A 72,089-nucleotide genomic window follows, 5' to 3' on the forward strand; every position below is an offset into this window, starting at 1 on the left:
AATGTGGAAAAGGAGACACACTGTGAAAAAGAAAAAGGAAAACTAATAGATAATATTGAAAACATGAGTTGTAGAGTTCTTGAAAATTAGTCCATAGGTTGTGGAATTGTTTCAGTGTTGAGGTGAGTGAAGTTATCCACACTGGTTCTGAAGCTTGATGGTTGAATGGTAATAACGGTTCCTGAACCTGATGGTGTGGAACCCAGCGATCCTATACCTCCTGCCCGATCGCAGCACGTGGGTCAATATAAAGTAATTTAAATGAATGAAAATGCTCAGTAAAGCAGCCAGCATAATCAAAGGCCCCATGCACCCCAGATGTGTTCTCTTCTCCCCTCTCCCTTTGGACAGGAGATCGAAAAACACGTACCACCAGGTTCAATGACAGCTTCTATCCCACTGTTGCACATCTATTAAATAGTTCCCTAGGGCAATTAGATAGACTATTGACCTCACAGTCTATATCATTATGACTTTACACTTTATTCTCTACTTGCATTGGCCGGCTGGTGGCGTAGTGGCATCAGCGCCGGACTTCAGAGCGAAGGCTCCCGAGTTCGAATCCAGCCGGCTCCCTTGCACGCTTTCCATCCGTGCTGGCTCGAGCTTCGAGCTAGCAACTCAGCCCTGTAAAAATAAGAAAGCCTGCCAAAAAAATGCCATCATGACGGCATCCCAATGACTCCACTCGGAGTTAAGGGCTTTCTTCTTCTTCTCTACTTGCATTGCACTTTCTCTGTACTGTAATACTTCATTCTGCATTCTGTTATTGTTTTCTCTTGTATGATCTCAATGCACTGTTTTAATAAATTGATCTTTATTAACAGCATGAAGGACAAGCGTTTCACTGTACCTCAGTACATCTGACAACAATAAACAATAATAATAATATCCTCGCAAACAACAGGAATTCTGCAGATGCTGGAAATTCAAGCAACACACATCAAAATTGCTGGTGAATGCAGCAGGCCAAACAGCATCTGTAGGAAGAGGTGCAGTCGACGTTTCAGGCCGAGACCCTTCGTCAGGACTAACTGAAGGAAGAGTGAGTAAGGGATTTGAAAGTTGGAGGGGGAGGGGGAGATCCAGAATGATAGGAGAAGACAGGAGGGGGACGGATAGAGCCGAGAGCTGGACAGGTGATAGGCAAAAGGGGATACGAGAGGATCATGGGACAGGAGGTCCGGGAAGAAAGACAAGGGGGGGGACCCAGAGGATGGGCAAGAGGTATATTCAGAGGGACAGAGGGAGAAAAAGGAGAGTGAGAGAAAGAATGTGTGCATAAAAATAAGTAACAGATGGGGTACGAGGGGGAGGTGGGGCCTAGCGGAAGTCGATGTTCATGCCATCAGGTTGGAGGCTACCCAGACGGAATATAAGGTGTTGTTCCTCCAACCTGAGTGTGGCTTCATCTTTACAGTAGAGGAGGCCGTGGATGGACATGTCAGAATGGGAATGGGATGTGGAATTAAAATGTGTGGCCGCTGGAAGATCCTGCTTTCTCTGGCGGACAGAGCGTAGATGTTCAGCAAAGCGGTCTCCCAGTCTGCGTCGGGTCTCGCCAATATATAAAAGGCCACATCGGGAGCACCGGACGCAGTATATCACCCCAGTCGACTCACAGGTGAAGTGCTGCCTCACCTGGAAGGACTGTTTGGGGCCCTGAATGGTGGTAAGGGAGGAAGTGTAAGGGCATGTGTAGCACTTGTTCCGCTTACACGGATAAGTGCCAGGAGGGAGATCAGTGGGGAGGGATAGGGGGGACGAATGGACAAGGGAGTTGTGTAGGGAGCGATCCCTGTGGAATGCAGAGAGAGGGGGGCAGGGAAAGACGTGCTTAGTGGTGGGATCCCGTTGGAGGTGGCGGAAGTTACGGAGAATAATATATTGGACCCGGAGGCTGGTGGGGTGGTAGGTGAGGGCCAGGGGAACCCTATTCCTAGTGGGATGGCGGGAGGATGGAGTGAGAGCAGATGTACGTGAAATGGGGGAGGTGCGTTTAAAAGCAGAGTTGATAGTGGAGGAAGGGAAGCCCCTTTCTTTAAAAAAGGAAGACTTCTCCCTCGTCCTAGAATGAAAAGCCTCATCCTGAGAGCAGATGCGGCGGAGACGGAGGAATTGCGAGAAGTGGATGGCGTTTTTGCAAGAGACAGGGTGAGAAGAGGAATAATCCAGATAGCTGTGAGAGTCAGTAGGCTTATAGTAGACATCAGTGGATAAGCTGTCTCCAGAGACAGAGACAGAAAGATCTAGAAAGGGGAGGGAGGTGTCGGAAATGGACCAGGTAAACTTGAGGGCAGGGTGAAAGTTGGAGGCTAAGTTAATAAAGTCAACGAGTTCTGCATGCGTGCAGGAAGCAGCCCCAATGCAGTCGTCGATGTAGCGAAGGAAAAGTGGGGGACAGATACCAGAATAGACACGGAACATAGATTGTTCCACAAACCCAACAAAAAGGCAGGCATAGCTAGGTCACATACGGGTGCCCATAGCTACACCTTTAGTTTGGAGGAAGTGGGAGGAGCCAAAGGAGAAATTATTAAGAGTAAGGACTAATTCCGCTAGACGGAGCAGAGTGGTGGTAGAGGGGAACTGATTAGGTCTGGAATCCAAAAAGAAGCGTAGAGCTTTGAGACCTTCCTGATGGGGGATGGAAGTATATAAGGACTGGACATCCATGGCGAAAATAAAGCGGTGGGGGCCAGGGAACTTAAAATCATCAAAAAGTTAAAGTGAAATAATAATTTCCTGATTGTTATTAATCTAGTCACTGTCAGTATATTATAGAGTCCACCCATACACAAACAGAGCCCTCAGCCCACTACGTCCTGATGAAGGGTCTTGGCCTGAAATGTCGACTCTTTATTCCTTTCCACAAATGCTGCCTGAACTTGGGTTCCTCCAGCATTGTGTGTGTGTGTGTGTGTGTGTGTGTGTGTGTGTGTGTGTGTGTGTGTGTGTATGTGTGTGTGTGTGTGTGTGTGTGTGTGTGTGTATGTGTGCTATTCTGGATTTCCAGCATCTGCAGAATCTCTGATGTTAGTAATCTTTTAAATTTTTCTTTGCTTTGAAACATCTTTAAAAAAATTAATTCATTTATTAAAAAAGAATCATTGATCTTCAGTTGTTCATTCTTTTATTCAATGTTTCCAAACATGAGGGATTTGTGAAGTAGGTCAGGGATAAATACAAGCGGCTAGTCGCAGTTAGCATGCTTTAAGAGTCATCCCACACACAAAAGGCCCTTCAGCCCTCTGTGGAAATACTGACCATCAAGCACCCATTGTCACCGATGCTATTTTTGTTCTTCTGTCATTTCCATCAGCTTCTGCGTTCAACCACTCACGTACCCAGGCAGGGCAACTCAAAGTGAGCTGGAGGGGGGTGCAACATGTTGTAGCTGTGTAGCAGCCACTGTACTAACAGGACACACACAAATTGCTGGAGGAACTCAGCAGGTCAGGCAGCATCTGTGGAAGGGAATAAATAGTCAACGCTTCGGGCTGAGCTCCTTCATCAGAGTCAAATACATACTATTTATTATAAATCACTATGAACTTCACATTGTACACTTAGATGGAAACGGAACGTAAAGATTCTTACTCCTCATGTATATGAAAGATATAAATAATAAAATGCTTTCAATTCAATTCAATTCAAATATGAATTTTTTTTATTATTGGAAACTGATCAAATCAAAGGCGAATTAAATTTATTATCAAAGTATATGTCACCAAGTACTATCTTGGGATTCATTTTTTTCAGGAAAATAAAGAAATACAAAAGAGTTTATGAATAATCATGCATAAACAAAAACTGACAAACAACCAATGTGCAAAACAAGACAAATTATGCAAATATAAAAATAACTATTGTTGAGTGTATGAGTTATGGAGTCCTTGAAAATGAGTCTGTATGTTGTGGAATCAGTTTACCCGTTGAGGTGAGTGAAGTTATCTACGCTAGTTCAGGAGCCTGATAGTTATAGGGTAATAACTGTTCCTGAACATGATGGCGTGGAATCCAAGGCTTCTATACCTCCTATCCAATAGTACCAGTGAGAAAAGAGCAAGGCCTGGATATTAGGGGTCCTTGATAATGGATGCTGATTTCTTGTGAGAGAACTCCTTGTAAAACGTTCCATTATAGAGCAGATAAATTTTCACACATTTCAAAGAGCACAAATGCAAGGAAAATCTTAAAAATCTGGTTAATTCAGTTTAAAAGCGATGCTCCAATTCATAAAGCAGTTATCATAAACTTTTAAATGATTTGAAGTTAAGGGTTAGAACATAAATAAAGAATTACCTGAAGAAATAACACGAAGTTTCTTCAGAAGTGCAGCAGTTTCCGAGGGGGGCATTCTGCAAGGTCAGAGTTCAGTTCTGACTCTGTACGTAAGGAGCTTGTACGTTCTTTCCCGTGAGTGTGTGCGTTTCCTCTGGGTGGTTTGGTTTCCTCCTGCAGTCCAGACATACCAGTTAGTAGGTTAATAGGTCACTGTAAATTGTCCTGTGATTAGGCTGGGGTCAAGATAGGTGGATTGCTGGGTAGTGCAGCTGATTGTGCCAGAAGGTCCTGCTCCCCACTGTATCACCAAATAAGTAAATATATAATTGTAGTAGTTTCCATGCAAAATAAAAAGCACTGTCTATATTTTCATATTCAAACTTGCACTGATTTTGACATCAAAGATATCTTCCATTACCTCCCAAGAATGTTGCCTGTTTAAATGTTATGGTGACACTGAGAATGAGTTCTGCATTTTTGAAATTCTTGTCCTAACAGATGAAGTGTTTTACTGTTATCCTTCAATGACATCCAACAATCTGGCCGACCAGTTCCAATCCACATTGGTGCCCATCTTGAGTAATTGCTGTTTTACTTAGACTCAAAATATGTGGCATAACTAAGAACTGAAATTGCTGGACTGACTGTGCATATTGACTTGGTAAATGCTTTCAGGCCACCTCGAGGAAAGAAAAAATCATGCACATTTCAATCTCCACAGCCGTAAACTAATCTTCCTCAAGCAACATTTTAAATTGTTTTTAACATTCTTTTTTAAAGTTATTAGGATACTAAATGCCTCTCTAGCTACTTGTTGATCAGCAAAACTCATTCAGCTCATACATGATGGTAACACAGTATCTATACATTTTCTCCTTCCTACCCCGTCTTGAAAAAGGGTCTCAACCTGAAATGTTGACTGCTTATTCCTGTTCCTATATACAACCTGACGTGCTGAGTTCCTCCAGCATTTTGGCCTTAGTATTATAAAGGATCCCACCATCTATCCAGCATCCCCTTTGGGTTTCTACCATCCGGCAGGAGACTCCGATGAATAAAGGCAAGAATGGTCAGGATGGGAAATAACTTCTTTCCTCAGTCCATTAGGCTTCTCAACGCCCTGCAACATTGCATTTGAAGGGTCACCAGATAACTTGTACTGTACCCTACTTTGTTTATCTATGCATAATTCATTTGTAGATTTAATACTTACTTTTCTCAGTTATTGTGTGTTATATGTGGATTATACGTACCATTGTGCTTTAAACTTTGTCTCATTTGGTGGTGTACCTGAATATAATCAAACGACAATCAACTTGACTGGATTTCACTTGATTTTAAGTGTGTTGCTTTGGATTTCCAGCACCTGCAGAATTTCTCCTGTTTATTATCTGTGCATATTTCCTTCCCAGGAAGGGGAAAAAAAAACAGTTACAAACTCAAGTACTTGTGTCTGATAATCACATTGGTTTGACTTGACCTTCTGGATCAGTGTGCCTTGCGACACTTCGTCACAAACACTCACTTCCAGCAACTCTACAACTCATTTTCTCAGTATTATTTATTTATTTGTTTATTTATTTTTGGGTGGGTTGTACTTGCACAGTACATCTTCCTTTGTACATTGGTTGTTCGTTTTCTGTGCAGTTTTTCATTGACTATTGTGTTTCTCTGTATCTATTGTGAATGCCCACCAGAAAATGAATCTCAGTTTAGTACTTGGTGACATATACAGTAGCTACTTTGATAATAAGTTTACTTTGAACTTTGAGTTCTTGAAAGCAACATACTGACCATGAAACAATGCATGAAAGAACTGGTTTTAAAGATGGACATACAGTATATTGTATATCAGCCGGATGGCTGGCAAAGCAGGTACAGTAATGTAAAACCTATGAATAATTTCATTTGACATGGAGAGAAAATATATAAATTGTATGATATCTGGCAAAAATAAGTCTTATAATTACAATCATATCGAACAGTTTCAGGAAAATATGAAAGATCCTATGTATCATTAAGCCAGACAGCACATTTTTAAAATCTATTCAATATACATAATTGATTTACTTGTTTATTTATTATTACTTTTTAATTTTATTTTGTTTTTCACTGCTAGATTATGTACTACATTGAACTGCTGCTGCTAAGATAACAAATTTCATGTCACATGCCGGTGATAATAACCTCATTCCCATATGAAACACTTTCAGTATTTGCTTGCAACTTAGTTGAGCAAAGAATAGTTTTGTGATGAAACATAGACAAAAATGTTTTAAAATCTTTTTCAAGTCATTCCTGACTGTTTCCATAAATCTCTAGGATGTGGCCATCACTAGGGAAATGGTGTAAAAAGCAGCTTATGAACAGGAACACACACAAAATGCTGGTGGTACGCTTGAAACGTTGACTGTGCTTCTTCCGATGGATGCAGCCTGGCCTGCTGCATTCCACCAGCATTTTGTGTGTGTTGCTTGAATTTCCAGCGTCTGCAGATTTCCCCGTGTTTGTATTATGAACAGGAAGTGATGTTTGTATAAAACAAACCGCATACAAAACAAACAGTGCCTCTAGAGGCAGGACAATGCCCTTCAAACTGAGGCACCCCATCAACTCCAGGCAATGTCCTCATTAACACTGAGCATCTCCACCATCCAGCCCCCGACTTCCAACCCCTTTCACTCCCATCCCACGCACACTTCCGTGCATAAACAATTCCAAATAAACAGCCCCCCCCAAGCATCCTGCCCATTTCACCCCACCTTGCACAGACAAACATACAACAATGCCTGACACCCCTCTCCCACCCTTAATAAGATAGGCCATTATTAAAAGTACAGTACTGTGCAAAAGTCTTGGGCACATATACACAGCGAGGGTGCCTAAGACTTTTGCACAGTACTGTAGTAATTTTATGTGTTGCACTGTACCACAAAAAAAAGATTTCATAACGTAAGTGAGTGATGATAAACCTGATTCTGATACGGGTCTCTATTGTGGACTGAAAGTGGAAAGGGGACAGGGAGAGAGGAATCATGGATGGGAGAGGGGAGGGAGCAGGAAGCACCAGAGAGACATTCTGTAATGATTAATAAACCAGTTGTTTGGAATCAAATGACCTTGCCTGATGTCTCAGAGCTGAGTGCGTCTGCAGCTACATCAATCCCTCCCCTCCCTTGGCATTCCTTCTCTGCCACCTGTCCCATGGTACTCCACCCTCACATTCCCAACATCCTTCGCTCCGGCCAGACTTACAAGCTCACTCTCTACTCCACGTTGACAGATACGGTACTGTGCAAAAGTCATAGGCACCCTCGATATATATATGTGCTTCAGACTTTTGCACAGAACCGCAGATCCAAAGAAGGGGAAATGGTCTTAGACAAGGTTAATGAAGGAGTGAGCCTGATCACACCATAAGCATGTCATAACTAGGGAGGTGGGGAGGGGGTGATAGTGAGAATGAGCTTCCACTACCTAGTAAACGCTCACAATGGTGTGCGTCTCAAATAGCCTCTGATAACCAAGCCCAGCTTCTGACCTTCAGGTGCAGCAGTTACTGAATCCAAAGGAACAGCAGAGAACAATACATTTTAACACCATTGGTGTCACAGGAGTTGCCAGTTAGAGTTCAACTCAACTTTGGACAGCCTTAGGGACTCCAGCTCCAGAGACTTCCTCAGGGCTTACTCCAGAAGCCTCCCCCATGAGTGGGTACAGTCATAAGACAGCGGAGGTTTGAGATTGGAGTTCAATTTCTCCTAGACAGGCTGGCAACCATGGCTGTTGAGGGTTTTCTGTACAAAAAGACTGGTTTTAAGACACCAGTAGCCTGCTTTTGCTCCTTCTCCTGTCAGCGAAAACACTTCTGCCAGGCTTAGAAAACTAAACCGCACCTGAAGGTCAAGAGCTGGATATAAAATACATAAATATCAGCAAAGTAAACAGCATTATTAAAAGTGGTTTAAAGTGTTTACAGAAAGCTCAACAATACTTAAGTAAGCAAGCATTGGCAGTATGCCCAGCTTGACTTGACCTTCTGAATCAGTGTACCATGAGCCACATTGTCAAATATTCAAAGTTTCAAAGGCTCATGTATTATCAAAGCAAGTACCCATATACAACTCTGAAATTTGTCTTCTCCAGATAGGCACAAAACAAAGAAAGAACATGAAAGTTATTCAGAGAGAAACATCAAACCCACACCCCCACACAAAAACGAATGGCATGCTGATTATCAATTCCCAAACACCAACCCCTTCACTGCACAAAAAATCCTAACAGAGCACAACAGAGCAACACCTACAAACACCCTCCCCTCGCACAACAAAATGAAAAAGGAACTGGAGATAAAAAACACAGAATATGAAAACCATCAGTCTGAAAAAGTCCACAGTCCATAAACACAATAGTCCAGTCCATGATATCATCCTCCAATATCATCAACCTACATCGAAAGAGAGGGACACTCCACAAGGCAGTGGAAAATGTGGCGACCCTTGGGGGCTGCTCAGCATGACCCTTGTTGATTTGAAAGGCAAACGGCACATATCATTGTATGCTTCAATGAACATGTGACAAATAAAGTTAATCTTTTATCTTTCATTATTTTAGTGTGACGACCAGAGGTAAAAGGATACCCAATGCACCTTCTGTAGTTCCGCAGGGAAATACCCGTGAAATGAATGTGGGTGGAGGTGGTTAAGTAACTACAGAGGAATGTTGAAAATCTCATATACAGTCACACACAAAACTGTTGTGGTAATGTTTGGCAGGTGTTTTAACATTAACTGTAGTGAGATATTGAAGCAGAAGATGGACCAAAATGCAGAAATTCCCTTCTACATAGATGATGGGGTTTATTTAATATGCTAATGATTAGAGCCGTAGAGTCATAAAGGACTACAGCACAAAAACAAGCCCTTCAGCCCATCTAGTCCATGCTGAAACCATTTAGAAACATAGAAACATAGAAAATAGGTGCAGGAGTAGGCCATTCGGCCCTTCGAGCCTGCACCGCCATTTATTATGATTATGGCTGATCATCCAACTCAGAACCCCGCCCCAGCCTTCCCTCCATACCCCCTGACCCCTGTAGCCACAAGGGCCATATCTAACTCCCTCTTAAACATAGCCAATGAACTGGCCTCAACAGTTTCCTGTGGCAGAGAATTCCACAGATTCACCACTCTCTGTGTGAAGAAGTTTTTCCTAATCTCGGTCCTAAAAGGCTTCCCCTCTATCCTCAAACTGTGACCCCTCGTTCTGGACTTCCCCAACATCGGGAATAATCTTCCTGCATCTAGCCTGTCCAATCCCTTTAGGATCTTATACGTTTCAATCAGATCCCCCCTCAATCTTCTAAATTCCAATGAGTACAAGCCCAGTTCATCCAGTCTTTCTTCATATGAAAGTCCTGCCATCCCAGGAATCAATCTGGTGAACCTTCTTTGTACTCCCTCTATGGCAAAGATGTCTTTCCTCAGATTAGGGGACCAAAACTGCACACAATACTCCAGGTGTGGTCTCACCAAGGCCTTGTACAACTGCAGTAGTACCTCCCTGCTCCTGTACTCGAATCCTCTCGCTATAAATGCCAGCATACCATTCGCCTTTTTCACAGCCTGCTGTACCTGCATGCCCACTTTCAATGACTGGTGTATAATGACACCCAGGTCTCGTTGCACCTCCCCTTTTCCTAATCGGCCACCATTCAGATAATAATCTGTTTTCCTATTTTTGCCACCAAAGTGGATAACTTCATATTTATCCACATTAAATTGCATCTGCCATGAGTTTGCCCACTCACCCAACCTATCCAAGTCACCCTGCATCCTCTTAGCATCCTCCTCACTGCTCACTGCTTTAAACTTCCTACTCCCATCAACTTGCACCGGGCCCGTAGGCCTCCATATCCCTACTATCCATGTAGTTATCCAAATTTCTCTTAAATGTTGAAATTGCATGCACCACTGGTGCTGGGAGCTCATTGGCACTCTCACAACCCTCTGAGTGAAGACATTTCCCCCCCATGTTCCCCTTAAACCTTTCACCCTTGAACCCTAGAACCATGACCCCTGGTTGTAGTCCCAACCAACCTCAGTGGAAAAAGCTTCCTTACATTTACCGTATCTATACCTCTCATAATTTTGTATACTTCTATCAAGTCTCCTCTCAATCTTCTACATTCTCAGGAACACATTCAATCTTTCCTTTCAACTCAGGTTCTCCAGACCAGGCAATATCCATGTAAATTTTCTCTGTACTTTTTCGACCTTGTTTACATCATTCTCGTAGGTAGGTGACCAAAACTGCACACAATATGTACTCCAGATTAGGCCTCACCAACGTTAGCTACAACTAAGAACTATTCCATGACAAACTATTATTCCGTCTAGTCCCATCAGCCCACACGTGGACCATAGCCCTCCATACACCTCTCAATCATACTCATCAAAACTTCTCTTAAACATTGAAATTGAACCCACATCCACTATTTCTGCTGGCAGCTCATTCCACGCTCACACCACCCTGAGTGACGAAATTCACTCTCAGGTACCCCTTAAATTTTCAACCTTAACCTCTAGGTTTAGTCCCACACAACTTCAGTGGAAAAAGCATGCTTGCACTTACCCTATCTTTTGTATACCTCTCATTAACTCTCCCTTCATTTTTCTATGCTGTTGGGAATAGTCTTAACCTGTTCAACCTTTTCCTACAACTACAGTCCAAAAGTCTTGGCTACAACCTTGTAAATTTTCTCTGCACTCTTTCAATCTTATTGCCATCTTTCCTGCAGATAAGTGACCAGAACTGCATTCAATACTCCAAATTAGCCCTCATTAATGTCTTATACAACCTCAACATAACATCTTAACTCCTGAAAAATCTTCCGGTAAATGTGAAAATGTTTGTCTTAAATGATTTTCTTGTGATTGCAAAACCCTGTTGGACATTGGTAATATAAAATGTTTAGAGAAGCATGGTAGCATAGTGGTTAGCACAATGTTTTCAGTACCAGTGACCCTGGTTCAATTCCCACCACTGTCTGTGACCATGTAGGTTTCCTCTGGGTGTTCTGGTTTCCTTTCACAGTCCAAAGATGTACTGGTTGGGAGGTTAATTGGTCATTATAAATTGTCCTGTGATTAGGCTAGGGTTAAATAGAGGATTGCTGGGTGGTGTGGCTTGAAGGGCCAGAAGGGATATCTCCATAAATAATTTTAAAAAGTACTGCAAGACCAGTGACAGGGGAGTTGCATAACTTTGGTTGCTGCATGGACAAGACTTCATACCAAGGCGTCACTTACAGCCACCCAGGAGAGAAGGTGACAGAGGCAGTGTTGGAAAGAACAGTGGCTGGAATCTGAGTGGGATTAGGGGCTAGAATCTCAGTGGGATTAGGGGCTGGCACCTGTAGGGCAGCTCTCCCATCAGTGCTGCCCGCCAGCATTCCCTCCCTGGAAGACAAGCTGGATTGCCTTCATCCACAACTAACCCAGTGTGAGGTGAGGAACTGCTGCGTGCTTGTTCTTGCAGAAACATGGCTTCAGGCCAATATCCCAGGCACCATTAATCTTCAGGCCATGGCACTCAGGGACTTATTTTGTGACCGTATGCACTATCATAACTGAATGTGCCATGTGTTGTGTTTTGCACAGCTGTTGAATGACAGTTAAACTTAGACTTGTCCTTAATATTCTGACTTATGCTTTGGCCAATGTGCCAGAAGTTCTCTTTTACCTTACTTAGCAACCCTATTTACCTTTGACATTACTTTCATGGCTCTGTATTTCCAGATCTCTCTGTTCTACTGCACTCCTCGGTGTCCTACTGTTCACTGTGTATGTCCTACACAGATTTGTGCTCCCGAAGTGGAACACCTCACACGTAGTCTTATATTTAAAGAGTGTTGTCTCAAAATTGACTGTTGCTTTTTTTTCTGTGCTCTGCTCTGGATTGCTTCAGTCTTCCAAAGTCTGTGAAATAAGCAAGGTTTCATTCAACACCTGCCACCTTCACCCGGTGCTTGCTATTCATGGAATTGGACCCTGCGGCTCTGTGCTAAGATAATAAATAGCACATTAGATTTGCCTAGATGCTGAAATCGTAAGAATGATTTGGAAGCTCAAATATTCTGTGGTCCTGCATGGGGTCAGAAAGGTGAGGTTAACCAGAGATTGTAACCCTTGCATCCACTTTCCAAAGCTCTTCAAATTAAAGACTTGGGTTTGTAGTGGTTAAATCTCGTAGCCTTGGCAGTCAGCTGACATGACTCTTTCACACTCCTGTGACTCAAGACTTTTGCGCATCATTATGTATCAATTTACTTTCAAAAATATTAGTAAAAGAAAAGTAACAAAGTGATACCATGTGTATAACCCGCAGCACTTTAAGCAACCCAGGCGCATGAGCTGAGCATTATTTTCTGTTCAGCTGATTTTAAACAGCCAGCACAAAACAATTCTACACAAGTGAAATGAGAAACTGGTTTATTATTGTCACATGTACTGCAGTGCAGTGAAAAGCTTGACTTGCAGATTGTTCATACTGATATAAAAGGTGCAGAGCGAGTGAACAGCCAGAGACTTCTTCCCAGAGCGGCAATGGCTAATACGAGGGGGCATTGGTTTGAAGGTGATCGGAGCAAAGTATTGGGGGAGGGTGTCCGAGGTAAGATTTTTTACACAGAGAGTAGTAGTTGTGTGGAACACCCTGCCAGGGGTGGTGGTAGAGGCAGGTACATTAGGGGTATTTAAGAGACTCTTTTAGATAGACACATGGATGACAGAAGAATAGAGGGCTATGTGGGAGGGAAGGGTTAGAGCAGGTTAAGAGGTCAGCATTAGATCATGGGCTGAAGGCCTTGTGCTATCCTGTTCTACGTTCTATGATCTGTGTAGATCAATTCATTACACAGGGCACTGAGGCAGTAGAAGGTAAGTCAATAGCAAATGCATATGAAGTACAGTGCAAGTACATAATAAGGTGAAAGGTCGTAACGAGGTAGATTGTGAGGTCAAGAGTCCATCTTGTCTAGGGAATCATTCAAGTCTTATAATAGCAGGTTAGAAATTGTCCTTGAGCCTGGTGGTACGTGCTTTCAGACTTTTGTACCTTCTGCCTGATGGGAGGGATAGGGGGTAGAAGAGAGAAAGTCTGCAGCTGGTGGGGTCTTTGATTGAGCTGGCTGTTTTACTGAGTCAGCAAGAAGCATAGACAGAGTCCATGGTGGGGGGTTGGTTCCTGTGATGTGCTGAGCTGTGCCTACAGCCCTCTGCCATTTCTTGCAGTCACAGGCAAGAGGACGTAAAACTTTTCCCAGTTCAAGCATTTCCTGTGTTATTAAGGTAGGTTTTAGATTAATAGATTAGAACAGGGGTTCCCAAATTAGGGTCAATGGACCTCTTGCTTAATGGCATCGGTGCATGGCATAAAAATATTGTGAACCCCTAGAGTAAAAGAATATTAGTTCAAACCTGATCATAATGGTATGAGAATTGGATCTCATTTAAAAACATGTAAAGATTGAACAAAATCAGAATTTTCCACATTATTAACAATCACAATGACCTTTAAGTCATTGAATTACAAAACCTCAAATGGGTTATTAACATTATCACATAGTCCACCCTCCTCTCCTATCAGATTACTTCTTCTTCAACCCATTATCACTTCCACCTATCATCTTCAAGCTTCTCTCTTCATCTCCCCCTCCCAACCCACCTACCTCCCCCTTCTCCTGGCTTCACCTATCATCTTCAAGCCTGTAGACCTTCCCCTCCCCCCACCTTCTTATTCCGACTTCTACCCCCTTCATTTCCAGTCCTGATGAAGGGTCTTGGCCCAAAACGTTGACTATTTACTCCCTTCCATAGATGCTGCCTGATCTGCCGAGTTCCTCCAGCATTTTGCGTGTGTTTCTCTGGATTTCCAGAATCTGTAGAGTCTTTTGTGTCAAAAGTTTATTAAAATTCTTGAGGCAAGAAAGCCCTATATTGCCCACCCCCCACCGACTGCTCTACCCCAAGTCGTAGCATGCATGAATTTTAGGGGCTCAACTGGCCAAGGAAGTCACTCAGTTATAACAAACTTCAGGGCAACTAGGGATGGGGCAATAGATGTCAGCTTTGTCTCTAACACCTACATTTCAAGCACAAATAATGAAAGTGCTGTCAGGCACGACAATGATTAACGCAAATTCAGAACAAAAGTAAATGAAATTTCGCACTAATGCTAATGCTGGAGAAACGGAAACATTCTTCATGATTAGAGCGACTCCCATGTCTTCTGACAGCAACATTGTACTGATTGAAGCCTGCAGTCTGTAAAAATGTAATTACGACCTGTTGCCAGGGAAAATTAAACTCCTTCATCGCTCGGGGATCAACTCCTCTCTCCAAGGTCACGAAGGAGTTGGGAGGTGTAATGCAATACACCACCCAGACCACAGGGAAATCTAATCCTTAACCCTGTTAGTTACACCCCTCAATCCCCACACCCCAGTTACTGAGGGATTACGCATCCCAGGATGAACGCTTACAAAGACCAGGAGACATGCACATGAACTACTGCATAGAAATCTGCAGTAATGTAGAAATTCCTCTCTGTGCCAATATAGACAACTACATTAGGTGGCCACTTTATTAGGTATCTTCTTTACCTAGTTAAATAGCCACTGACTGTATGTCCGTGGTCTTCTGCTGCTGCAGCCTATCCTTTTCATGGTTCAATGTGTTGTGCATTCAGAGATTCTCTTCTTCACACCTCTGTTGTAACGTGTCGTTATTTGAGTTACTGTCACCTTCCTGTCGGCTTGAACCAGTCTGGCCATTCTCCTCTGACTGGTCTCATTAACAATGCACTATCACCCACAGAACTGCCACTCACTGCATGTTTTTTTGTTTTCGTACCATCGTCTGTAAACTCTAAAGACTGTTGTGAGTGAACATCCCAAGAAATCAACAATTTCTGAGATACTCCAACCATCCTATCTGGCACCAACAGTCATTCCAGAGTCAAGGTAACTTAGATCATATTCCTTCCCCATTCTGATGTTTGGTCCGAACAACAACTGAACCTCTTGACCATGTCTGCAGGCTTTTATGCATTGAGTTGCTGCCATATGATTGGCTGATGAGATATTTGCATTAACAAGCAGGTGCACAAATGTACTCTAAAGCAGCCACTGAGCACAAAAGCATAGGAAGGTTTTCAATCTTTAGAGACATAATAGAACATAGAACAATACTACATAGTACAAGCACTTCAGATCACAATGTCTTCTGGGTCAGTTGTTAGCTCTGTGGTTTTACTATGCAAAGTGTTGGATGCAGCCCAGTCCATCACGGGCAAAGCCCTCCCCACCACTGGGCATATTTACAGGAAGTGCTGTCACAAGAAAGCAGCATCCATCAACAAGGGTCCCAATCATACATGCTCTCATCTCACTTTAGGTCCCACACCACCAGGTTCAGGAAGCTACAAACATCAGTCTCCTGAACTGGTGTGGATAACTTCACTCATCGGAACTGTGAACTGATTTCATAACCTACAGACTCACTTTCAATGACTCTACAACTCATGTTCTCAATATTATTTTTTAAAATTTGCACAATTTGTCTTCTTAAGCACATTGGATGTTTGTCAGTATTTGTTTATGCATATACTTCATGAACTTTATTGTATTTCTTTCCTTTCCTGCGAATGCCTGCAAGGAAATGAACCTTAGTGTGCGGAGGAAATGCGTGGGTTGAAAATCTACTCTGTTAACTCAGTCTATGATAGGTGAACAGATTATAGGTGCCATACAATGGAAGTTTGTTAAGTATTTAATTTCAGCAATACAGATGAATGAAGACCTGCATGGCCTATGGTCGCTACCCTGACCATGATAGAGTACGCCTGTAACAATGGGCATGGGCATGGGATCCCCTTTGTATTCAATATACAGAGACAAACTCTAAATTAGTAATGATTATTAACCAGTTCATCTGTCTCTTGCATATCTGGACTATTCCTCTTCTCACCCTGTCTCTTGCAAAAACGCCATCCCCTTCTTGCAATTCCTCCGTCTCCGCCGCATCTGCTCTCAGGATGAGGCTTTTCATTCTAGGAAGAGGGAGATGTCTTCCTTTTTTAAAGAAAGGGGCTTCCCTTCCTCCACTATCAACTCTGCTCTTAAACGCATCTCCCCCATTTCACGTACATCTGCTCTCACTCCATCCTCCCACCACCCCACTAGGAATAGGGTTCCCCTGGTCCTCACCTACCACCCCACCAGCCTCCGGGTCCAACATATTATTCTCCGTAACTTCCGCCACCTCCAACGGGATCCCACCATTCCGCAGGGATCGCTCCCTACACAACTCCCTTGTCCATTCGTCCCCCCCATCCCTCCCCACTGATCTCCCTCCTGGCACTTATCTGTGTAAGCGGAACAAGTGCTACACATGCCCTTACACTTCCTCCCTTACCACCATTCAGGGCCCCAAACAGTCCTTCCAGGTGAGGCATCACTTCACCTGTGAGTCGACTGGGGTGATATACTGCGTCCGGTGCTCCCGATGTGGCCTTTTATATATTGGTGAGACCCGACGCAGACTGGGAGACCGCTTTGCTGAACATCTACGCTCTGTCAGCCAGAGAAAGCAGGATCTCCCAGTGGCCACACATTTTAATTCCACATCCCATTCCCATTCTGACATGTCTATCCACGGCCTCCTCTACTGTAAAGATGAAGCCACACTCAGGTTGGAGGAACAACACCTTATATTCCGTCTGGGTAGCCTCCAACCTGATGGCATGAACATCGACTTCTCTAACTTCCGCTAAGGCCCCACCTCCCCCTCGTACCCCATCTGTTACTCATTTTTATGCACACATTCTTTCTCTCACTCTCCTTTTTCTCCCTCTGTCCCTCTGAATATACCTCTTGCCCATCCTCTGGGTCACACCCCCCCCTCCTTGTCTTTCTTCCCGGACCTCCTGTCCCATGATCCTCTCGTATCCCCTTTTGCCTATCACCTGTCCAGCTCTTGGCTCTATCCCTCCCCCTCCTGTCTTCTCCTATCATTTTGGATCTCCCCCTCCCCCTCCAGCTTTCAAATCCCTTACTAGCTCTTCCTTCAGTTAGTCCTGACGAAGGGTTTCGGCCTGAAACGTCGACTGTACCTCTTCCTATAGATGCTGCTTGGCCTGTTGCGTTCACCAGCAACTTTGATGTGTGTTGCTTGAATTTCCAGCATCTGCAGAATTCCTGTTGTTTTTATTAACCAGTTCATAACCACTTTCAAACGGAATTAAAGAAGAACATTTTGGGCCAAAGGGCCTGTACTATATTCTAAAATATAACAAAAAAAATTTAAGTGAAGGCAGTTATACATCAAGAAGGAGAAGAAATTTGCATTTATATAGGGACTTTTGCAACTTCAGAAAGCAATATATTGCTTTGCAACTTGTGAAAAACTTTTGAGATTGAATAACTGTTACAGTGAAAGAAAACAATGAGGTCAAAATCCATCCAAAATGGCAATACATTAAATATTGGGTCTGTGTTAGCTTTGCTTGAGAAATAAATATTGTTTAAATCATTGAAGAGTTTTCTTTTTTCTCCTTTAAGCTTTCGAGATGGTTCTCTAATCTTCATCAGTGAAGATAGGCTCTGTTTTAATGGGTATCAATGGTTATCTCAGTCTGTACAAAATTACTCACTAACTGCAGAGTCTAGGCAACAGGTTCTAGACTTCTAATTCTGTGCTCTGTAACAAGAAACCTGCAACACCCTGGAGGTAAATTGCCTGTATACTCTTTCGCACATACCACTGGTAAAGTACCATCTCACTTATAGCAGTTATTATTTCAAAGTTCAAAGTAAATTTATTATCAAAGTGCATATATGTCACCATATACAACCCTGAGATTCATTTTCTTTCATTTATACAGCACAGAATAGGCCTTTCCAGCCCTTAGAAGCACTTCGTCCGACAACCCCCAATTTAACCCTAACTGAATCACAGAACAATTTACAATGATCAATTAATCTACCAACAGGTATGTCTTTGGACTGTGGAAGGAAACTGGAGCACCCGGAGGAAACCCAACTGGTCACGGGGAGAACATACAAACCCCTTACAGACAGTGGCGGGAATTGATTCCAGCTGCTGGGATTGTAATGTGTTGTGCGAACCACTATACTACCATAGCCATAATAGACTCAATAAAAATACACACAAACTTGGGCATTCAACCAGCATGCAAAAGCCAACAAACTGTGCAAATACAAAAAGAAAGAAAGAATAATAATAAGTTAATAAGCAATAACTATCAAGAATATGAGATGAAGAGTCCTTGAAACTGAATTTATAGGTTGTGGGAACATTTCAATGATGGGGCAAGTGAAGTTATTCCATTTGGTTCAAGAGAGGTAATAACTGTTGGTGGTGTGAGTCCTGAGGCTCCTGTATCTTCTTCCTGATGGTAATAGTGAGAAGAGGGCATGTCCTGAATTGTGGGGGTCCCTCACGATGCTTTCCTGTGACAACGTTCCATGTAGCTCTGCTCAATAGCAGGAAGACTTTACCCATGATAGACTGGGCCATATCCACTACTCTTTGAAGGATTTTCTGTTCAAGGGCATTGGCATTTCCATACAGGGCTGACAGGCAGTCAGTCAACATACTCACCACTGCACATCTATAGAAGTTTGTCAAAGTTTTAGATGTTATGCTGAATCTTCACAAACTCCTGTACACTGTGTTCATTGAGATCTTTTTTTAATTGAAAAAAATAGCACACGAGTCAGCTGGACTAGGTTGAGTGTATTTTAGGAAAGGGACTCTTTCAGTGCAGTAGCTAAGCTACTTTCATTACTTAATGCCCTGGTTCATATTTTCACTGTCATGCTGTACGTATTTCATTGTGGAAGTTCTGTAAGAGCAGCTGGTTTTCATCTTGCTCTGCTTTCAGCTTGATTGGGTTATTGTTGAAGATAAGAGATGAGGAGGAATGTGTGCCATCCAATTAGGATGGTCGAATTAAGAGGAGGTTTCTCTGGTGAGGGACACTAAGGTTGGGCTTGGGATTTTTTTGTTCGGCAGAAGATGAAGAGAGAAGATGCTTGGGAGAACCGGTCATAGCTTACAATCCGGTGGGAGACCCCTTTGTTCGAGATGGAATGCGTGCGACATTCAGAAGGTGATGTGGGCGTTCACGCTTACCGACGGCCCAATGATTGAGTGACGGAGAAGTTCAAGATGACGTCCAACTTGTGCATATTTGACTGTTTAATTAGAATGGGCCCTTTCCTTTTTGTTATTCTTTACTAACCCTTTAGTTAAGTTAAGATTCATATATATAATTCCATTAATTGTATGCGTTGTACTGTCGGTTATTTCATGGCATTAATTTGTAACAGGGTAACAGATGACACCTCATCCACACAAACCAGGGTTTGGGGTGGGATGAGCCATCTCAATCTCATGAGTTTGGCAGGTCTTGAGAGTGTCTTCCCTAGACTTAGGCAGCAAGGACAGATACAGTGGGACATGAGCATCCCCAGAGATGAGAGGAATATCTTTAGCTAGACGGTAGTGAGTTTGTGGAATTCTTTGTCACTGTTGACTAGTTAGGGTGTGAAAGGTTACAGGGAGAAGGCAGGAGAATGGGGTTGAGAGGGAAAATGAATCAGCCATGGTCGAATGGCAGAGCAGACTCATTGGGCTGAATAGCCTATCTTGCTCCTATGTCTTATGGTCTTATATAATGATAAAACATAATGGGGAGGCAAGTAGCATAGCAGTTAACACAATCTCTTTGTAGCACAAGTTATCTGAAAATCAGGTTTCAATTCTCACCACTGTTCTTGAGGAGTTCTCCCTGTGAATGTGTGGGTTTCCTCCGCATGTTCCATTTTCCTCCCACTTTCCAAAGGCGTACTTTTACAGTGCGTAAGCTGTGGGTATGCTCTGCTGGTGCTGGAAGTGTGGTGATACTTGCAAGTTGCCCCAGCACAATCCTTGCACTGTGTTGGTCGTTAATGCGAGCGATGCATTTCACTGTACGTTTCGATGCGACAAATAAAGCTAATTTTAATAAGCATGTTACGGCAAAGTAGATATGCAGATTAGCCTTCAAAGGGACATTAGTGCAATTGATAAGAGTTTAGAATGGATTAGCACAAAAGATTTTGGAAGTTAAGGACTAAAAATTGAGTGATACTTTATTGATCCCAAAGGAAATGGCAGTGTCACAGTAACATTACAAGTGAATAGATATACAAATATACAAATATTAGAAGAGAAATAAGAAAGAATAAAAAATAAGTTACCTCAAACAGTCTAACAGAAAGGGATCATCACTTCCCCATCCATAGGTTGACTCATTATAGAGCCTAATGGCTGAGGGTAAGAATGACCTTATATATCGCTCTTTAGAGCAGCACAGTTGTCTTAGTCTATTACTAAAAGTGCTCCTCTCTTCAGCCAAGGTGGCATGGAAAGGGTGAGAAACCTTGTCCATAATTGCCAGGAATTTATATAAGGTCCTTTGTTCTACCACAGCCTCCAGTGTATTCAGTTTGACTCCTGTAACAGAGCCAGCCTTTCTAATGAGTTTATTGAGCCTGTTGGCATCTCGTGTTGATGCCATTGCCCCAGCAGACCATCGCATAGAGGATTGTACTGGTGATAACAGACTGGTAGAACATGCAAAGGAGAGGCCTGCATACTCCAAAGGACCTCAGTCTCCTCAGGAAGTAGAGGTGACTCTGACCCTTCTTGTTCACAGTCTCTGTGTTGGTGGTCCACTCGAGTCTGTCATCGAGGTGCACGCCTGGTACTTGAGGGTCCTCACCACATCCACATCCACACCATCAATAGTAACAGGGAGCAGTGCAGGCTTAGACTTCCTAAAGTCCATCACCATCTCCTTTGTCTTACTGATGTTGATCTGCAGATGATTCAGCTTGCACCATTTGACAACATCCTCCACCAGGGCCCTGTATTCATCCTCCCATCCTCCATTTATACTTCCAACTGCTGCTGAGTCATCAGAGGATTTCTGTGGATGACATGGCTCAGTGTTACATCTAAAGTCCGAGGTATACAGTGTAAACAGGAAGGGAAGCAATTCAGTCCCCTGTGGGGCCACAGTGCTGCTTTAGTAAACCTTTCTTTAGAGTTGTCTCAGGTAATTGAAACCATCTGGCTGCCATCTCTTTCTGTACTGCAATGCTGACTCAGCCACAGGAAATACTGTTACAAACAGATATCATGAGAAGAAAAAGTTGATATCCAAAAGAAATTTAACTTCCAAAATCAAAGATTTAGAAATTAGCTTTATTCTGTCACGTGTACATGGAAACATCAAAGCATACAGTGAAGTACGTCATTAGCTTGAGGATGTTCTGGACAGCTCACAAGTGTGGCATGCTTCCGGCACCAACATAGCATGCCCACAACTCACAAACCCTGACCCATACATCTTCGGAATGAGGGAGGAAACCAGAGCACCTGAAGGAAACCCTCGCGGTCACAGGGAGCATGTGCTTACAGACAGCGGTGAGAACTGAATCTTTATCTTACAGCTGACCGCTGCACTGCAATGCAGCTTACTCAGTTAATTACTGAGAGATCACTTACTCAAGTGGTGGAAGAATTTGGCCACTTTGTTTTCCAGGGGTGATCACCTTTAGCTAACCTCTACCGGACCGGAAGTCCCTATGAGGGACTCTGAGAATGGCTACCATCCACCAGAGACATTTATCAGGAACGCTGCCTACGCAGGGCCCTTAGTATTACTAAGGATCTCGCTCATCCATCCTCTTTGACTTTCTACCATCAGGCAGGAGACTCCGATGCATAAAAACAAGAACAGTCAGAATGGGAAACAGCTTCTTTGAGATCAGGACATTAGGAACTGAACTCACGGTCACATCACATTCGAAGTATCACTGTTTAATCTGTTCTCTACCCTACAATATTTAATTTATGCACTTTACTTTGTTTACTTATGCATAATTCATTTGTAGATTTCATTCTTACTTTCCTAAGTTATTGTGTGTTATATGTGTGTATTGTGTACTACTGTGCTTTACACCCTAGTCCGCAGAAATGTTGTCTCATTTCCTGACGAAGGCTCTCGGCCCGAAACGTCGACTGTACCTCTTCCTAGAGATGCTGCCTGGCCTGCTGCATTCACCAGCAACTTTGATGTGTGTTCCTTGAATTTCCAGCATCTGCAGATTGCCTCGTGTTTGTGTTGTCTCATTTGATGGTAGACATGTAGATAGTTAAATGACAATAAACCTGTCTTGACCTGACTTGACTTGACCTACTCTCAACTATCAACTTAATGTTGTATCTCAAAGGCAAAAGTCAAATTTATTGCCATCTGCACAAATACATGTACGTACAGGTGCAAAGGAAATCTTATTTGCAGCAGCATCACAGGCACAGAGCATCAGATCCACAATATTCACAAGAAAAACATAAATTAAACATGAATTATATGCAAATTTTACAAGGGAAAAAAAAACAGAACTAGAACAGAGGAATAGCAAAGTCCATTTTAATGCCAAGTGTTCAGAGTGATCATAGTGTTGCTAAGCTGTAGTGATTATGGTTATGCCAGTTGGTCAAAGAACTGAAGGGCTGAAGGGAAGTAGCTGATGCTGTGGGACGTCAGGCTTTTGGAACACCTGCTGGGCAGATCCCGATCTAACCTCGTTCAGAGATCGGAAGTGGAGAGGGTCGGTAACTTTAAAGTCCTCAGCATTATTATATCAGAGGATCAGTCGTGGGACCAATCCAATACGTAAGTGCCACCACAAAGAAGACATGACTTTCTTAGAACTTTGAATAGATTCTGTATGCCATCTAAAACATTGGCAAGCCTCTGAAGATACACAGTGGAGAGTATCTTGACTGTTGGCAGCGCGTCGTGGTATGGAAACACCAATGACCCGAAACGGATAAGTCTATAGAAAGAGGTGGATACAGTCCAGTCTATAACAGGCAAAACCTTTTGCATCATTGAGCACATTTACAAGGCAAGCTGCCTCAAGAAAGCAGTATCCATCATTAAGAACCGCCACCAACCAGGCCATGCTCTCTTTTTGTGATTACCATCAGGAGGAGGTACAGGAGCCTTAGGTCCCACACCAACACAAAATAATCTGCAGATGCTGGGGTCAAAGCAACACGCACAACACGCTGGAGGAACTCAGCAGGTCTGACGAAGGGTTCCGGCCCAAAACGTTGACTGATCTTTTCCACGGATGCCGCCCGACCTGCTGAGTTCCTCTAGCATGTTGTGAACGTTGCTTAGGTCCCACACCACAAAGTTCAGGGACAGGTATTACCATATAACCTTCAGGCTCCTGAACCATTGTGGATAATTTCACTCACCTCAATGCTGAACTGCCTACACAAGTTACAGACTTGATTTCAAGGTCTCTATAACTCAGTATTATTTATTTACTTCTTAATATTTGCACAACTTGTCTTCTTCTGCCTATTGGTTGTTTGTCAGCCTTTGTTATTTATAGTTTTTCATAAATTATTTCTTTAGTTTCCTGCAAGGAAAAGAATCTCAGGGTTGTATACGGAGATGTATACATACGTACTTTCATAATAAATTTACTTTGAACTTTGATGCAAGAAGATGGCATGGTTCAGATAGTACGGTTTATGTAGTAATGGAAGATTATGTTTCTGTCAGCTGCTGAAAATCACTAAAAATTCAATATGCATTTGATTTTATAACCTTTTTACTGATACTGTGCTGTTTGTTCTGATAACAGCTTAGAAGATTAATACAGCAGGATATAGATCATTTGCAGGTATGGGCAGAGAAATGCCAGATGGAATTTAAACTGGCCAAAAGTGAAGTGTTGCACCTTGGTAAAGAGAAAGTACACTCTTAACGGCAAGACCTTTAACAGTGTTGATGAGCAGAGGGATTTTCGCGTCCAAGTTCACAGCTCCCCGAAAGTGGCTGCACAGTTTGATAGGGTGGTTGAGAATGCATATGGCATGCTTGCCTTTATTACTGGAGGCATTGAATTCAAAAGTCAGGAAGTAATGTTATAAAACTTGAATCAGGCTGCATCTGGAGTATTGCATACAGTTCTGGTCACCCCATTATAGGAAGGATGTTGAGGCTTTGGAGAGGGACGTTGCCTGGATTGGAGGGCACGTGCTATCATGAGGGGTTGGACAAACTGGGGTTATTTTTTCTGGAGTCATGGAGGCTGAGGGGAGATCTGATAGGAGTTTATAAGATTATGAGAGGCATAGATAGAGCAGACAGGGAGTATCTTTTACGAAGGTTTGATATATCTGATACCAGAGGGCATGCATTTAAGGTGAAGGAGGGCAAATTCAAAGGAGATGTGAGAATAAGTTTTTACGCAGAGCGTGATGAGTACCTACCTGGAATGCACTACCTGGAGTGGTGGTAGAGGCAGAGACATTAGAGACTTTTAAGAGATGTTTAGATTTGTACGTGAATGTGAGGAAAATGGAAAGATAACCGGAAGAGTTTAGAATAGTTAACTATTTGATTACTTATTTAATTGTTTCAGCACAGCATTGGGTTCCTGTGCTGTACTCTTCTATGATTTGTTGAGAGCTCAATGTTCCATCTCACTAAATATGGTTTCCATTTCAGCTTTGTTTAAAATGTCATTTCTTGATCCATTAAACTTCTGAAAGCCAGATATAGATTAATAACAATGGGCTTCTATAAATTTAACGAGCTCAACATTGGAAATGAGGATGACTGTAGTAAGTGTTTATTTGCAGAAAAGTTTCAATATTTAAAACTTACACATTTATTAGGAAAATCCCATTTGGATAAATCTGTTCCCAAAGCCGACTGCTTTAAATTGGGAACATGTGACATTACGTCCTTATCACAAACATTGACGAAATATGTCTGTGTTAAATCTGAGACAGTGATAAATTAGAATAAAAGATTTTTTTTTAATATTTCCATCAGTCTCATATTTTTGCTGCCTAGGTGGCTTATGACCTGCAAACTGTCTGCAATTACAGTCTTGGATAAGGTCAGTAATAGGACACTACAACCAATCCCATCGGGGCTATTGTGGCGCACACACATACATTTAAGCACAGTCAGAGTCTAACAAAGCCCCAGCAAAAATAACAAAAAGCAAGACTGCAATAGCTGCTTAAGAGGTTAGTCTGAACTTTGAGTAAATTAGCTCAATGCTTAACCCTTGGAGGGGGTGTTGTCATGTAACCGTACTGTGTCATTGAGAATGACAAGTTTTCATTTGTGCTGAAGAAAGTCCCATTGTAAACCTGGCTCTGAGCACTTCTCAACAGTGCAGAGTACAATATTAATAAAAGCCATTAATCTTCTCCTCTGACTGTGGGTGACTGCTGATCTGTGATCAGCAGCTGGACCTTGTGAATCGCAGCAAAAGTGAGTGCAGTTGCTGTTACTGGGGAGAATGTTCTTGGGGAAATAGAAAAGATCTAAAGGTAGAGAAGTCATCTGGACCAGATGGACTACACCACAGGGTTCTGAAGCAGGTAGCCGAAGAGATTGCGAAGGCATTAGTAATGATAGAGTCATAGAGAAGTACAGGACAGAAACAGGCCCTTCAGCCCATCAAGTCAATGCTGAACCCATTTATACTACTCCCATCGACCTGTGCCGAGACCATAGCCCTCCATACCCCTACTATCCATGTATCTATCCAAACTTCTCTTAGACATTGAAATCAAACTCGCATGCATCACTCGTGCTGGCAGTTCATTCCAGACTCTCCTGATTCTAATGATCTTTCAAGAATTACTAGATTCTGGAATGTTTCTGGAGGACTGGAAAATTGCAATGGTCACTCCACTCTTCAAGAAGGGAGAGAGGCAGTAGAAAGAAAATTATAGGCCAATTAGTTTGACCTCAGTGTTTGTGGGAGTCAATTGTTAAGGAAATGGTTTCACAGTACTTGGAGGCACATGACAAAATAGGCCAAAGTCAGCATTGTTTCCTTAAAGGAAAATCATGTCTGAAAAATTGGTTTAGTATCTTTAAGGACATAAAAATCAGGATAGACAAAGGAGGATTGATGGATGCTGTCTACTTGGATTTTCAGAAGGCCTTTGCCAAGGTAAGAGCCCATGGTATTACAGGAAAGTTATTAGCATGGATAGAATACTAATTGGCAGGAGACAAATAGTGGGAATAAAGGGAGCCTTTTCTGATTGGCTGCCAGTGACTAGTGGTGTTCTGCAGGAGTCAGTGTTGGGACCACTTCTTTTTACATTGCATGTCAGTGATTTGGATGGCGGAAATGATGGCTTTGTGGCCAAGTTTGCGGACAATACAAAGGTAGGTGGAGGGGCATGAAGTAATGAAGAAGTAGGGAGTCTGCAGAAGGACTTAGACAGATTAGGAGAAGGACAAAGAGGTGACAGGTGGAATACAGTGTCAGGAAGTGTATGGTCATGCACTTTGATAGAAGGAATAAAAGCATAGACTACTTTCTAAACGGGGTAAAAATTTAAAAATCCAAGGTGCAAAGGGACTTCTGAGGCCTTGTGCAGGATTCCCTAAAGGTTAACTTGCAGGTTGAATGGGTGTTGAGGAAGGTAAATGCAATGTTAGCATTCATTTCGAAAGGACTAGAATATAAAAGCAAGGACGTAATGCTGAGGTTTTATAAGGCACTGGTGAGGTCTCACTTGCAGTATTGTGAGCAGTTTTGGGTCCCTTGTTTGAGAAAGGATGTGCCGACATTGGAGAGGGTTCAGAGGGCATTCACGAGAATGATTCCAGGAATGAAAGGGATATCATATGAGGAGCAATTGATGGCTCTGGGCCTTTACCCGCAGGAATTTAGAAGAATGGGGGGATCTCATTGATAGCTATTGAATGTCAAAAGGCCTCATCAGAGTGGACGTAGAGGGAATGCTTTCCACGGTGGGGAGTCTAGAACCAGAGGGCACAGCTCAGAATTGAGAGACATCATTTTCGAACGGAGATGAAGAGGAATTTCCTTGGCCAGAGTGTGGGGAATCAGTTGCCCGAGGCAGCTGTGGAGGCCAGTTCATCGGGTGTATTTAAGGTGAAGGTTGATAGGTTCTTGATTAGTCAGGGTGTGAAGCGTTATGGGGAGAAGGCAGGAGAATGGGGTTGAGAGGGAAACAGATCAGACAGGATAAGATGGCAGAGCAGACTCGACAGACCGAATGGGCGAATTCTGCTCCGAAGTCTTATGGTCTTATGGTCAAATATCACCTGTATTAGATTGTAGACTCAGCACTGTGACACTATCATGAAGCTGTCCCCTGCTTCTCTCAGCTAGTACAGGGGAATAGAACTTACAACATAGAACATAGAACATAAACAGTACAAGCCCTTCGGCCCACGATGTTGTGCTAACCTTCTAACCTACTCCAAGATCAATCTAACCCTTCCCTCCCACATAACCCTCTGTTTTTCTTTCATCCGTGTGCCTCTCTAACAGTCCCTAAAGAATCCGCCTCTACCATCATCCTTGGCAATGCATTTCACACACCCACCACTCTGTATGTGAAAAAAACCTATCTCTGACATCCCTTTCTATTTTCCTCCAAACAGGCAGGATCTCCCGGTAGCCACCCACTTCAACTCTGCTTCCCACTCCCATTCGGATATGTCCATACATGGCCTCCTCTACTGCCATGATGAGGCTAAACTCAGATTGGAGGAGCAACACCTCATATACCGTCTAGGTAGTCTCCAGCCCCTTGGTATGAACATAGAATTTTCCAACTTCCGGTAATTCCCTCCCCCTCCCTTCCCCTATCCCTATGTCACTCTGCCCCCTCCCCCAGCTGCCTATCACCTCCCTCATGGTTCCGCCTCCTTCTACTACCCATTGTGTTTTCCCCTATTCCTTCTTCACCTTTCCTGCTTAACCCCTCCCTGCTTTGCCTCCCCCACCCCTTTATCTTTCCCCTTACTAGTTTTTCACCTGGAACCTACCAGCCTTCTCCTTCCCACCCTCCCCTCACCTTCTTTATAGGGCCTCTTCCCCATCTCTCTTCAGTCCTGATGAAGGGTTCCGGCCCGAAACGTTGACTGATCATTTTCACGGATGTTGCCCGACCTGCTGAGTTCCTCCAGCGTGTTGTGAGTGTCACCTTAAAATTATGACTCCTCATAATAGCTATTTCCCCCTGGGTAAAAGGCACTGGCTATCCAATCTATAAAACACTGGATCAGAATTAGGCCATTCTGTCCAACGAGTCTGCTCCACCATTCAATTATGGTTACTATCCCATTCTTCTGCCTTATCCCTGTAGTTTTTGACAATTTTATGCCCAAGAACTTGTCAACCTTTGCTTTAAATACTCCCAATGACTTGGCCTCCACACACCGTTCCCTCTAATTTCTTTTACAGCTGCGTGAAACCAACCATTGCTCTAAAAACACAGCTTAAAATCTGAAAGGCTCTTTAACAAAACATTATATAAAAGAAAATTCCATCTGTGTGCCAAAAAAGGCTATGTGTTCGGGAGCATTTCAGTTAATGTGCTCCGTACATCCGCGCAGCTTAGAGGGAACAGTGCCTCCACAGCCATATTAGGCAATGAATTTGACAGATTCACCACCTTCTGTTTAAAGAAATTCCTCCTCACCTCTGGTCCTTGAATTCTGAGGCTGTTCCCTCTGATCCTTGACTCCCCCATATTGGAAACATCCTCTTAACTACCATTCTGTAAAGGCCTTCTATACTTCTTACCATCTACCTGCCTCGGGTAACACACATGCGATTGAAGTTATTTAGTTTATGGTTCAATTTGATGTTAAACTCTTTTAGTGAGCCAAATGTCTCAGAAGATTTTACTCTGCAATGGCAATGTGTTCTATGGAAGATGCAGTACTGTGCAAAAGTCTTAGGCACTTATATTTATTGTAGCTAGGGTGCCCAAGACTTTTGCACGGTACTGTATTCGTTAATGTGGAGTGGAAAGCAAGTTGGTAAATCTGGAAGGAGCAAAGGACTTTGGGAATAGTGAGGGTGGAGCGCCATGGGAGGAGTGTGAGGTGGCTGAGAAGAAGTGCCAGGGTGGGGGGTGTCGTGGGTGCAGCAGACACCCCCAGCCCTGAGACACCAGGCAAGGTCATTTGATTCCAAACAGTTGGTTTATTGATCATTACAGAATGTGCTTCTCTCTCCCTCCCTTCACCCTTCCCCTTTTCCTAACCATGATTCTCCTCTCCCTGCCTCCTTAGAGCAAGAGGTTTGAATGGGGTGGAGATTGTTAAGTGTGTTCAGGAAGGTTTCCTGATGCAATATGTAGATAAGCCAACTAGAGCAGAGGCGGTACTTGATCTGGTATTGGGAAATGAACCTGGTCAGGTACCAGATCTCTTGGTGAGAGAGCATTTTGGAGGTAGTGATTACAACTCTATCTCCTTTACCATAGCACTGGAAAGGGATAGGAGTAGACAATTTGGGAAAACATTTAATTGGGGTAGGGGGAAATATGATGCTATTAGGCAGGAATTTGGGAGCAGATGTTCTCAGGGAAATGCACGGCAGAAATGTGGCAAACGTTCAGGGAACATTTGCATGGTGTTCTGCATAAATATATTCCATTGAGGCAGGGAAAGAATGGTAGGATAAAAGAACCAAGGTGTACAAAGGATGTGGAAAATATAGTTAAGAAGAAAAGAAAAGCAAGAAACTAGCTACTGTTAGAGCTCTAGAAAATTACAAGGGTGCCAGGAAGGAGCTCAAGAATGAAATTAGAAGAGCTAGAAGGGGCCATGAGAATGTCTTGGCAAGCAGGATTAAGGAAAACCCCAAGGCATTCTACAAGTCTGTGAAAAGCAAGAGGATAAGCTGTGTGAGAATAGGACCAATTAGGTGCAATAGTGGAAACAAAGACAGAAAAGCAATCAATGCCCAAAAGACAACAATTGTGCCAATATAATAAAGATAAAATAATAAGAATAATAAATAAGTAACAAATATTGACAACATGAGCTTAAGGTCCTTGAAACTAAATTCATAAGTTATGGAATCAGTTTGGTGTTGGAGTGAGTGAAGTCCTCTATTCTGGTTCAAAAGCCTGATGACTATACTGTTCCTGAACTTGGTGGTGTGGGACTTAAGGCTCCTGTACCTCCTTCCTGATGGCAACAAAGAGAAGAGAGCATGGCCTGGGTGGTGGGGGTCCTTGATGATGGATGGAGAGCAGAAGCTGCACATTCACTGTGACCACGTGGGTCCCCCCAAGTCTCTGATTTCCACACCCAAAGAGAGGTGATTGGTGGGTTAATCACTCTCTTTAGGTTGCCCTAGAATGCAGGTAATAGTAGAATCTGAGAGGAGTTGGGGAGAACAAACCCTGGGACTCATATAGGATTCATGTAAATTGGTGGATGTTGCTTTGGCAATTTGTTCAATGCAAGTTTTCTGGAAAGTTGAATGAAGTTCACGGCCCTAGCCAGGCATCAGAGAACATTTTGGGAGTACAATGTTATGTGTTTCACTGGAACGGGGCTGTACGAGGACATACCCGATGAAAACTTTTCCATGGACGGCTTCCAGACCGTTCGGGCTGACCGGAAGTGCACTGAGAGCGGTAAACATAAAGGAGTTGGGTGCTTACTGTTCTGGTTAACAACAGATGGTGCAATCCAGGTCATATTACGATTGAGGAACGTGTTTGTAGACCAGATATTGAACTTTTTACTGTTGGACTTCGGCCATATTCCACCGAGATACAACACTGGGAGGTCGTTCCTGCCTGTGGCCATCAAACTTGCAGCTCCTCCCGTGGAGGGTCAGACACCCTGAGCCAATAGACTGGTCCTGGACTTATTTTCCATCTGGCATAGTTTGCATTTTGTTGTTTGATTGTTTGTGGTTTTTGTATTGCTATATTTATGCTCTATTCTTGGTTGGTGCGGTTGTACCGAAACCCAATTTCCCTCAGGATCAATAAGGTATATCTATCTATCTATCTATATTCAGAACCAAAGAAAGACATTGACAAATTAGTAACACGAGTGACTGCAGGTGCTGTAAATCTGGAGCAACACACACACACACACACACACACACACACACACACACACACACACAGAGACACACACACAGACACACACACACACACACACAATGCTGGAGGAACTCAGCAGGTCAGGCAGCATCTATGGAGGGGACTAAAAAGTCAACATTTAAGGGTGGAACCCTTTAACAGGATTTCACGGTTGGTGCAAGCAGTGCACTAAATGTGTGCTGCATATCTTGATGGATCTATTTATTGTCCAGCTCCAGATGCCATGACAAGGTTAATACTTGCACAATCATTGGGGAATGGTGGATGTGTAAGCTGAGGGATCACAGGGCAGGATGGAGAATGCAGCTGGTGGTGGGGGATGGTAGTTTATGGAGAACTGAGACTTGAAGGAATTTGTGAAGGGGCATCAGAAACTTATGTATCTGGGATAAGTTAATCAGGGCATCAAACTACAGAGAGAGTGCAGAGGAGATTTACAAGGATGTTGCTTGGATTGCAGGGCATGCCTTATGAGAATAGACTGAGTAAACTTGGCCTTTTCTCCCCGGAGCAATGGAGGATGAGAGGTGACCTGATAGAGGTGTATAAGATGATGAGAGGCATTGATCGTGTGGATAGTCAGAGACTTTTTCCCAGAGCTGAAATGGCTAACATGAGGGAGCATAGTTTTAAGGTGCTTTGAAGTAGGTACAAGGGGGAATTTATATAAAGAGTAGTTAAGTTAAATAAGTAGAGCAAAAAATATCAAAATAGAGAAGTAGTGAAGTAGTGTTCATGGGTTCAATGTCCATTCAGAAATCTGATGGCAGAGGGGAAGAAGCTGTTCCTGAATCATTGAGTGTGTGCCTTCAGGCTTCTGTACCTCCTACCTGATGGTAACAGTGAGAAGAGAGGATGCCCTGGGTGATGGGGGTCTTTAATGATTGACGGCGCCTTTCTCAGGCTCTGCTCTTTGAAGATGTCCTGGATCTACAGAGGCTAACGCCCAAGATGGAGCTGACTAAGTTTACAATTTTCTGCAGCTTACTTTGATCCTGCGCAGTAGTCCCCCCCGCCCCCACTACCCCCGTACCGGACAGTGATGCAGTCAGTTAGAATGCTCTTCACCGTACATCTGTAGAAATTCGCGAGTGGCTTGTGTGACATACCAAATCTCCTCAAACTCCTAATGAAATATAGCCGCTGTCTTGCCTTCTTGATAGCTGCATCATTGTGTTGGGTTCAGGCTTGGTCCTCAGCGATATTGACACCCAGAAACTTTAAATTGCTCACTTTCTCCACTTCTGATCCCTGGATGCGGACTGGAATGTGTATCCCCTCATCTTACCCCTTCTCCATTTGCAGATAATAGTTGTCACCATGTACATGTAAACATTGAAGCATACAGTGAAATGCATGATTTCCGTCAACGACACAGTCCTGGCACGAGCGGGGGCAGCTCGCGAGTGTCGCCATGCTTCCAGCGCCAACGTAGCGTGCCCACAAATTGCTAACTCTAGCGTGTGGGAGGAAACTGGAGCTCCTAGAGGATACCCAGGCAGTCATGGAGATAATATACAAATTCCTAATTGAACGTGGGTGACTGGCACTGTGAAGTATTGCATTAACCTCGATACTACTGAGCTATGAGACCATGAGAATTACGAATCGGAGTCCAGTGTTTCAGGGAGGGGCATCAGGAATGGGGCAATGAGGGACCGAGCTACAAAGAACATAACATCGGAGAATGGCGCTTCATGGGTCTGGAATATTGTTCACACTCCATTGGAGCCTGGGGGTGGGGTTGTGGGCTTGACACTTATGAGGCAGGAAGTGTAGGATAGGGTAAGCATTGAGAGAGAACCAGAATCTGGTTTATTATCACTGGGATATGTTGTGAAATTTGTTGTTTTGCAGTAGCAGTACAGTGCAGTGAATAAAAAATTACTATGAGTCACAATGAGAGATATATTAAAGAATAAATGAATAATGCAAAAAGGAGCAGAGTAGTGAGGTTCATGGACTGCTCAGAGATCTGATGTCTCCGGGGAAGAAGCTATTCCCAAAATGCTGAGTGTGGGTCTTCAGGCTTCTGTGCCTCTTCGCCGAAGGTCGTAACGAGAAGAGGGCATGACCTGGATAGTGAGGGTTCTTAGCTTCATTCCTGAGGCACTGCCTTTTGAAGATGTCCTCAACCGTGGGGAGGGTTGTGTCCGTGAAGACGCTGGCTGAGTTTAGAACCCTCAGTAGCTTTTTCTGATCCTGCGTGTGAGAGTTCCATTGCAGCTGGTGGTGATTCAGTCAGGCAGAATGCTCCCCACAGTACGCTGTGAGAATACAACTATAAGACCAAGAATAACATAATCTGTAGCTGGCAACCAAACTTCCTTTTATTAATACAGAAGCAGAACTCATCAATCAAGTTATGATCGTCTTCCACATGACTGCCCTGCTCTGCCATATCCTTTGGCTTTGCTTTCAATTTTGCACAAGTGACGTCTAATTGCATGCTGCCCAGTGACAGCACAGTCTGTGCCCAGGATCTACGGTCTGTCTTGTACCCACAGGACCGGGCCGAATCTGCTGCCATCCCTTTCCCCTGCACAGAGGAACCCTCTTTGGTTCAGCGACCCGGTTTTGGATTAAATTCTCATACATGGCAAAGAAAAGCACTGTGCCCCATGAGAGTGATGCACACAAAATGCATGAGGAACTCAGCTGGTCAGGCGGCATCTATGGAGGGGAAGAAACAGTCGATGTTTCACGCCAAGAACCTTCATCAAGTCCTGATGAAGGGTCTCAGTCCCAAACCTCGACTCTTTATTACTTCACGGATTCACAGACTTGTCAGTTGATGGCAAGGCTCCGTGGCATTAAGGAGGTTGGGAACCCCAGAAGGTGCTGCCTGACCTGCTGAGTTCCTCCAGCACTTTGTATGTGTCACTCTGGATTTCCAACATCTGCAGAATCTCTTGTGCTCCACAAGAGAATTTCCAACCCATGTGTTTAAAATATCTTTATCAGGAAATTTATTCCTTATTCAAAAATTAATAACTTGCAAACCAGAATACAAACATATTGGACATCTGTGCATCGCTGTAGTTATGAAGTGAAGCTGTTAAAAAAAAACAAAGCATTTTCACAGCACATTGCCATGCTGGCAGGATGTTTCTAGAAGCAGCAGTCTAGGCTGCTTAAAGCTGTTATAACTCAAAATGAAGTTTAAAATTAATAGCCCAATGGTATTCAATGGAGTGCTACGGGTTCAGATTTCCTATCGCACACTGAACGGAAAATGCAATGTCTAATTATTTATGTACTGTCAAGAAGCCATCTGCACTTCTCAGGATTGAATTTCTTTTATAAAATTACTCACTGGTGAAATTCATGGTGAAATGCAGGATTAGATGCATTTGTTAACAATTAACATATGGCAAAACTTTGCACAGTTTATGTTTATACTTCATTCCACATTGTGGAAATGGACAAACATCTGCCCTCTGCTTTCCAGCGATTGGGTTGAGCAGTTCTTCCATCTTGGCAATCCATTTGTAACCATTTCGTCACCATACCAGGAGACGTCATCAGTGCGCTGTTCACTTGTCCTCTTGAATGCTTGGCCTTTATATATGGTGACGAAACGTTTGCAAGTGGATTGCCAAAGTCAGAAAGCAACTCAACTCAACCACCAACCACCTAAGCTACACAGTTTCCGAGTTATTTCCATGTGCTGATGATGTTTTCACAAATTGTCGTCATTAATGTCCAGTGAATCTTCTCCAAGGATCATCACTTTGTTGTGTTGAAGAGTCTTGAGATCCTGAGATCCCAAGAGCAATGCCATCTGGAACTTAGCTCCTGGTAGGGTCACCCATGATGGTAAGGTCAAGGGAGAATTTTCAGACAAAGAGCAATCCAGCCAAGACCTCATCAGTGGAACTGGCAGAAGATGATGACGCACCACTACAACAGTGAAGATGGAGGAACACTGCAGCAGTGAAGAATCCCCAATCAGCTTGCATACCATGCCACGGGACCCTGACCCTGATCTGTCAAGGAATATGTGCCCATGCATTAGGCTTCCCGTGTTAAAGCAAAGCAGCACAGGCATTCCCTTTAGGGGAATAACCCCTTAAGAGAACATCATTCACGACTCGAACGATCACCATTATGTCCAGTGAAAGTGATCTGGTCCAGTTGTCACACTGAACAACACCCACATCTGAAGATTGGCAAGAAGGTTCTCCCTATTGCTAAGTAGTTGTCACAATGCATGATTAACAAATATCATTTGCTATGGAGCATTCCACTTGCAGAGTCACAGTCATAGAGTCAAAGAGCACCACGCCACTGAGTCAGGCTCTTTGGCCTAAACTAGTCTGTGCCAAACTATTTAATCTGCCTAGTTCCATGGATCTACACCCAGACTATAGCCCTCCATACCCCTCTCATCTCTGTACCTATCCAAATTTATCTTATATGTTGATATTGAACCTACATCCAATGCTTGCACTGGCAGCTTGCTCCACACCCTCAGCACCCTCCGAGTGAAGTAGTTCTCCTTCATGTTCCTCTTAAGCATTTCACCTTTCACCTTTAACCCATGATCTCTAGTTCTAGTCTCATTCACAGGCATCCGTTAGTCTCATGAGACCATGGATTCACGCCTTGGAAGGTTTCCAGGGCGCAGGCCCGGGCAAGGTTGTATGGAAGACCGGCAGTTGCCCATGCTGCAAGTCTCCCCTCTCCACGGCACCGATGTTGTCCAAGGGAAGGGCATTCGGACCCATACAGCTTGGCACCAGTGTCGTTACAGAGCAATGTGTGGTTAAGTGCCTTGCTCAAGGACACAACACGCTGCCTCAGCCAACGCTCGAACTAGCGACCTTCAAATCACTAGACGAACACCTTAACCACTTGACCACAACCTCAGTAAAAACGTCTGCTTGCACTTACCTATCCCTCCCCACCCCCAATTTTGTATACCTCAATCAAATCTCTCATTCTCCTACGCTCCATGGAGTCAAGTCTTAACATATTCAGCCTTTGCCTATAACTCATGTTCTCAAGACTTGGTAACAGTTTATAGCACTTTCAAAGTTACTTACTTTTAAAGAGCATGACAAGGGTTTCAATGTCACAAATACTTAACAGTGCGTGGTTGTGATCAGAGACTATCCAGTGCTGAGACGGACGCAGTGAAGCAGGAAGATGTTTGAACTGAAAGGTAGGAGTTCAGGGGAGTGCCCACGTGTGTTGGAAAACCCAAACCATAGATAGTGCTCACTAACTTTTCAAATAAAATTTGTTCAAACAATAATGAGCAAGGATCATAACTGTGAAAGCATGAACAACTGTTGCAACAGAATGTGTGATATTGAAGCACTTTCTCAGTGGTGGTTCTTTGGCAGGAATGTAAAAGGTTTACAGCATTCTGTTAAAATAGACATTCAAGGAGTTCTTAATTGATGCTGTATTGGCAATGACAGCAGACTACAGTAAATTAAACAGCACAAGGGCATTGGTGAGTGAAAACCCTTTCAAACCCCTTCAAACAGTTAACTATATCTTCTATATTTTTCAAAGATGTGAACTGATTGGCATTAGATTACCATCATGATTTAAGAAATACAGCGGATTCTGGCTAATCGGGACTCATTGAGATCATTACATTTTGGCCCAGTTAAGTATCTGCCCCAATGAGCAGATGTTTCATGGAAATAGTTACGAAGGTATAAAAAAGACAAACTACTTGTGTACTTGTGTTTAAATCAAGTACAGAACAAATTAGAACACTACCAGTACAGTACTAGTAGCACTATAAAACTGTGTATTAGTTCCTAATATTTATCGATAGAGGAATTAATCCAGTGTACTTTGCCATGTTCTTCTGATTGACTGTAAATGAACAAAATCAGCACCGACACCTAGTGCAGATGATGGACTGCCTTCAAACAGTGCTGTCCAGGGGCGGTGCTAAGGTGGTGCTAGCTGGTGCTATAGCCCCAGCAGAAATTGCAATAGCACCAGCATAGCACCACCAAGAAATTAACTGAAATTTCACATACAAATTGCAGCTGCTTTGCTTTCTCTGTATAGTTTTGAATACAGCTTCTTTCTCCAGTTGATCTAGTGAAACAGATCCCCCAATTACCATAGCACCCACGCAGCAATAAAGTTATAAACTCTGTCAGATCTATTCTACACTTTGTTCATTGTCAATGTCTTGCCTTTGCTGTCCTCCGATCAGTTAAACTGATCTAAGATCACTTAAGGTGGTGATGTCACTCACTTTTACTCATGCGAGAGATTGATAGTATACATCCAGGCGCAGATCCATGGTCTCGCGAGACTAGCGGATGCCACACACACACACACACACACACACACACACACAGTGCTTTTACAAGTTAGCATGGGCCTGGCACATGTATTATTTTGGCGGCGTGAAAAATGGATCGATTTTTAGTGAGAGAATGACCTCATCCAGAGGAATCTCAGCCTGTGGTGTCTCAGCCTGAGCCTGTCTTAATTGAAAGTGACATGAGGAAAGAAGTAAGTGGGGATGAGGACGACAGCAGTTCATCGAAGGAGTGTGAGGGTGAAGTAGAGGAACAAGAAATGGAGCGGGATTTGGAAGAGAACGTGGATGAAGCTGCCTTTAGTGCTAGTGGGAATACTATTAGCGATGTTAGCCAGCAGCCTGAGGAAGGACCCCATCGGCCAGCATTGAGAAAGTACCCTTCACTGCTCGCAACAGTTTGGCAATCAGCAAAGGAGTTTTATTCGTGGCTGGTTTGACTGACTGGAATATTCCATCACGAAAGATACTACGTTCTGCTTTACATGCAGGCATTTCCTGTATGGAGGACATGGGTTCTATTCTGAGTCTACCTTCACTGTCACTGGTTACCACAACTGGCAGAAAGCTACAACAGCTTTCAAAACCCACCATGTAAGTGCAGCTCATAAGTTTGCTATGGAGGAACGGGCCGAATTCAGATTGAGAAAATAAGACGGTTCAAGATTGGGAAATATGCTTGGCAAAGGACATGCAAAGATTGTCCAACAAAAGCGTGAGTATATGAGAGCAGTGGTTGAGTCTCTAGCAAGGACAGACAATGAATGACACAGTGGAATTTCTAGCTCTAATGAAACCCTACTGCGATGCATTTATAGATTTATAGAAACTAATCTGCATATCACTACCTCTATCTGTGACATCTGCCTCATGTAAACGGAGTTTCTCTTGCCTCAGACACCTCAAAAACTACCCAAGGAATAGCAGCGGCGATGCTCGGAACAGCAACTTGGCCCTGTTGGCCATAAACAGCTGGAGGACCAAAGCACTTGACATCCAGAAAATCACTGATACTTTCACCACCAATCACAACAACAGACGGATTGTGCTTCTCTGAAAACATCAATGGTGAGTGCAGTTGATTTTCTTAAAATTTGGGCCAAGATTAATGCTGATTATAATTATTATTTTGTGGTGGATACCCCATAGTCCTTATGTTTCCTGCAAATCCTAAACTATTACATTTACGGCTATTAAGCCTACTGGTTTTGCTTAGACTTCCAAGCGGTGATTCCGTTGATTTTTGTTTTAAATTCAATAGCGAATTAATTGAGGTATTGCATGGTCAGAGTACGATTTGTCCAACTCCTGGTAAAGCCTTGCATCTGTTGTTTGACTTATTTGACTTTAATAACGGTGTACCTTTTGGCATTTGCAAATAGCAGTGGACATTATGGGTTAGTGTTGTGTTTTTCAGCTGAAAAGTACGCATTTGACACTGATTGCGGGATTGATGCGTGATTCACATTGTGCGCTGTGGGTCGGACGCTCTGTTGGTTTGTTTGTTTATGCTCTGTGTAGCCCGGGTTGTCTCCGATGCTGCTGACACTGTCACAGTTCACTTCTATATTAGATCTATCAATTGCTGTTGTTTGTGAATCAACAGAGGCATTTATAGTAGGCACATAACGCTTTGAAACTGACTTTTGAATGCCACGCGTCTGGCCTTACGAATACTTATTACCATAAGGTACATCCCCCAGCACCATCACTGAATAATTCAGCCCCACTGTAGCACCAGCAAGAAAAAAATCTCTGGCGCCGCCACTGGTGCTGTCGACAATTGTATCTTTCAAATCTTCATTTTCATTGTAACATTCAAGATGAATGTTGATAGCTTCAAATTCTTCATAGTCCCTAATGTTGAAGTAGTGAAATTGTTTCATTTTCACTCACAGCCATTTCTCGCATCTCTGAGCCTCAATGTTTGCCCCATGGTGAGCAAAACAGTACTGAGTTGTCTTATTGCTTACTTCTTGCCAGCTATCAGTGACAAAAATCATTGCTTTTTGAACACAAACACATGAAATTGACACTATTTAAAAACTATTTGCTCTAAGTACAGTATTGTGTCAAGCAGCCAGATGTGCACTCATCTGACACTAGTTAGAAATAGTCCGGTAACGGTTTTCTGTCCCAATTAAGCGGCATAGTGTCATAAATAAATGAAGGGAATCCCACCTATTTTCTCGATTAGTTTTTGTTCTTTAAGAGTTGCCCCAACTAAGTGGCTGATCTGATTAACCAATGACCCAATTAATTGGAATCCACCGTGTATGCTTAACATTATGGGAAGAAATAAACCAACAATGGGTTTAATGCATATAACAGAGCAAAGAATTGACATGACAATACTTCGCACGTTTAATTAGAAGGATCCTTTCATAGAACATAGAAAATAGAACAGTACAGACCCTTCAGCCCATAATGTTGTGTTGACCTTTTAACCTACTCTAAGATCAATCTAAACCTTTCCTCCTATATACCCCTCCATTTTTCTATCATCCATATGTCTATCTCTGAAGTTTCTAAATGCCCCTAATGTATCTGTCTCTACCAAAGCCCCTGGCGGGGTTTTCCACATACCTACCACTCTTTGTGTGAAGAACATATCTCTGACGTTCCCCCACACCCCCCATACTTTCCTCCAATCATCTTAAAATTATGTCCCCTGTCATTGGTCACTTCCACCCTGGGAAAAATCCCCCGACTATCCACACAATCGGTAGCTCTTATCATCTCGTACACCTCTATCAAGTAATCTTCTTCTTCCCTAGCTCCGAAGAGAAAAGCCCCAGCTCACTTTACCTATCTTCATCGAACTGGCCGTCTAGTCCAGGCAGCGTCCTTGTAAATTTCCTCTGCACCCTGTCTAAAGCTTACACATCCTTCCTTTAATGAGGTGACCAGAACTGAACACAATACGCTAAGTGTCAAGGATTTGTTTGATTTGTCTGTACCCTCTTATCACATGCCAGGTAACGAAATTATGGGTTTATTGAGTTTGATTGTAATGCGTGGTTGTCTGAGTTATGGTTGCCTTCCATTCTCAGCTGACCTCTCTCCTTAACAAAGTACAAAACACATTTATTATCACAGTATGTATGCTATATACAACCTTGAGATTTATTTCGCCCACATCCCACTGTTCACTGGATTCTTGTTTTGTTTTTTTCCACCATTCTCTGTAAACTCTAGAGACTGTTTGTGCCTGAAAATCCCAGGACATCAGCAGTTTCTGCTGACAATCATTTCACGGTCAAGCTCTCAGATCATATTTCTTCCCCATTCTGATGTTTGGTCTGTGAACAGCAACGAAACCTATCGACCACGTCTACACGTTTTGATGCATTTAATTGCTGCCAAGTGAGAGTGTGGAATGAGCTGCCAGCATAAGTGGTGCATGTGAGCCAAATTTCAACATTTCAGAGAAGTTTGGTTAGGTACGTGGATGGTAAAGGTATGGAGGGCGATGGTCCCGGTGCAGGTGGATGGGAGTAGGCAGTCTAAATGGTGTGGCATGGACAAGATGGGATACGTTGAAGGGCCTGTTTATGTTCTGTACCTTTCTATGACTCTATGACAAATGATTGGCTGACTAGACATTTGCATTAATGATCAGGAGTACAGATGTACCTAATAATGTGGCCACTGACTGTAATTTTGTGCAACTAGCAAACCTCAAAGTACTTTCATTCCCTCATCCAACTCCTTGATGCATTTCGCGAACAGCTGAAGTGCAAACACTGATTCCCATGGGACCCCTCTGTTTACTGCCTGCCCTCCCCAATAAACACTCACGTATATCGAATCCATTTCTCATCTCCATCAACAATTCTCAAATCACATCAATATATTACTCCTAGTGCTATGCATTTAAAATTACACATCAATCTTTTACAAAACATTGGTAAATATTAGCTTATTCTGTACAGAGTTATTGTCTTGCCTTGTACCACTTCAAATCTCAATGCACTGTTGTAATGAATTGATCTGTCTAAGTGGCATGCAAGATATATTTTTCACTGTACTCCGCTACATAATAGAACATAGAACACTACAGCACAGTACAGGCCCTTCAGCCCACAATGTTCTGTCAACCTTTTAACTAAGATCAACTTTAACTAAGATTCATGCTCAACAGTCTCTAGATTTTCAGAGAATGGTGCAAAAACACAAAATAAACATCCTGTGAACTGCAGTTGTTGTCAGTGAGAGAGGTCAGAAGAGGATGGCCAGACTGGTTCCAGCGGGCAGGAAGGTGACAGTAACCCTTCCATCCTATAGAGCCCACTGTTTTTCTACCGTCCATGTGCTGAGAAGGTGGGAGAACATTGTAACTGTTATTTCAGTTAGCTCGGCAGTATAGAGCAGGCCTTTGCTCAAGTTCACTGTAGGTTCAGGCTAATACCACTTCCTCTTCTACCTCGAAACAGGTGCTGTATCAGCACAGCAGCAGAAACATCGTCCACAAAATCATCTAGAAGGTCGAGCATAAGATGAACATAGAACACTACAGCACAGTACAACCCACCATTTTGACCCAACTTCTTAATCTACTCCAAGATCAATCCAACCCTTCCCTCCTACATAACCTTCCATTCGCGTCATCTGGGACCAGTAACATCATGAACGATCTGATCCACCCTGCTCATGGGTTGTTTGCCCCACTCCCATCAGGGAGGAGGTTACATACGGTCGAATCCATGCCAGGACCACCAGACTTAAAATCGGTTACTTTCCCCAAGCAGTAAGGCTGGTCAACATGTCCTCCCACTAACTCCATTGCTACTTTATCATTTCCTCATCAGTCACTTTATGTACGGCCTGGAACATTTTATGGACATGCAATCAATGTATATAAGCTATCTTATGTATTTATATTTATTGTGTGTTTTTTATTATTATTAATGTTCTTTATTTTTTGAGCTGCATCAGGCCCAAAGTAACAATAATTTTCCTGACGCGTGTGTACAGGATATGACGTTAAACAATCTTGAATTTTTTTATCCACTTAAGAGTCTCTTAAATGTCTCTAATGTATCTGTCTCTACCACCACCACTGGCAGCATTTACCACACACCCACCACTCTGTAAAAACCCTTCCTCTGACAGCCCCCTATGTTTTTTTCCAATCACCTGAAAATTACGCCCCTTGTATGAATACATTGGTAATGAAGGTACAATTACAAATTTAAAGGGTATTTGGACAGCCCAGTTATGGGAAATTTGGGAGATATAGACCAACTGCAGGCAGATGGGATTAGTTCAGGAGGATACCTTGGTTGGCATGGACATGATGGGCCATGGGGCCTCTTTCTGTGCTGTGTAAGTATGATTCAACTGGTGTTCCTCTCCGTGCCTGCCCGGTGCATTGGAAGGCAACCTTACCGTTTCTTTAGCAACTGTCTGTTTTTTAGCTCGACGCTCAACTCAGCACGAATGGAAAGCGTTCAAGGAGCCAGCCAGATTCGAACCCAGGACCACTTGTCTTGAAATCCGGTGCAGATGCCAGCACTATGATTCAACAGCTGGTTCCCATTTCCCCCTGTTTCTAAATTAATTATATCTCTATAAAGTACCTCCGTTTGTTTTCCTTTAATATGATATCAGATCATAAGACATAGGAACACAATTAGGCCATTCAGGCCATCACATCTGCTCCATGATCCCATCATGAATGATGTATTATCCCCCTTCAACCCTATTCTCCAGTCTTCTCCCCATAACCTTACTAATCAAGAACCTATCGACTTCGGCTTTAAATATACCCAATGACTTGGCCTCCACAGCCATCTGTGGCAATGAATTTGACAGACTCATCACCTTCTGGCTAAAGAAATTTCTCCCTGTCTCTGTTGTTCTGTTCTGAGGCTGTGCCCACTGGGGTCCTATACTCTCCCACTAGCAGAAACATACTCCCACGAACGCGCCTCCTGGGCCTTTCTGTATCTTTAGTATTGAGTTCTGAAGAAGGGTCTCAGGCCGAAACTTTGACCATTTACTTGTTTCCATAGATGCTGCCTGGCCTGCTGAGTTCTTCCAGCACTTTGTGTGTGTTGCTTTCAGTATTTGATAGTTTGCAATGAGATTCCCCGCCCCTCATCTATTCTTCTAAATTCCAGCGAGTACAGGGCCAGAGCCATCAAACACTCCTCAATTACCTTATAACCAATCAGCTAGAGGAATTCATTAGAAAAGGCCAATAAGCATAATTCAAGTTAAGAACATAAGAACATAAGAAATAGGAGCAGGAGTAGGCCATCCGGCCCATCAAGCCTGCCCTGCCATTCAATAAGATCATGGCTCATCTGTCCGTAAACTCAGCTCCATCTACCTGCCTTTTCCCCACAACACTTAATTCCCTTATTATGTAAAAACCTATCTAACTGTTTCTTATATATATTTAACGAGGAAGCCTCAACTGCTTCCCTGGGCACAGAATTCCACAGATTCACCACTCTCTGGGAAAAACAGTTTCTCCTCATCTCCGTCCTAAATCTTCTCCCCTGAATCTTGAGACAATGTCCCCTAGTTCTAGTCTTCGTCGTCGTGGCTCTCCCTCGAGGTCGAGGATGATGGTCTTCATTCTGAAGAAGTGGCCCACAGAGCAAAGACGCCTGTGCGTGTATTTGTTTAACGTGTACTTGATGTTTCACTTCAAGAAGCACACGATACTTCACAAATCAACCAACTGATTCCAATGGCATGGAAACCATGACGATTGGAGCTGATGGATTTGTTGCAGCCTTCATCCGCCTTCACAGCCGTTGAGTTCGAAGTAACTTTGTCCGCCTGTTCCACCGTTGAGGTCTTCGTTGGATTGTTCTTTGTCAGGGACCTCACCCTCGACCTTACCGCCATGGGTAACCCTACCAGGAGCATAGCTCCAGACAGCATTGCTCTTGGGATCACAGGACCACACAAGCTTCTCCACTGCGACAAGGGTGACAATCCACGGAGAGATTCTAGTCTTACCTACCAATGGAAACAACTTCCTACTTCTATCTTATCTATCCCTTTCAAAATTTTTTTATGTTTCTATAAGATCCCCTCTCATTCTTCTGAACTCCAGAGAGTATAGTCCCATGTGACTCAAATCTCTCCTCATAAGTTAACCCTCTCATCCCTGGAATCAAGCTGGTGAACCTCCTTTGCACTGCTTCCAAAGCCAGTATATCTTTCCTCAAGTACGGAGACCAGAACTGCACACAGTACTCCAGGTGTAGCCTCACCAGTACTCTGTACAGTTGCAGCATAACCTCCCTGCTCTTGAATTCAATCCCTCTAGCAACGAAGGCTTTCTTAATAACCTGTTGTACCTGGTATGGAAAAATTAATACCCTTGAATGGAAAAGCTGACAAGAAGTAGTGAATATGGCCCAGTCCATCACAGGCAAAGCCTTCCCCACCACTGAGCACGTTTACAAGGAGCAGGAGGTACAGGAGACTTAGGTCCCACACTACTAGGTTAAGGAGAAGTTATCTGTCAACCATCAGGCTTCTGAACCAGTGTGGATAACTTCACTCACTTTGTAAGAAAGAAAGTCAATTCAATTCTTATTTATTTATTTATTTATTTTTCTTTTCTGTATTTGCAGTTTGTTGGCTTTTGCATTCCTTTGCTGTTCTTTGTTGTATGCAGCTTTTCATTGATTCCATTGTGTTTCTTTGTATTTACTGTGAGTGCCCACAAGAAAATGAATCTCAGGTAGTATATGTTGACACATGTGCTTTGATAACAAATTTACTTTGAACTTTGTAAGTATAGGGCAATTGCAAGCAGGCTTTTTCCACTGAGGTTGAGCGAGACTAGAACTAGAGGTCATGGGTGAGGATGAAAAATAAAATGTTTAAGGGGAACATGAGGGGGTACATCTTCACTCAGAGAGTGGAGAGAGCGTGGAACGAGCTGCTAGCGGAAGTGGATGTGGTTTCGATTTCAACGTTCAAAAAACATTTGGATAGGTACATGGGAGGGAGGGGTATTGAGGGCTACGGTCAGGATGCAGGTTGATGGGACTCGGCAGAATAATAATTTGGCACAGACTAGATGGGCTGAAGGGCCTGTTTCTGTGCTGTAGTACTGCATGATACCGTATGATACCAGCAAGTCAACTTTTTGCAATTCATGAACAAGCACTCCCAAGTCCCTCTGCACAACAGCATGCTGCAACCTTTCACCATTTAAATAATAATCTGCTCTTCTTATTATTCCTTCCAAAGAGGATGATCTCGTGTTTACCAACGTTGTATTCCTACCAACGTTGTATTCCATCTGCCAGACCTTCAAGGGGAACAGCTATTCTTTTTAAGTGTGCCTGTCTTTAGAGTGTCTTTGGTGCATCAGGCTTGAATGAGGTAGGTTGTCTTCTAAGTTGCTATCTCTCTCTTCTTAATTATTCATTCTTCACCTATTAGTGTGTAGTAGAGAGAGGATGGCTCTGGGCGCAGTGTTTTGTACTGTGTGTGAAATATGGGAAGTCTGGGAGAACAAGTCTGGCAACGAGCTACAGCTCCTGAGAAAGCATGTTAAGGAACTGGAACTACAGTTTGATGACCTTCGACTCATACACGAGAATGAGGATGTGATAGACAGGAGCTACAGGGAGGTAGTCACCCCTAAGTTGTGGGAGACAGGTAACTGGGTGACTGTCAGGAGAAAGAGGGGAAATGCACAGACAATGCAGAGTACACCTGTGGCCAATCCCCTCAATAATAAGCGTATAACTTTAGATACTAATTGAGGGGGATGACCGACCACGGGGAAGCCACAGTGACTGGCTTGCTGGCACCGAGTCTGGTGCTGTGGCTCAGAAAAGCAGAGAGGTGAAGAGGACTGTGGTGTTGATAGGAGATTCTTTAGTCAGAGGAACAGAGATGAGGTTCTGTGGGTGTGATAGAGAAACCTGGATGATACGTTACCTCACTGGTGCCAGGGTCAGGGAAGTCTCAGATCGTGTCCATGTCATTCTCAAGCGTGAGGGTAAGCATCCAGAAGTCTTGGTACATATTGGCACCACTGACATAGATAGACAAGGTGAAGAAATCCTGAAGAGACATTTTAGGGAGCTAGGTAGAAAGCTAAGAAACAGGACTTTCAGGGTAGTAATATCTGGATTGTTGCCTGTGCCACATCCCACGTGAGGGTAAGAATAGGATAATAGGCAGGTGAATATGTGGCTGAGGAACTTGTGCAATGGGCAAGAGTTCAGATTTATGGATCATTGGGATCTCTTCTAGGGAAGGTATGACTTGTACAAAATTGACAGGTTACACCTGAACCCAAGATAGTTCAATATCCTTGCAGGCAGGTTGCTAGAGTTGTTCAGGAGGGTTTAAACTAATTTGGCAGGGAGATCGGAATCGGAGTGGTAGTGCCGAAGATGAAGTCATTGGTTTACAAATAGAGGCAATGTGTAGTGAGATTCTTAGCAAGAAGAGACTGATGATAGAGCAACATTGCAGTCAACAAGACGAGTTACAACATTAAAGGCAGCCAAAATTGAAAAAGGTGAATACAGGACTAAAGGTGTTACATTTGAAAGTGCACAGTGCACGGAATAAGAATTTGTAGCAGATACATATTGGTAAGTATGTCATTATGGGCATCACTGAGTCATGGCTGAAAGACAGTTATAGCTAGGAATTTACTGTCCAAGGATACATATAGTATTGAAAGTATAGGCAGGAAGGCAAAGAGGGTGACATAGCTTTGTTGATAAAAAATGAAATTAAATCATTAGAAAGCGGTGACATACGGTCAGAAGGTGTTGAATCATTGTGGATAGAACTAAGGAATTGCAAGAGAAAAAAGACACTGATGGGAGTTGTATACAGATCGCAAAGATTAGTAAGGAAGTGACCTACAAATTACAATGGGCGATAGAAAATGCATGCCAAAAGGGCAATGTTACAGTAGTCATGAGGGACTTCAATGTGCAGGTAGATTGGGAAAATCAGGTCGGTGCCAGATTACAGGGTGGGGGGAGAAATTTCTCGAGTGCCTACGAGATGACTTTTTAGAGCAGCTCGTGGTTGAGCCCCCTGGAGGATCAGCTACCTTGGATTGGGTGTTGTGCAATGAACCAGAATTGATTAGAGAAGGTAAAAGAACCCTTCAGGCCAAGTGATGATAAGATGATTGAATTCACCCTGATGTTGGAGCCGATTGTTAAAGATGAGGTCTCTGGGTAGTTGGAGGCACATGATAAAAATAGGCCATAGTCAGCAAAGTTTCCTCAAGGGAAAATCTTGCCTGACAAATCTGTTGGAATTCTTTGAGAAATAACAAACAGGATGGACAAAGGAGAATTGGTTGATATTGTGTACTTGAATTTTCAGAAGGCTTTTGACAAGGTGCCACACATGAGGCTGCTTAACAAGCTATGAGCCCATGGATAAAGCAGTGGCTGATTGGCAGGAGGAAAAGAGTGGGAATAAATGGAGCCTTTTCTGGTTGGCTGCCAGAGACTAGTGGTGTTCCACAGGGGTCTGTGTTGGGACCAATTTTTTTTTACATTATATGTCAATGATTTGGATGATGGAATTGATGGCTGTTTTTGTAAAGTTTGCAGACAATGCGAAGCTAGGTAGAGGGTCAGGTAGTTTTGGGTAAATAAGGAGGGAACAGAAGGACTTAGACAGATTAGGAGAATAGGCAAAGAAATGGCAGATGGTATGCAGTGTTGGGAAGTGTATGGTCATGCACTTTGGTACAAGAAATGAAAGGGTTGACTATTTTCTAAATGGAGAGACAATACAATAATCTGAGGTTCAAAGGGACTTGGGAGTTATTGTGCAGGATTGTCTAAAGGTTACTTTGTAGGTTGAATCTGTGGTAAGGAAGGCGAATGCAATGTTAGGATTCATTTCAAGAGGACTAGAATATAAAAGCAAGGATATAATGTTGAGACTTTATGAAACACTGGTGAGGCTTCACTTGGAGTATTGTGATTAGTTTTGGACCCCTTATCTTGGAAAGAATTAGCTGAAACCTGAGACGGTTCAGAGAAGGTTCACGAAAATGATTCTACGATTAGGTGACTTGTCATATCAAGAGCATTTGATGGCTCTGGGCCTTAACTCACAGGAATTTAGAAGAATGACGAGTAACCTAACTGAAACCTGTTGAACGGTGAAAGGCCATGATCGAGAGATTGTGGAGATGATGTCTTCTATGATGGGGGAGTCTCAAAATGAGGAGGTGTCCTTTTAGAATGGAGATGAGGAGGGATTCCTCTAGTCAGAAAGTGGTGAATCTGTGGATTTCTTTGCCACAGGCAACTGTGGAGGCTAAGCCTTTATATATATTTAAGGCAGAGGTTGATAGATTCTTGATTGGTTAGGGCATGAAGGGATATAAGCGGAAGGCAGGAGATTGGGACTGAGAGGAAAATTGGATCAGTCATGATTTAATGGTGGAGCAGACTCAATGGCCAAATGGCCCAATTCCATTCCTATATTTTATCGTCTGGTTGCCCTCACACCAACAATAATGAAGTGCTTTGAGAGATTGGTCCTCTCCCACATTAAAGTCACTATCCCTGCTACTCTGGACTCACACCAGTTTGCCTATAAAGCAAACAGGTCCGCGGAGGATGCCATCTCATTAGCTCTTCACTCTGTCTGACACACCTGGAGGGAGAGGGCACATACGTGAGGATGTTGTTTGTTGATTATAGCTCTGTTTTTCATACTGTCATCCCCAGCAAGCTCATCTCCAAATTCCACCAGCTAGGCCTCATCTCATCACTCTGCAACTGGGTCCTGAATTTCTTGTCAGAGCGTTCACAGGCAGTGAGGCTGGGCCCTCGCCTGTCCTCCACTACTATCCTGAACACTGGTACACCACAAGGTTGTGTATTGAGTCCCATATTCTACTCCCTCTTCACTTACGACTATGTACCTGCATTTAATACCAATACCATCGTCAAATTCACAGACGACACAACAGTGATCGGGTTGATCTCCAACAGAGACGAATCAGTGTACAGAGTGGTCGTACAGAATTTAGTGAGCTGGTGCTCAGAGAGCAACCTGTCTCTTAATACAGCAAAGACTAAGGAGATAATTATCAATTTTGGAAAGTCACGGGATGACGAGTACGCTCCAGTCTACATTAACGGAGACGTAGTGGAGAGAGTGTCCAGTTTCAGGTTTCTGGGAATACACATCTCAGAAGACCTTACATGGTCCACTAACACCGCTACAATAGTTAAGAAAGCACAGCAACGCTTGTTTTTCCTCAGGACGCTGAAGAAAGCTGGTCTACCTGAACAGATAATGGTGACCTTTTACCGCTGCACCATAGAGAGCATCTTATCATACTGTATCTCTGTGTGGTATCTCAGTTCTACAGCAGCTGATAGGCAAGCACTTCAGCGGGTCGTCTCTAGCGCACAGGAGATCATCGGGACACAGCTCCCAGCCCTGGAGGACACCCACAGCTCTCGCTGCCTCAGGAAAGCTACAAGCATCTGTAAGGACAATACATACCCATGCAATCATCTGTTTGAACTTCTTCCCTCTGGCAGACGTTATAAGATTTTCTATGCCCGCACTTCTAGATTGAAAAATAGCTTTATCCCCAGAGCTATGATTGTTCTGAACCAATCGATCAGGCATCATCCATAAATTTGTTATATTGCTACTTTAATACTGGTTTTATGGCTGTCATGCATATGAGTTGTGTTTTTGTACTGCTGGACGTTGCTTGTACTGGCTGGTTACTTGATTTTATTTATTGTTTACTTATTTTATTTGTTGTTTTATAGCATTGAGTACAAGAATTGCAAACTCATTTTCGCTGTATTGGTGCATGACAAATTGTACTATGCAATGACAATAAACATATTTCATTTCATTTCCTTTCATTATGGCTTTGTGATCCTTCCTGTGTCTGCACTACATGTACAAACTTGTAGCTGTGCTCAATGTTGGAAGGGGCTTTACCTGTGATAAACTGGGCTGTACCTACTAGTTTTTGTAGGATTTTCCATTCAAGGCATTGGTGTTTCCGTACCGGGCCATGATGAAACCAGTCAACGTACTCTCCACCACACACCTATAGAAATTTGTCAATGTTTTAGATGTCATGCTGAATCTTTTGAGAGGGTGAACCCTCGCAAGGTATCAAGCCCTAATAGTTTACCTGGTAGGGCACTGAAAACCTGTGCCAACCAGCCTGGCAGGAGTGCTCAAGGACATCGTCAGTCTCTCTCACTGCTGCAGTCAGAGATTCCCACCAGCTTCGTAAGGATGACAATCGTAGCAGCGCCCAAGAAGTGCAGGGTGAGCATCTCAATGACGATTGCCCAGGTGCACTCACATCTACTCTGATGATGTTGGCCTTGGCCAGAATCAACTCGCGCCTAAGCAAGGATCGGAACCTGCTACAATTTGCATATCACTGTAATAAGTCTACAGCAGATGTTGATCACCTGATCAACAGCAATACCTAATATGTCAGGCTGCTGTTCATTGATAACAACTCAGTGAGCAACACCATAAACCATAAGGTCATAAGATATAGGAGCACAATTAAGCCATTCAGCCCATCGTGTCTGCTCCACTATTCCATCATGGCTGATCCCAGATCCCACTCAACCCATACACATGCCTTCTCACCATATCCATTGACACCCTAACCAATCAGGAAACTATCAACTTCCGCCTTAAATACATACACACGGACTTGGCCTCCACTGCAGTCTGTGGCAGAGCATTCCATAGATTCACTACTCTCTGGCTGAAAAATTTCCTCCTTACCCCATTCTAATTCAATTCTGAGACTGCGCCCTCTAGTTCAGGACATCCTAATCATAGGAAATATCCTCTCCACATCCACCATATCTAATTATCTCGTTAGGTAAGTTTCAATGAAATCCACCCCCCCTCCACATTCTTCTAAATTCCAGTGACTACAGACCCAAAGGTGCCAAACGGTCCTCATATGTTAACCCCTTCATTCCTGGAATCATCCTCATGAATCTCCTCTGGACTCTCTCCAATGGAAACACATCCTTTCTGAGACATGGGGCTCAAAACTGTTGACAATACTCCAGGTGTGACCTGACTAGTGTCTTATAAAGGTTCAGCATTATCTCCCTGTTTTAGTATTATATTCCCCTTGAAATGAATGCCAACACTGCATTTGCCTATTTTACCACAGGCTCAACATTGTTAAGCAGCCTCATGTGTGGCACCTTATCAAATGCCTTCTGAAAATCTCAGTAAATGACGTCCACTACCTCTCCTTTGTCCACCCTGAATTCTAACAGATTTGTTAGGCAAGATTTCCCTTGGCAGAAACCAGGTTGACTTTGACTTATTTTATCATTAGTCTCCAGGTACCCCCAAAACATCATCCTTAAAAATAGACTCCAAAACTTTCCCAGCCACTGAGGTTAGGCTAACTGGCCTATAAGTTCCTTTCTTTTGCCTTCTTCCCTTTTTAAAGAGTGGAGTGACACTTGCAATTTTCCAGTCCTCTAGGACCATGCCAGAATCAAGTGATTCTTGAAAGATCATGATCAGTGCATCCGCTTTCTCTTCTGCAACCTCTCTGGGACTCCTAGATGTAGTCCATCTGGTCCAGGTAACTTATCCACCTTAAGACCTTTGAGCTTGTTTAGCACCTTTTCCTTTGTAATAGCACTTCTGCTCCCTGACGCTCACTGACCACTGGCATACAGCTAGTGTCTTCCACAGTGAAGTCTGATGCAAAGTACCCATTAGGTTCATCTGTCACTTCTTTCTCCCCCATTACTACCTCACCAGCATCATTTTCCAGTGGTCCAGTATTAACATCCACCTCCTATTTACTGTTTATATAACCAAAAAAACTTAAAGTGTCCAGCTTTATATTCTTGGTTAGTTTGCCCTCATATTTCATATTTTCCCTTCTTACAGCTTTTTTAGTTGCCTTTTGTTGAATTTTTAAAGCTTCCCTGTCTCCAACTTCCCACTCACTTTTGCTACCTTATATGCCCCTTCCTTGGTTTTTACGCAGTCCATAACTTCTCTTGTCAGGCATAGTTGCCTAGTCTTTCTATCTGAGGGCTTCTTCTATGGGACATATCTATCCTGTGCCTTGTAAACTATTCCCAGAAACTTCAGCTACCCCTGTTCTGCCATCATCCCCACCAGTATCCTCTTCCAGTCCACCTGGGCAAGCTCCTCTCCCATGCCTCTGTAATTCCCTTTATTCCATTGCGTTACTGATACATGTGACTTATGCTTCTCCCTTTCAAATTGCAGTATAAATTCAATCATATTATGATCACTGTCTCCTAATGGTTCCTTTACATTAAACCCCCTAATAAGATCTGGACTATCATACCTTCAGTGCTAATCAATAAGCCCCAAAACACAGGCCTCTGCAACTTGATCTTTGACATCCTCATCAATTGACCACAGTCAGTGAAGATGGGAAATAACATCTCCTCCTCTCCTCCTCAATCAACAGCAGTGCACCCCTCAGGGAAGCACGTTTATCCCACTGCTTTACTCTCTCTACACTGCGTGGCTAGGCGTAGCTATGTATTTGCCGATGACACAACTACCGTTGTCTGAATCTCAGATGGTGATGAGGAGGCGTACAGAAGTAAGATTGATCAACTAGTTGAGTGGGGTCACAACAATAACCTTGCACTCAACGTTAGTAAGATCAAGGAATTGACTGTGGGCTTTATGAAGGGAAGTTGAGGGAACACACACCAGACCTCATTGAGGAATCAGCAGAGGAAAGGGTGTTTCAAGGCAGTTTCAAGTTCCAGCGTATCAACATCTCTGAACATCTATCCTAGGCCCAATATATTGATGCAATTACAAAGAAGGCATGCCAGTGGCTATATTTAATTAAAAGGCTGGGGATGTTTTGTAAGGCACCAAATATTTCAACAAATTTCTACAGAAGTACCGTGGAGAGCACTCCAGCTAGTTGCTTCACCGTCTGATCACTGCATCACTGCTACTGCACATTATCAGAAAAAGCTGCAGAAAGTTGCCAGTCAGCCAGCTCCATCATGGGCACCAGCCTCCCCAGCAATGAGGGCATCTTCTAAAGGCCACGCTTCAGATAATCAGCACACCATTAAGGACCCCCATCACCCAGTACAGTGCTCTCTCCTCATTACCACCATCAAAGAGGAGGTACAGAAGCCACACTCAACGTATTAGGAACAGCTTCTTCCACTCTGTCATCATATTTCTGCACGGACAATGAACCTATGTACACTACCTCGCTACTTTCTTTATTTTTTCTCTTTTTGCACTACTTATTTTTTAATACATATATTTCTTATTATGTTATATATTTTTGTATAATGTGTGAGCACATGGCCAAGTGGTTCAGGCACTTGACTAGCGATCTGAAGGTCGTGAGTTCGAGCCCCAGCCGAGGCAGCGTGTTGTGTCCTTGAGCAAGGCACTTAATCACACATTGCTCTGCGACGACACTGGTGCCAAGCTGTATGGGTCCTAATGCCCTTCCCTTGGACAGCATCGGTGTCGTGGAGAGGGGAGACTTGCAGCATGGGCAACTGCCGGTCTTCCATACAACCTTGCCCAGGCCTGCGCCCTAGAGAGTGAAGACTTTCCAGGTGCAGATCCATGGTCTCACAAGACTAACAGATGCCCTTAATAATGTATTGTACTGTACTGTTGCCACTAAACAACAAATTTCATGACATACAGTATAGTGGTGATTTTAAACCGGATTCTGATTTTGATTCCACTAGCACATCCCTTCTTAGATAAGGGGCCCAAAATTGCTCAGAATATTGTAAGTGTATTCTATGTATACTCCAAACTGCCAACACTACTCCAATATACAGGTAAATGGTGTGCAGAATTTTGGGCTAGATTTTCCATAGAGAGCAAGTATACTCTTATACTAAAAAAACATTTTGGTGACTTTCGTGGTTCGTACCCACACAAAGGTGATTGTAACAATCAAAGATTACTAAATGCATCAAAACCTTCAAGTGCCTCGTAAGCTGTTGCATGCTTTAGGGGGTGCTACGGTAGCACAGAAACTAGCATAACGTTTCACAATACCAGCGATGGGGTTCGATTCTCGTCGTTGCCTGTAAGGATTTTATACTTCCTCCCCGTGACCGTATGAGCTTCTTCTAGATGGTCCTGTTTCTCTCACATTCCAAAGACAACAGGAATAGTGCTAGTGAGTTGTGGACCTGCTCTGTTGGCAACAGAAGCACGCGACACTTGTGGGCAATCTTCAGCACAACCTTGGACTGTGTTAGTCGTTGATGCAAAAGGTGTATGTTTCAATGTGCATTTAACACATAAAGCCAGTTTCTCCCCCAATTTCAATTTTATTGCTTGCACTACAGATCTTCTCTGAGGGTTTCGTTGACTCCACCATTTCCCAACATGTCACAGAACTTTGTCCAGCGTGTCTGAAATTATCGGTAAACTCAGTTTTACTGCACCTTTTGAGACTATATTCCATTAATTAACAGGCAGAACTGAGGTGCCTTTCTAAGTGATTCAGATTGACTGTTGAAGTCCCAGGCAACTTTCTCCTGGTATGGTGAACAGCAAGCTTCACTCAATCAACACTATCAAATTCAGATTATCAGGCCACTCATTTCATTGATGTTTGTGGGCCTTAATGTGTGGAAGGTATGTTTTCCTACATAATAAACAGTAATTACAATGCATAATTCATTTGGATTATAATGTTTAGAAGCAACGTGACTGAATGAGACAAATTCAACATTAAGCAACTGCTATTTTTCACTCTTGTTCATATTGCATGATGCAGTGAAATGCACAAACCTCAACTCCTTTCTGTTTCCCAAATGCACAGAACATAGGATATAGGACATAGGACATTCATTCGTAAGGCCGGTGATGTTGTGGGGATGGAACTGGACACTCTCACGGTGGTGTCTGAAAAGAGGATGCTGTCTAAGTTGCATGCCATCTTGGACAATGTCTCCCATCCACTACATAATGGACTGGTTGGGCACAGGAGTACATTCAGCCAGAGACTCATTCCACCGAGATGCAACACAGAGCGTCATAGGAAGTCATTCCTGCCTGTGGCCATCAAACTTTACAACTCCTCTCTTGGAGGGTCAGACACCCTGAGCCGATAGGCTGGTCCTGGATTTATTTCATAATTTACTGGCATAAATTACATATTACTACTTAACTATTTATGCTTCTATTACTATTTATTATTTATGGTGCAACTGTAACGAAAACCAATTTCCCCTGGGATCAATAAAGTATGACTATGACTATGACTATTACAGTACAGGCCCTTCAGCCCATCACCCCATGACATGCCAGTCATTTAACCTACTCCTAGATCAATCTAATCCTTCCCTCCCACATAACCCTCCATTTTTCTGTCTTCCATGTGTCTATCTAAGAATTTTTTATATGCCCCTACCACCACCCCTGGCAGGGCATTCAATACACCCACCACATTCTGTGTAAAAACCTGCCTTTGATATCCACCCTATCCTGCAAACACCTTAAAATTATGTCCCCTTGTCTTAGCCGTTTCCACCATGGAAAAAGCTTCTGGCTGTCCACTCTATCTATGCTTCTTATTATCTTGTACACTTCTATCAAGTAACCTCCTATTCTCCTTCACTCCAAAGAGAAAAGCCCTCGCTCACTCAAACTAACATCATAAGGCATGCTCTTAATTCCAGGCAGCATCCTGGTAAATCTCCTCAGCACCCTCGCCAAAGCTTCCAAATCTTTCCTATAATGAGGCAACTAGAACTGAATCCAATGCTCTTAAGTGTGGTCTAACTAGAGTTTTATAGAGCTGCAACATTACCTCTTAAACTCAATCTTCTGATTATTGAAGGCAACACACCATGCATCTTTTTAACAACCCTATCAACTTGCAGGGCAACTTTGAGGGACCTATGGATCCCAAGATTTCCCTGTTCCTTCACACTGTTAAGAATCCTGCTATTAACCCCATGGTCTGCCTTCAAGTCAACTCTTTTCCCTCAGAATCAGAATCAGGTTTGATATCACTGGCATATGTTGTGAATTTTGTTGTTTTGCAGCAGCAGTACAATGCAGTAGATAATAATACATAATAATAAAGATTGTGAATTACAGTAAATATATATATAAAATAGTTAAATTAAATAAGCAGCAGAAAAAAGTAGTGAGGTAGTGTTCTTGAGTTCAATGTCCATTCAGAAATCGGATGGCAGAGGGAAGAAGCTGTTCCTGAATCGTTGAGTGTGTGCCTTCAGGCTCCTGTACCTCCTCCTGATGGTAGCAATGAGAACAAGGCATGTCCTGGGTGATGGGTGTCCTTAACGATGGATGCCACCTTTTTGAGACTTCACTCCATTGAAGATGACCTGGATGCTACAGAGGCTAGTTCACAACTCTCCGCAGTTTCTTTTGATCCTGTGCAGTGGTTCCCCTGTACCAGACGGTGATGCAGCCAGTTAGATTGCTCTGCATGCTACGTCAGAATGCTCTTCTTTGGTACAGGTGCTACCCAGGCTCAAAGCCCTGGGCAACACCCTCTGCTTAGTCTGTCAAAGTTTTTGAAGACTATTAATTGTATTATCCTTTATCATATGTTCCATACTGGCCGGCTGGTGGCGCAGTGGCATCAGCACTGGACTTTGGGGCGGAAGGTCCCGAGTTCGAATCCAGCGGGCTCCCGTGCACGCTTTCTATCCGTGCTGGGTTGAGTGTTGAGCTAGCCACTTGACCTCGTAAAAAAGAAATTGCCTGCTACAGAAACATCAACAGCAAAAAGTTGATGGCCTGTGCTCCCTCGTGAGTTTAAAGGCAATTTCTCTTCTCTATATGATCCATACAACTCCATCACTGAAAATTGGTAAGTTGGCTTATTATTGTCACATGTACCGGGGTACAGTGAAAAGCTTGTTTTGCATACTATTCATACAGATCAATTGATTACACAATACATTGAGGTAGGAAATGTACATAAGACAAAAACTCATAAAATATTGTTACTTATTACAATGATTTTGTGTTAAATAATTCCTGCATTATGCAATGTAGGTAAAATGTCCTATATATGTTATTTAAATCGTAAGTTGAATTAGTACAGCCAAGTGTGGACGAGTGAATGTCTGTGTCATGTAGCCTCTGTTGTTGGCTCCTATTAGAATGACATCAAGTGTTGGCTCAGCCAGAGCACAGAAAAAGTGCTTCACTTAATATTGGCAAGTGTTGAAAAACCTTCTATTGTGCAAGGTGATTTCTTGTAATTTATAGATTGTTTTTCCCTTTTGACAATTGTATGAATGGCTTAAGAAACAAACAATGAGTTCTTTGACCTTTTCCCAACAACATGCCGAAATGAACCTTTTCCATACCAAATTTTAAAACAATTTAGCCACATTTTCCATTGTATTCTGCAGTGTATCATGCAATGTAATTGGGAAAGTTTTCTGTTACATATTCAACACTCCCTCGTGCAAAATAAAGACATTTCAGCAATAAACCACACCACCTTGGGACTTCAGAGAAGAATAGGTTCTGAGGAATTACGTAAATTCTGAGGCAACACTAACTTTTGTTTTACTGACAAAGCTTGAACGGGGTCTGGCTATAAATTCCGTGAATTTACAGCCCTGTCAGCTGCTCAGGCTCGGTGGCTCAGTGGGTAGAGTTCTCACTTCTCAGTCAGAAGGTTATGGGTTTAAATCCTACTGCTGAGGTTTCGCCACAGCCACAGAGAGCACTGAGTGAGTGTTGATGGAGGGCAGCCGGCTTTCATGTAGGATGCCAAACTGAAATGTTTTTTGAATTGAGTTCAAGAGCCATGAGGTAATGTTGCAGCTCTATAAAACCCTGATTAGACCACACTTGGAGTATTGTGTTCAGTTCCGGTATCTCATTACAGGGGGGGACGTGGAAGCTTTGGAGAGTGCAGAGGAGATTTACCAGGATGTTGCCTGGACCAAAGACTATGTCTTGTGAGGAAAGGTTGAGTGAGCTAGGGCTTTTCATTTTGGAGTGAAAGAGGATAAGAGGTGACTTGTTAGAGGTGTATATATGATGGTGAGAGGCACAGATCAGATGAACAGCCAGAGTATTTTTCCAAGGCCAGAAATGGCTAATACAAAGGGGCATAATTTTAAGGTGATTGGGGGAAAGTACGGGGGGGGGAGGGGGTGATGCAGATATCAAAGGTATGTGTTTTATACAGAGCGGTGGCTGCGTGGAATGTCCTGCCGATGGTGGTAGTGGAGGCAGATACGTTACGGCCATTTAAGAAACTCTTAGTCACGTGGATAATAGAAAAATGGAGGTCTGTGTGGGAGGGAAGGATAAGGTTAAATGGTCGGCACAATATTGCGGGCTGAAGGGCCTGTACTGTGCTGTAGTGCTCATTGTTATGTGTTGTATGCTGTATATTGGATGTTCCATCTTCTAATTTACAGTCATAGAATCACGGGGCACTACACTACAGAAACAGGCCCTTCAGCCCATCTAGTTCATGCCGCACTGTTATTCTGCCTAGTCCCATCAACCTGCACATGAACCACACCCCCCCATCCATGTACTTACCCAAGCATCTCATAAAAGTTGCAGTCGAATCCATATCAGCCACATCTGCTGCCAGCTTGTTCTACACTCACCAGCCCCTGAATGAAGAAGGTCCCACTCCTGTTTCTTGTACACGCTTACTCACCCTTATATCTCACCTTTCACCATAACTTCTGGCATATAGTTTAATTTCCCATTTGTACAGGTCTCACTTTCTCTGGAAGAGAGCCCAATGATATCTCTTGTTAGCCACATGTTAACTGCATTAGAGGGATTTAAATGTCCCATGGTGTTGGTCCAGCAATGCCATAAATAGAGTGGACAGCCAGCGTCTATTTCCCATGCCAATATCAGAGGACAACCGTTTAAGGTGAGTGGAAGAAAATATAGGGGGATGTCAGAGGTATTGCAGGTTTTTTATACAAAGAGTGGTGGCTACTGGGGCTGGTGGTATGTGCTGATATATTAGGGACATTTCAAAGACTCTTTGATAGGCACAAGGATGAAACAAACATTGAGGATTATGGACTGTGTAGGAGACGAAGGATTAGATTGATCATAGAGTAGGTTTATATACTAGCACAACGTTATGGGCTGAAGGGTCTGTACTGTGTCATACTGTTCTATGTTCTATCTTCATTCTACCTGCTGCCTTATGTTTATCCCTCAACCAATATTATTACAACCGATGATCTGGTCATAACAACATTGATGTAATTGCATGCAAAATGCCAGCTGTGTTTCCTGCATTACAACAGTGGCTTCACATCAGTAGTATTCTAATGGCCATAAAGTGGTTTGGGACATCCTGTGCTCACAAAGAGTGTTAAATGCATATCTGTCTTTCGTTTTACCTTGAACAATGCACACAAAATGCCGATGGAGCACAGCAGGCCAGGCAGCATCTATGAAGGGGGGGGGAATCAGTCGACGTTTTGAGCCCAGACCCTTCATCAGGACTGTTTGTTTACCATTTTTCAGCCCTCTTCATCTGACCTATAAACTGTTCCCTGCAGATTAATTGCTGTCTAATGTGTACATTGGTAATACTTTAACTGTTGTATTTCTCTAAATTTATTCTATTGTGAAGGTGTTTAATGCAACATTAGTTAGTAAATGTTGGTAAATTGTTAATTTATAAATTAGTTTATTACTGTCACATGTACTGAGGTACAGTGAAAAACGCGTCTTGCATATTGTTCATACCGACAATTCCATTACATCAGTTAATTTTTACACAGAGAAATAGTTCATGTACCCGCATAATTTTTTATGTCTATTGCTATTTCTATTGCAATTTGCCTATCGCCACAATAGGTCAACGGCAGACACAATTTCAATGGCTCTCCACACGGCTTTAGACCACCTGGACAACACAAACACTTATGTCAGAATGCTGTTCATCGACTACAGCTCAGCATTTAACACCATCATTCTCACAATCCTGATCGATAAGTTACAGAACCTGGCCTCAGTACCTCCCTCTGCAATTGGATCCTCGACTTCCTAACCAGAAGACCACAATCTGTGTGGATTGGTGATAACATATCCTCCTCGCTGATGATCAACACTGGCGCACCCCAGGGGTGCTTAGCCCACTGCTCTACTCTCTATATACACATGACTGTGTGGCTAGGCATTGCTCAAACACCATCTATAAATTTGTTGACAATACAACCATTCTTGGTAGAATCTCAGGTGGTGATGAGAGGGCGTACAGGAGTGAGATATGCCAACTAGTAGAGTGGTGTCGCAGCAACAACCTGGCACTCAACATCAGTAAGATGAAAGGGCTGATTGTGGACTTCAGGAAGGACAAGATGAAGGAGAACATACCAATCCTCATAGAGGGATCAGAAGTGGAGAAAGTGAGCAGTTTCAAGTTCCTGGGTGTCAAGATCTCTAAGGATCTAACCTAGTCCCAACGTATCGGTGTAGTTATAAAGAGGGTAAGACAGTGGCTATACTTCATTAGGAGCTTGAAGATGTTTGACATGTCAGCAAACACAGTCAAAAACTTCTATAGATGTACCATGGAGAGCATTCTGACAGGCTGCATCACTGTCTGGTATGGAGGGGCTACTGCACAGGACCAGAAGAAGCTGCAGAAGGTTGTAAATCTAGTCAGCTCCATCTTGGGCACTAGCCTACAAAGTACCCAGGACATCTTTAGGGAGCGGTGTCTCAGAAAGGCAGCATCCATTATTAAGGATCTCCAGCACCCAGGGCATGCCCTTTTCTCACTGTTACCATCAGGTAGGAGATACAGAAGCCTGAAGGCACACACTCAGCGATTCAGGAACAACTTCTTCCCCTCGGCCATCCGATTCCTAAATGGACATTGAAGCTTTGGACACTACCTCACTTTTTTTAATACACAGTTTTTCTATTTTTGCACATTTAAAAAAATCTATCCAATATACGTAATTGATTTACTTGTTTATTTATTATTATGTTTTATTTCATTTATTTATTATTATTTTTCTCTCTCTGCTAGATTATGTATTGCATTGAACTGCTGCTGCTAAGTTAACAAATTTCACATCACATGCTGGTGATAATAAACCTGATTCTGATTCTGATTATTTTATTTATTATACTTTGCCCTAGAACAGCAGCATCCATCATCAAAGATCCTCACCACCCAGGTCATGCCTCGTTCTCGCTGCTGCCATCAGGTAGAAGGTACAAGTACCTCAGAACTCACACCACCGGGTTCAAGAACAGATATTACCCCTCAGCAATCTGGCTTTTCAAGAAAAGGGTATAACTACACTCGGTTAAGGACTCTTTTATCTTGTTACTTCATGCTTGTTATTTATCGCTATCTATTTATATTTGCAACTGCACAGTTTGTTGTTCATTGATCCCGTTTACAGTTACTGTTCTAAAGATTTGCCAAGTATGCCGCAGAAAAAGAATGTGGTGACATGTATGTACTCTGATAATAAACTTTACTTTGACTTTGACAGTATACGTATAACAGATACTTATACTGAATAAGTATAAAAGTATTTTCTATACTTATTCAGTATAAAATATTTACCTTATATATTATTTAAATTTGTTAAAAGTGTGCTTTTTGTGATATTTCATTTTTCATCTCAATGTGTAGGTTTGTCTTTATTTTAATCACAATAAAATTTTCAAATGTTAATTAAACATGAGTTTTTTTCTGCATCAAGCTTTGCTAGTTGAGAATTATTTAATGTGAATGGCCACTTGATAACTTCTGTATTGCTGAAGGCACCAGGACTCCACAACTCCGTCTGACAGTAAATGATGTTGGGAGACGTGGAACTGATATCACAGCATCATTAGGCCCTTGTGGACAGTTTTCTTTGAGGTCTGCATGACATCATCATCACCACTGACCACGAACTCTTTGCTAAAGTTTCAGGTAACTGAATCTGCAACTAATTTCATCACAGATAAAGAATCATTTTATTCAAAATGCATTGTTTTCAACAAATCAAGCCAGTCAAGATTGTGCTGGGGAACCTATACGTGCCACCATGCTTCTGGCACAACATAGCAAACCAACAACTTAACTAATCCTAACCCGTACATCTTTGGACTGTGGGAGGAAACCAGAGCACCCGGAGGAAACCCACACGGTCATAGGGAGAATGTACTTTACATTCAGTGGCAGATCACTGGCACTGTAAAGCATTCCACTAGCCACTAAGCTACTGTTCTGCCCCGTGACAGCATAGATAACTTCACTGGCTGAACTATGCTAAAAAAAACCCACTATGATGTCATATCTCAAATGACAATTATTCTTAATTTTCCAATGTAGGCAAATTCTTTCATCAGCCCTGTGATTGGCCGTTTTTCCCACGTTGTCATAGTTTTTGATTTATTTTAAACAAACTTATATCTATTCATTTACAATTGACATTGAATCAATTCGTAATGGCTTAGATATTTTAATTGGTATTAGAATTAAGATCAGCATAGCAAGTTAGATAAAGGTTGTTGGGACGTTCCTCATTGATTTCTCTCTGTCAGTCCATAATGAAGTCTAAATCACTGCTTCAAGCATAAAGTCAAATTGATGAAGGGAAAGAGCAGACCAAACAGCTTGGAACTGGCATTAAGCTTCAAATTTTATAGTAATTATTGCTGATTTGATACTCTCCTTACAAGGCTGCATCCATCATGAAGGGCCCTCACTAAATGGGACATGTCCTCTTCGCATTGCTGCCATAATGAGGAGGTTCAGGCACCTGAAGACACACGCTCTACGGTTTAGGAACAGCTACCTCCCCCTTTGACATCAGATTTCTGAACGGTCCATAACCCCATGGTCACCACCTTGTTATTCTTTTGATTGGCACTATTTAATTTGTTTTGTGATTTGTTGATTTTCACGTCTTTGCTCTGTACCGCTGCCACAAAACAACAAATTTCACATCATACGTCAGTGATAATAAACCTGATTCTGATTCTCAGTCAGCAAATACCTTGGTTTTAAACACAAAATAATCTGCAGATGCTGTGATCAAAGCAACACTTTCAGTACGCTGGATGAACTCAGCAGATTGGGCAGCATCAGTCAGAAACGATGAGTCGACGTTTCGGGCCGGAACCCTTCGTCAGGACTGAAGAATGAAAGATGGGGAAGGATTTGAAGGATGCTTGTAGCATCAGTTGAAAGACCAGTAATTTGAAAGAAAAAGGGGTCGGGGAGGGGAAGCATTGACGTCATAGCCCTGAAAACAATGGGTAGTAGAAGAAGGAGGCGGAACCTTGGTTGCCTGGAGATATGGCAAGAGACTCTTCCGGCCCTACCAGTCTCCCAAATACACCGATGTGACCCATTAACCTACTACCTCTTTGGAATGTGGGAGGAAAGGGGAGCACCCAGAGGAAACTGATGTGGTGAAGGGGACAGCATACAAACTCCTCACAGATATTCAGTGAGAATTGAATCTGGGTCACCAGTGCTGTAATAGCGTTACACTACCTTGCCCCCCAAATGTTGCTGACAACGTATTTATGCAGTACTTTTAATGAAGAGAAGTTATTCAATGTTATGTAGTTATATATGCCACACTCAAACAGTTACCTGTACATTGCTTTTATATTATATTTATTGTGCGTTTTTTGGGGGGGTTTTTTGTATACTTTATGCTTATTGTGTTTTGTTCATGTTTTATTGTTTTTTTATCAGCTACTTCTGGTAAGATGACAGCACGTTCGGACGCAGCAGTCTTTCAGGGTCCAATCAAAGGTCATTTTTTTTCTTTGTGAAGTGTCCTTTTTATGATCAAAAGACAACACTGGACTCCAGGAACTTTGGGTTCTGCAAGTCTACCCCATCAGTCTGCTGCTTATTGGTGGAGGTGCTGGACCGGGTGCCGACCATGGTACTGCCTGCTACAAGGAGGCATCGGAGTTGGTACGTGAAGGCGGCATGCAGTGTATCCATGCGTGATTGTCTTGGGCATTTCTCTTGCAATCACAAAACCCTGTCAGACATTGATAATATAATTTGCTGCAGGCCTGTTTCTCTTGCATGTTAGTGCATCAAATAGCAGGGGAGCTGCGTGGCCTTAGTTGTAGTGAGAACTTGGCCTTGAGCTGCAGTCCTGCCTGCTTCTGTAGTCCAGGAGAGGAGACGCCAGAACTTGGGTGGGGGCTGGCCTCTCTCATCAGTGCAGCCCTCCAGTGTTTGATTGGTGGAATGGCGGGTTGGATTGCATGCATATGTTTGACTGTGCAGTGCCAGGAACTGTTACATTAAATTGTGGGACATGTCGCTCAGTGACTTAGAAACATAGAAAACCTACAGCACAATACAGGCCCTTTGGCCCACAAAGCTGTGCAGAACATGTCCCTACCTTCGAACTACCTAGGCTTTACCCATAGCCCTCTATTTCTCTAAGCTCCATGCAACCATCCAGGAGTCTCTTAAAAGACCCTATCATTTCTGCCTCCATCACCGCCGCCAGCAGCCCATTCCACGCACTCACCACTCTCTGTGTAAAAAAATTACCCCAACATCTCCTCTGTACCTACTTCTAAGCACTTTAAAACTGTGCCCTCTCGTGCTAGCCATTTCAGCCCTGGGGAAAGGCCTCTGACTATCCACATGATAGGCCTCTCATTATCTTGTACACCTCTGTCAGGTCATCTCTCATCCTCCGTCGCTCCGAGGAGAAAAGACCGAGTTCACTCAACCTATTCTCATAAGGCATGCTCCCCAATCCAGGCAACATCCTTGTAAATCTCCTTTGCATCCTTTCTATGGTTTCCGTGTCATTCCTATTGTGAGGCAACCAGAATTGAGCACAGTACTCCAAGTGAGGTCTGACCAGGGTCCTATATAGCTGCAACGTTACCTCTCAGCTATTAAACTCAATCCAACAGTTGATGAAGGCCAATACACCGTATGACTTCTTAACCACAGAGTCAACCTGCGCAGCAGCTTTGGGTGTCCTATGGACTCGGGCCCCAAGTTCCCTCTTACCCTCCACACTGCCGAGAGTCTTACCATTAATGCTATATTCTGCCATCTTATTTGACCTACCAAAATGAGCCACCTCACATTTATCTGGGTTGAACTCCATCTGCCACTTCTCAATCCAGTTTTGCATCCTATCGATGTCCCGCTGTAACCTCTGACAGCCCTCCACACTATCCACAACACCCCCAACCTTTGTGTCATCAGCAAATTTACTAACCCGTCCCTCCACTCAGCGATTCAGGAACAGCTTCTTCCACTTTACCATCTGATTTGTAATTGAACATTGAACCCATGAACACTATCTCACTTATAAAATATTTTTCCTGTTTTTGCACTATTTTTAATTTAACCATTTAATATACAAACATATTCTTACTGTAATTCACTTTTTTTTCTTTCTATATTATCATGTATTGCATTGTACTGCTGTCACTAAGTTAACAAATTTCACAGCATATGCCGGTGATAGTAAACCTGATTCCAATTCTGTTTCTCAAAGCACTAAAAAGCATGTTTCTTATTATCAGCCACCAATGACATATGCCACAGGAAGCAATCACATAGATGGTACAGCAAGACTCGGTGCTGTCAAATCAATCATAATGTTCACACATCTGGATGCTCTAATGTTAACATGTTAAATTCGGCACCTTCTCCCAGAGCATCCCGAGCTTTTGAGATAGGCAGCTACATTTTGGCTTTGGCTTTGCACTGCACAAAGCCACATGCAATAGATTATAGCAACAACAGATGACTGGATTCACTCCAGCAAACACAAGCCTCAGGACATCGGGAAGTGAGCAAGGACAAAATAATTACCATCAAGATGAGCTAATTAGTTTTATGGCTTAGTATTTCTTATGTCTCTTCTCTTGCAGTGAATGTAATCTTTACCAATGGAGTGCAGTCGTTTCTGCCACAATGGTCCAAGATGATTATTCAAGCAAGCTTTAACTTTTAGAACAGCTCTTTTTCTTTAAGACAAAGTTGGAACATAATAATTCGGATCTTCCCCCGTGGTAATTGACAATCTGTTTCTGTTTATGTCACAGCTGCAGTGGAGTTTATCCTTCATGTGCCACACCATACCGCCTGCCAACTGAAGTTACTAAGCTGTTGAGGAAACTCTTCCAAAGATTGGGTCTGGGGGCTCGCTCAAATTTTTAACCATTTCACAACGTAACGGCCCCAAATACTTTCATTTGACCTACACCTCCACCCATGATCCACTCCCACACACGTTACCATTTCCTGCCAGTCACGTTATGTACAGACATTCCCGTACCTAGCCTGACATGATGTGCTTACAAGCAGTTTATGTATATACGCTAACTTTCTGTATTTATATTTATTGTGTTTTTATTGAATTCCTTATGTTTATTGTGTTTTTTTGTGCTGCATCAGATCCAGAGTAACAATAACTTCATTCTCCTTTACACTCGTGTACTGGTGAATGATAATAAACAATCTTAAATCATGAAGACCAATGTAAATTTGTAAACATTTTTGAACAATTGCTGTCTATTTTCCTTGTTCTGCCACTGGAAGTGGTAATTTCCTCAGATCCAAAGATGCTAGAGGCTTTAAAACAGATTTCACTCACCCATCACTGAACTGTTCCCACAATCAAAGACTTCTCATCTCATGTTCTCGATATTAATTTTTATTTCCTTTATTTCCTTTTTTTTTCTTTTTGTATTTGCACAGTTTGTTTTTTTGCACACTGGTTGTTGTCTGTCCTGTTGGGTGTGGGCTTTCATTGATTTGACTGTGTTTCTTGTATTTACTATGAATGCCAGCAAGAAAATGGATCCCAAGGATATATATGGTGACATATATGTACTTTGATAATAAATTTTGAACTTTGAAATCCCAAAGTTTTACAGTTAGGGTTAGTGAGTCGTGGGCATGCCACTTTAGTGCTGGAGTGAAAACAATTTCAAGCTGTCAGAGGTAACCTGGACAAGATACAAACTCCTTACAGACAGCAGCAGAACTGAACCCCAATCGTACATCTGGTGCTGTAAGTTATTACATTTCCATGCTGTCCTATTACTCTCGGGAATTAAAACGGAAAAGGTTGCTCACGTCAGGCAGCACAAATATCAAGAAACTCGGAGACAATCCATTGGATCAACCTCCACTCTGATCTGTCCATCCTTTTCCTTCCCTATCAGCAGAATGAAGCCCAGCCCGAAAGAACTGTGCACTTGTGGTGTGTTGTATAGAGTGTCGTTTAGTAGTTTGCTCTGTGGCTTGTGAATGCGGCAGCCACGTTGGATTTGGGCTATTGTAACACACAATGGGAATATGATGCAGATCACTGGGCAACTGTGGAAAAGAGAAAAAAAGAGGGATAGCACTTCAGTTTAATGTCTTTTACCACCCTGATTTGCAAAGGTCATCATCATCAGGTCTAAATCATGGACCTAGCTACCCAAGAGTGGTATGGACGGCTGCAGATCAAGGATATGCACTCAGTACCATACTCTCAACAGAAGAAAAGGTGTGTAGAAAATGCTGGCCTGTCCAGTGGTGCCTAAAAGGTGGATGAAAGGAAACCTTGAAAACTGTAGAAGTAATGAGTTATAAATTCTTCGAATTGTAGAAATACAAGAGCGTATTTCTGTACGTTAGTGGTCTCCTGCTGCTGTAGCCCGTCAACTTCAAAATGTGACAAACACAAGAAGATCTACAGATGCTGAAAATCCAAGGCAACGCACACACAGAACACAGGAGGAACTCAACAGGTCAAGCAGCATCTAGAGAAATGATTAAACAGCTGACCCTTCATCAGGACTGGTTCCAGATGAAGGGGCATGGCCCAAAATATCGACTGTTTATTTCTCTCCATAGATGCTGGCTGACCTGCTGAGTTCCGCCAGCGTTTTGTGTGTGTTACTCAGGATTTCCATCCTCTGCAGAATCTCTCATGTTTAAGTGGAGGATGAGTTCTTATGTTTATGCAAAGTCGGACAAGACAGATATTTAGACTATGGAGAAATAAGAATTTTGGGCACCAAACAAGAAAGTGGAGACATTTGTAACTTTATTAATGGTAAAGCAGGATGAGGGGTACTGGGTCAATTCCTTTGTTGTTTTATTTTTTCTATTAGATATCCAGCCCTTTGAGCAGCGCTGCCCAGCATCACCTGATTCAACCCTTGCCTAATCGTGGGACAATTTACAAGGACCAATTGACCTACTAACCAGTACATCTTTGGACTGTGGGAGGAAGCCAGAGGAACTGTAGAAAAGCCATGCATTCCATGGGAAGGATGTACAGACTCCTGACAGATGACTTCGGCATTGAACTCTGCACTCTGTCACCCCGATCTGTAATAGTGTTGTGCTATCCATCGCACCCAGCTTCTTCAATCATAGTCAATAGAAGGAGAGGTTAGTGTGACGCTACTACAGCTTGGGGTGTTTGTGTGTTCTTACATTGTTAGCCTCGTGGAGAGGTATATTGTTGTTTCTGTTCTGTGTGCTGAGTATAGTCTGCATTACTTACAGCACGCTGGAGGAACTCAGCAAGTCGGGCAGCATGAGTGGAAACAATGAGTCGACGTTTCGGGCCGGAAACCTTCATCAGGACTTTTAGTAGTCTCCATTACATTAAGTCTCATGATGCCCAAACTCTTTAAGTACTTAAAATTCAGATTCAGATTTATTTATTTATTTACCTCACATGCGGAAACATACAGTGAAATACATCATTTGCATTCACAATCAACAACATCCAGGGATGTGCCGGGAATAGATTATAGATTAATAGATTATGAGGACATGCAGTCCTCTTTTATTGTCATTTAGTAATGCATGCATTAAGAAATGATACAATATTTCCTCTGGTGTGATATCACAAATCACAGGACAAACCAAGACTGAAAAAGCTAAAGAAACCACATAATTATAACATAATCAATTTCCCTCGGGATCAATAAAGTATGACTATGACTATGAATATATAGTTACAACAGTGCAACAATACCATAACTTGATGAAGAAGTCCATGGGCACAGTAAAAAGTTCAAAGTCTCTCAAATGTCCCACATCTCACACAGATAGGAGAAGGAAGAAAACTCTCCCTGCCATACCCGACCACGGTCCGACTCTGAGTCACCCGAACAGCCTGCAAGTGTCACCACACATTCCGGCACCAACATACTATGTTCACAGTGCTTGGCAGAGCAACACAGAACAAAACAAGGAACAAAACAACAGCAAAACTTTTCCCTTTCCTCCCTCTCTTCTACCCACACACACACGGACAGTCCTCCGACTCACACACGGACAGTCCTCCGACTCACACAGGAACAGTCCTCCGACTTACACAGGGACAGTCCTCCGACTCACACAGGAACAGTCCTCTGACTCACACATGGACAGTCCTCCGACTCACGCACGGACAGTCCTCCAACTCACACACGGACAGTCCTCCGACTCACGCACGGACAGTCCTCCGACTCACACAGGGACAATCCTCCGACTCACACAGGGGCAGTCCTCTGACTCACACACAGACAGTCCTCCGACTCACGCACGGACAGTCCTCCATCAATGGTCCATATAGCTGGCCATCAAGCACGAAGCAAAGGCCTGGACTGCGAACGTCCTTCATCACCGGTCCATATAGCTGGCCATTGAGCGTGAAGCGGAGTCCTGAACTACTAACATCCTTCGACACTGGTCCATATTGCCGGCTGATGAGCACAAAACGGCGGCCCTGGACTGTGGATTTTCTACTTTTATGCTTATATTTATTGCCTACTAATGAAGCGCTCTGTGATTAAATTTTGACGCTATTGTCTCCCTTTGAGAATGCGAACCTCTACTGGCATTAAAGCAATGACTTCACTGTTTGTGACCTGCAAACTGCCATCCTCATGAATATCTTGATGGCCTCGTGATGAAGGCATCAAAACCTCATTCTTTGTAGCTGTGGAGGCCAAGTCATTGGGTATATTTAAAGCGGCGGTTGATAGGTTCTAGCTTAATCAGAAAATCTAAGGTTATGGGGAGAAGGCAGGAGATGGGGTTGAGAAGGAAAGTAAGTCAGCAAAAATGGAATGGTGGAACAGGGCCATTGGGCCGTGTGGTCTAATTCTACTCCTATGTTTCCTCAGAGTGACGTGTATCAATTCTGAGGTATTCGATATTGGAATGATGCCTTGCCATGTTGTGATCTTACCAGAACTGAAACAGTTTATAAAACTGAAGGAATTATGGAGTGATGAATAACCTGGTCAATTGCTTCTTGTACCTGCAAGACCACAGTCAGAATGCCGAATTGTTTAGCTCCCTGTTTCCTTCTCTCCTTTGTAAATAATAATAATAATTTATTTATAGAGCACTTTTCTACAAACAGTGCAAAGTGCTTTACAATGGGATAAAGTGTAAAAGACAAAATGATGCCAGTTAAAAGCCACGTTAAATAAATAAGTTTTGAGTTGGTGTTTAAAAGTGTCAACTGAGTCTGCATCCCATATAGTTTTCGGTATTGAATTCCACAGTTTAGAAGCATAGTTCAAAAAAGCTGACCTTCCAACTTTCTTTTGAGGGAGTTTGTTTAATTTTAAAAGAGTAGCGGAAGAAGAGCTGTAAGCTCGAGCAGGGTTGTAAAACAAAAACAACTCTGTGATGTACTCCGGTCCCAGACCATTGAGAGCTTTAAAAACAAGTCAGGGAACTTTAAAATCAATTCTAAAAGATACAGGAAGCCTATGCAGAGTAGTTAGGATGGGAGTGATATGTTCCCTCATCCTAGTTTTAGTTAAAAGTCTAGCAGTGGCTTTCTCAATGAGTTGAAGTTTGCCAGATAGCTTTGGAAGGCCAGTAAAAAGTGCATTGTCGTAAACTAGGCCATTCAAGACAAAACCAAATTAGTTTTTCAGTATCATTATCTTTGCAATACTTCTGAAGTGTGGAACAGTTTCCTTCTGTGGGATTTAAAATTCAAATCTAAATCAAGGATAACACCTGGGCTTGTTACTTCTGCTTTTCTATTTTGTAAAACAGACGAGTCGCGAATTCAGCTGAATGAGCTGCTGTGCTGAGCGGTTCCTGCACTGTGTGGCAGGAGGTAATCTGATGCTACCTGCTCCGACGCAGGAGTGAGGAAATTGAAGCCAGCGGTGACCTTGACTGCTACAGGAAAAGCAAGCCTTCACCCAGCACTTCCCCAATGACGTCTAACCGTCAGTTCTCAGCATAGACAAAGGAGGTACTGATGCTTAGAAAAATCCAGCAAAATACTTTGAGATCTGTTAACCCCAGAGAGTGGGTAAGAGTGCACAGGAAAGAGAATTTTTCAATAATACCATTCTTTGAGATTCAAAGCCAATTTTGATCGCCATATCATCTTCCTGTCCAATGATACGGGAGAATA

At 42.9% G+C, this 72,089-nt stretch overlaps 1 long non-coding RNA gene across 1 annotated transcript; it reads right to left on the reverse strand.

Moving 5' to 3' along the window:
* Window positions 1-3,290: 3,290 nt before the first annotated feature.
* LOC134357519 (uncharacterized) lies at window positions 3,291-28,362 on the reverse strand. The gene is made up of 3 exons (XR_010020638.1): window positions 28,317-28,362; window positions 4,306-4,458; window positions 3,291-3,467 (listed from the first exon to the last, which is right to left on the reverse strand). It is a non-coding gene; the product is annotated as an uncharacterized LOC134357519 (long non-coding RNA).
* Between the last annotated feature and the right edge of the window lie 43,727 nt (window positions 28,363-72,089).

Source organism: Mobula hypostoma, chromosome 16, assembly GCF_963921235.1.
Source record: "Mobula hypostoma chromosome 16, sMobHyp1.1, whole genome shotgun sequence".
Taxonomy (NCBI): domain Eukaryota; kingdom Metazoa; phylum Chordata; class Chondrichthyes; order Myliobatiformes; family Myliobatidae; genus Mobula; species Mobula hypostoma.